Source organism: Phaethon lepturus, unplaced genomic scaffold (assembly GCF_000687285.1).
Source record: "Phaethon lepturus isolate BGI_N335 unplaced genomic scaffold, ASM68728v1 scaffold13967, whole genome shotgun sequence".
Lineage (NCBI taxonomy): Eukaryota > Metazoa > Chordata > Aves > Phaethontiformes > Phaethontidae > Phaethon > Phaethon lepturus.
In genome coordinates this window covers 1-56,741 of record NW_010552609.1, presented here as the reverse complement: position 1 = coordinate 56,741, position 56,741 = coordinate 1, and the positions used below count along the sequence as shown (strand labels likewise).

At 39.4% G+C, this 56,741-nt stretch overlaps 1 protein-coding gene across 1 annotated transcript; it reads right to left on the bottom strand.

Annotated features, from left to right (window-relative positions):
- Positions 1 to 2,792: 2,792 nt before the first annotated feature.
- Positions 2,793 to 53,101, bottom strand: FAM19A4 (family with sequence similarity 19 (chemokine (C-C motif)-like), member A4). The gene is made up of 5 exons (XM_010291276.1): positions 53,022 to 53,101; positions 49,770 to 49,885; positions 12,859 to 13,014; positions 3,972 to 4,096; positions 2,793 to 2,858 (listed from the first exon to the last, which is right to left on the bottom strand). Exons 1-5 carry the CDS (start codon positions 53,099 to 53,101, stop codon positions 2,793 to 2,795), a joined length of 543 nt encoding a protein of 180 aa, XP_010289578.1.
- Positions 53,102 to 56,741: the final 3,640 nt, after the last annotated feature.

The window sequence follows — 56,741 nt, the reverse complement described above, 5'->3', positions numbered from 1 at the left end:
GAATGCCTATGCAAGCCTCAATGCACACACACAGTGTGCAAACCCCGTCGGTTTGGCTACAAAGTGAGGAGGGGCAATATCAGATTTCCTGTCCTGGGGACAGATGAGAATATGCAGCCTGCAAGGAGGAAACCTTTGTCAGCTCTGCTCTGTAGTGTCTAGACATATTACAAAACCTAAGGAGATGCTCAGCATAGAGAAGTTTTTATTTCCTTCCCTGAGGTAACTGATGTAAGATACGAGCCCTTCAGCTTTTCAGTTAACAATCCCACTCAGTTACTAACTATTCATCTAAATACTGAGTAGCATCAGGAGACTCCTGGGCTTCATAAACTTCAAGTTACTTTAATATTTTCACAAAATGAAAAGATAGAGGACTTAAAACTGATTAAATGGCATTTCCTCCTTCGGTGTATAATTAACCTGTGGAAGTCATTGTCCCAACTAGCACTGATCCCAGGGTCTTAGAAAGCTTTAAAAATTGATTAGAAATTTAAATGGTAATGAGATCATCTTTGCTACATAACACAGAAAAAAATTAATATGGAATGGATCTCAACTCCTGTGTTTTAGACATAAGCCAACCATTAAATTGGAAGAAATTCATGTATGTGTACATTTTCTATAATCATCCACAAGGGTTTTGCTGCATCTTTCTGATTTAAGTATGCCAGCACTGAGACTCACGGGCTGCTGTACAATTTGGACTACTGGGCATAGTCAGATAAGACAGTTCATACCAGCCTTTTTGTGTAAAGTTTTAATGATGCATTTAATACATTTTTCTTTGATTGAGCTGAGTTTGGACAAATCTTTGGTTTATTTTTAAAATAAAAAAAAAAGTTATATCACACTTTCCTTTTCCCCGTAACAAGGGAAATTTTCTTTCCATTCTAGTTTCCTTCCAGTTCAATATTGCCTGTGCCACAAGCTTTTGCCCAGAATCTGGAGCTACCATTACCCATTATAGTTGTGCAACATCTATATCTTGGTAGACAGAGAAAACCAGCTATAAGACAGGCAAAATACCTACAGAGGAATTATGGATGCCAGGACAGATTTTGTAGCACAGCTTTTGCTGTCTAGCAAGCAGACATCTACATGTAAGCTTGTCATCAAGGACTTCCTTAAGATACAGTAGGGAGAAAGACGTACTCGTGGGAATACTTGTGGATGGGCACAGCCATACTGTGAGATCATCCAGTTTGCCCCACCTGACTTTGGAAAATCCTAAACAACGCAGCTTGGATGGAAACCTGCCTGCAGCTGGGCACAAAACCTTGGACAAATCATGTCCTTTCTTAACTCGACCAATAAAGAAGACAAACTTCATTATTTCAGACTGATTCTCAAAAGGTACAATACTAGGAGCTAGCTACAGGAGTACAACAGCTTGGTGGTAGTATGACAAGACCTCAGCTTTTAGAAATGTCACTGCTGAGAATATAGTATGTTAAATCTCAGCCTCCAAAAGTAGCTCTTATAACAACATAGGTAAATGCATGGAAAAAGCTTTTGTGGGTCAAAACCAAAGTATTTAAAAGCATGAAAGTAATTATTTCCCTGAAGTAACCACACAAAGGACACATACAGCAAACAATGGAAGATTTCTAGCGAAGAGTAATTAAAAAGGGAGGGACTGAGACATCTTTTTAAGGAACTCTGCCTGTTCCCTTCTCTAACATGGCCAATCACTAGTTAAAGGTTAGGACTCTCTTTATCATTTCAATGTAAAGTTTAACCACTAACTTCATTATTCACATCTACATTTACACAGTTGCAGTACTCCAAGACCCCAGTCAGAATCAGGATCTCCCTTATGTATTGCTAACCACATGCACAAGAAAACACAGTCCTACCTTAAGATGCTCAAATCTAAAACAACACAGGGCAGCGAAAGGAAAACAAAACCATGCAAGGAAAATGAACAGTTCTCATGTCAGTAATACAGCAGAATGATTCACATCTAAGCACAAGTGCTAGTTGTTTGCTTATCCTTTCAATTAAATGCCCGTCAAAGAAATCTCCTACGGTGATAAAAATCAATGCAAAATGCATTACTCCTAGCAAAGTAGAGGAAGAGTTTAATGAAACAACATTTGCACTCATATTGCTGCATTCTGCCCTCTGTTAGACCCACACAAACTCACTGGAGTTGATGAATTTGCACAGGTCTAATTGCAGGCAGGATGATTTGTCCCACTCTAGCTTTATAAAGACATCCCTAAACTCATCAGAATGCATTACCATATTCTGTAGTTTGCTGGTTGCAATATTTGTCATGGATAATAAAATAAATGATCCATGCCAAATCTGCCTTTCTATTAGTAAACTCCCACTGACTCAGGCTGCCTCTTTTCACTGTTTAACAGCAAGAGTCATGAACACAGGCTATATGACTCATGTGGTCAGTTGACCTCAGTGAACTAAAAGGCAACTGTTCATAGGGAGGGAGAGACAGTTGCATGAATGAAGACTTGACGCCTCAGGCCTTCAGTCATCAATGCCGACATAAAGTTCTTTCTTCTACCCTTCATCCTTCTAGTATCTGTTGAAGGCATCAGGGATAATTAACCTGGCTTACCCTTTTCCAATAAGGACCTTTTGGTATAAATCACCAGCTCTCTTCTGGTATGTCCAGAGACGAAGTTGTCTCACTCAATATCTAAAACTCCTACTTCACCAATCTCACCCTTCAGTGTGATGCTACAACTCTACCTTTTATCTATATATGAGTAGTTAAAACCCAGTGTCTGTGAAAAAAAAGAAAAACTGAGGGTAATCTATACCTTTCAATAACTGTCTGCAGCTACCCGTACTGATTCTAGCGCGTAGAGGTCAACTTTCAGGTGTAGCATCTGTCACAGGAGAACAGCTGGATGTAGACACACTATAGACTACATCTTTGGCACTTGACAAATAATATTGATTTCCAACAATTCCTCTGATCTTAAAAACAGGAATAGAGTTTTTCAGACTGGTTGGTTTGGTCCAGTGATTTTTCCAGTGAGCCTGCCACCATCCAGTGTCAGCATCTGGGCTTTAGACCATCTATATCACACCACAGCTGCCCAAACCATCTAATCTTCTCTCTTTCATCTAGCAATTAGTACAGTTTTCACTCCTTAGAATAACCTTTATTAAACAACATTTGCTGTCAGTATTCGCTTATTAACTCAGACTGTAACCTAATCAACGACATTCATTCCCAACTAGAAGAGGCTGTAAAGAAAAAAGCTAAGCATACGTCTTGCCTTGCTATTGCCTGATAACGACTCCTGTTTTATGATACATTTAGATACGCAGTTTGCTATGACTTGTTGAACTTCAATGCACTGAACTCATTTTAGATTGTTAAGCAGACAGAGGATATAATATTTTCTCTCTGCTGACCATTAATTAAGAAACAGGATGGCATAGCAAAGTTTAAAAAAAAAAAAAACAGGCTGTCTACAGGATGGCCTGTAATTAGAAATTGTCTGAATCAGTCTGATTTCCAGTGGTGCTCAGTGTCCCACAGTTCCCAATGACATCAGTGCTGATTCTCAACAACTCCTAATGCAGGCTACTTCTTTCAAAAGCTAAAAGGGCTTTTCAGTAACATAGGAATCTAACTTTAGGTGACACTGGCAAAGACCTTGGACCCATGTACTCAGTCTGCAAATTGAAGAACTGGTCGTGGAACATGATTATCCCTCTAACACTGATCACAGCTGAATAGTTTCTTTGCTCACCAAAGACTGAAGCAGCGTCTTCCTCAGTTTGACTCCAGCACCCAATAACTTAACTAGCTTGGCAGTGAAGGGGCAGTTCTGACCCAACATGGCCCTCTCTGAGAACAATTTCATTAATGATCACTTTCCAAAACACTGAGAAGTCCAGTGCTGGCGCTCACACCCGCAGATGCAATGCAATAAGCAAGTGCTATCAGCACACTGCCACCTTTAAATATAGGTGATCTCTGTACTTGCCTTTGTGGTTTTGACTTTATTTCCACTGCTGCAAGACCAACCTGAATAGTCTGGTAGTACTTTACAGTCCTCTCCATCCAAACAGGGATTCATGTGACACCACCACTTCTGTAGGACAATGGAAGCTAGCAAAAGAAATAGGAAAGAGAAAGAGAGTACAGTCTTTTTTTTAATACTGTTCGTTTTAGTAGGGATGTTGTCTTTGTGCTGTTCAATTGTTTGATTACAAAAGGTAGAAACCAACAGTTACTGTTTTAATAGCTTAACATAATGTTTCAGTTTGAGTTAAAAATGAGGCTAACTTCACCAGCACAGAAGGGTAATTGCCATATGCAAATGGTGAAGACAGGCAAGCATCGCCAGAGACTGATTTGACTCCATCATTTGAATTGACCTCTGGAAGTGCCTTTCCATCCCCACTGACTGCAAAGATGACTTGCCTCCTTCATTTACATGCTTCCGTCAAGTACCTGCTGTAAGGTAGAATGAAACTAAGGTTTCTTATTTAACCCGGATATGCATATGCAAGACTGGATGAAGAAATGCCAGTTTCTCCCTTCACTGGGTGAGAAAATAGAATTGCACAGAGATGTAAGCATGTGAGGTTTGCCAGCAAATGGTGCCGATAAGGATGTGGAAACCACTGGAAAATGTTAGTTTATTAACTAAAAATCTACTTGCAGTTACACTACCAGTTTTGCAGTATATTTTGGAGGGCTACAGTAGTACACCTTAACTGTGCAAATTTATTAATTTTCTATCGTTAAGCCAATTTCCATTGATAAGACCATGCTTGTTATTTTTACAAGCGTAGTCATGACTTTACAATACTGCTATTAACAACAGATATATTTTCCCACATACTGCCGAAAAAATTTACATGCATTTCTCAGTTTTGCATTGTTCCTGGGATTCATCAAATCACAAAAAATTATTATTAAATATATCAGATCACAAACTTACATAATCTAAATTGGATTTTGAAATAAAATACAGATGAAATGTTGATTTAGTTAGTCTGCATTATTCTACTAGCTGCACAAAATATTGAATTGCATGCTTTAAAAGATACCACATCCAAACGAGATGAACAAAAATAATTTAGTCTGCTTCTTGTAAAGCACTTTTCTCCTTTTAATTTCAAGGTGGATTCATACGTCTGCAACCTTCAAATTAGGGTGACAAGCAGGCAAGCTGACATCAGGATATTGCTGAAATGTTCATTCAATTACTTTTGTTTTGCACATTCACTGTAAATCTACGTGAAAAGCACTATGAAAAATATACTTCTGGAACACCAGTTTGGCTTTTATGAACTATTCCTTCAATATCATAAAATTATGAAATAAATGCATTATTCCTCTCAGGAGTAATTTGGATCTTAGATCATTTGTATTGATGCTGATTGATTGTTGACAAACCAGATGAAACTTCATTGTGCTTCCTAGGAGGTGACGGATCATTTCCACTCCAGACATACAGCCCAGTCATCTATTTTATATCTCTGCCGCTTTCTAAATTTGTTTCTATTTCTATACCACATTTATTTAAGGTAAATATGAGCAACTCTAGAAGGACAGATTCAAGAAGACTGAGGGCATGTGCATAGGTCCCTAAGCAAGCAGAAATCCTGGTAACAAGCTAGCTGTGTCTTCAAAGCCAGCGAGTCCTCCTGGGAGGCCTGGCTACTGCATTACACAGCTCTGCACAGTGCTGTTGTGAGTGTGGATGAGATGACATGCAGAGACTTCACCTGTGCTATGACATGTGAACATGCTTTCATATAGTTAGTGTTACGCTAAAAAAATAAGTTCAACGTCAGACCTTGAAAACCACCTCACTCACCAGTTTCCTGCAGGTACCTAGAATGCCTTGTGCCTCAGTTACTCTAATAACTCCTTAGATCCAATCTTTTTCATATTGGTTTGGGTGCAATATGTTGTCAGACCATAGAAAATGCACCAAATGTGGCAGTTTTTATATATCTATACAACCTGCATCAACCTCGTCCTAACACCAGATTAGAGAAAAAAAAAAAAAATGGTATTAGTTGATTGGCCAAAAGTGCAGCACAGAAATAGGTTAACACAGCATTCTTGACCAGTTGTGCCCATGCAACTTCCTGGCCCATGCGGAACTAAGATAGTGAGACTGGCCCATCATCTCCAGCAGTACCATCTTCCATTAAAACAAACACAGATGTGAATGGGAAACATGGATGAGTCAATCTGTAATTCAAACAAGCTCCACAAGCTCTTCAACAGACTGCATATTTCACCTTCTATTCATCTCTTGTTTGGAGACTTCCATAGAAAGTGACTCCTACCCTTCTGTTGACTGATTTCTATTCTGTGCAAATACCTCTCCTCAGAGTAATGGCAACACTTTGAAATACTTAATACAGATCTCATTCCATTAGTTTCCAGCAAATTCCCAAATCTTTGCTGTAGAAATCCACTAATTCTTACATCCATTTTATGTCCAATTTCTTTGTAGTTGTAATGTCCACTCTGCTGATCTATATGTCCTAACTGGCTGTAGCTGTTTTTGTCAAACACACCCCTGAGATTACTCCATTAAAATTCTCCATCAGAGACTTAGGCTCGTCTTCATAGCTAGAGTTCTTTAACTATTACTATCCCTGTAACTGTGCAACTCACTGGAGGATATAAAGGCTTCCTCTTCTTTTCAGATTGAGGCACTCTTGGAAGGATTTCAACAGATGACTTTCCTAAGAAATGAGAGCAGCTATGTCACTCTCATACATAATCACTCTCATGAAGGGAAAGGAGACTGCTTTAGTTTGACACTAGCCAGCTGATTTGCTGGAAATCAGCCAGAAATAAATCTGCTAACATCGCTCCCTAGATAACATGACTCCATGGAAACTGTAGGTTCATAGAGAGTAAAGCCAAAAGGTGTCAATATATCATCTCATCTTGCCTCACACAATTCAGTGTGTTGTGCCCCGATTTGTGTTTGGCTACACAGTGTTTTCCAAGCCAATCTGGGACAGGTGAAGAAAGAAACTTTTCCCATTGTCATTTTTTCTAACAGTTAAACAATCTCAGCATGAACCACACAGCCCTAGTTTTCTTTCTCTTCCCACCTCTTCTGTTGTGCTTTCTTCTCCTACATTACAACACCTGTTAACAATCATAATTTTCCCCCTGTGAAGGCACTGAACGTGCCACAAACCAGTAACTTTTCAATCTTCTGCCTGATAAGCCGAGCTGATTGAACTTCTTCAGTTTCACATCACAATACATTTGCCTTTATTAACGCAGTTCTTTCAAATAGGTTCAACTTCCTGTGAGTAGGACTATGCCATGCGAACGCGTTGGGCTTGTCATTAATTACTCCTTTGCCCTACTGGATGAAATCCGGACATGATTTTGTCAGGAGAGATTCTATATTTGCTTTCGGGTCACTGCTGAAAATGTTGTGTGTCAGGTGTAGAGCTAAGAACTGTGAAATCCTGGTAGGTATGTGCCATTTGACTACCACTTCCTACTGATGAGTCTATGGAGAGATGTGTTTTTGAGGTATGCTAGATAACTGACACTGAGCAAGCGCACACAATGGCATATGGCTCAAAATTAAATAGCTTACAAAAAACTGAGACTTAAATCCTCAAATGTATTTAGTAACCAAATCCTTAGTTGAATAACTTATCTTCCAAGGTAACTTGGAAAACCTGGGCTTACATGTATCAAACCCAGAAACTCTCTGTATAGTTTTGAAAACTCCTCTGGAAAGGGAATCAGTAGTGTCTGGCAAATCTCTTTTCAGAAAGCCACATAAACTCTTGTGATCTGTACTCCAGGAATTCCTTGCTAATTGATATCACATCAGCTTGTTAGGACTCTAAACTACACAGAATCAGAACTAAAAAACAAAACAAAACAAAAAATTTTATGCCAGTAGATGTTGGTTAGCACCTTCTGTAGTTAAAAATAAGTTAGAAAGTACCTCCTCATCCTGTTAACTTAACAAAAGGAAAATTGTGATACTGACCTGCCTCAGCATTAAGAATGTCAATATTTCATGCATTATGGGACAATTTTATTTTAAGGATTACTGTATGTTCTATTTGAACAAGAAAATTCATACTGTCTTTAGTCTGGACAAATGCAGGTGTCTTTCCTGCTCTGCTGGATTTAGCTCTCTTCCATATAAATTTTCAGTATGCTACTCATTCTACTGTATATTTCCTCTTTTTCTTTGAATACTGACATCCTTTTGAATTCTCAAGTATCCCGAAATCCATTCAAAAACAGTGGGAGGGAAATCTTCCCAGCTGTTTCTTCTTTTATCTATTCCTTGTGTATTGATTTTTTGTCATCTTGTTTCCATATGCTCTCTTCCTTTCAGTCTGGAACCCAGATGGGCTTTCAGCCACACTTGTCCTTTTCCTTCATTGTGGTTCTTTGGCCCTACAGAAAATTCTTAAACAATTGTTTAGTCCCATTCACATTTTTTTCCAATCTGAGTGTTTCCTCCTCATAAATTCTAGTACTAATAGAATTGCCTGCATGGAAGATGATTTGGCCAGTGATGATTTACTTAGATAAATGTGTTAAATGCCTCTAAGATAGCTACTCTACAGACAACAGTTATTAATGTTTTATCTTCTTGGCAGTAGCTGCTAGACAAGCTGGAGGTGCTTACTCAAGGATGTTTACTTCCATAAAGAAAATGGGTATAAACAAAATCTCATGACTACCTTAAATGTAATTTAAGTCATTGACGGAAGAACAGGTTGACCTTTGCCAAGCAAAATTTTCTATAGCTGCAATCACAGTATAGCTACAACTCAAGGCAAGGTAGACAGGCTGCATGGTATGTCCTCTCTGCATATTTAAAAACTTCTTTCATATGCTCCGCTTTTTTCTGAGTTCAGTGGCTCAATTTATCTACAGCAACATTTCTCAAAGTATCAGATGGGCCTGTACTTGGAAGCTCAAATAACACCCAGGAAAATGAGGTGTGCACATGTACAGAAAAACTAACCTTGTTTTCTTTGTTTGCCAATGCTTGTCAATAGCTTTCACAACACAAATGACAGAGTTTCTTGTTGGATGTATCCAACATGCAATTATCTAAGTAAGTGTTTTATCATGGGCAAAGGATAAAAGATATCCTGACCCAAGGAGTTCTTGCCCTGTACTCTCATCTAGGCTATGAAGAGTGATTTTACTGTGCTTGTAAAAATGCTAGGAAGATCTCAGTCTATAACAAACATTGATTTTCACCTTCATATCCTTCTTTTTAAATGAAGTACTTTGACTTCTCCTACTACCAATATTTAAAGTTTCTGAGATGAAACACTGTAGAAATGCAAAGCACTCCATAAAAGTCAGTTAGGCCCCACAACACAGTAAGGATTACTGCATAACATGGAAAACAACTGATTTGTAGGCATCAAGGCACTTAAGTCTTTCACTTTATGTATTTGCAAGATTTAATTAGCTTTTACTTTCCTTTCTGCACCACTTCAACACCTTTTCCTTGAAACTCACCTGGATATCTATCATTTTGTCTGTAACACAAGTACTTAGTTTCCTCCTTAGCACATACCATGTCAAAAAAATAATCATTTCTAGGTGTAGGTCTATGCCTGACTTGGCTCAAATAGGGGGCCTTCCTGAAATTTGGTAGCTGTGAATATTGGTACATGTATTCACTAACTTCTTGAGCAGGGCTTTGCCTTAACATATAGTGCTGCTCCCATAGACTGCTGATTAAATCTGACCTTGTGTAAAATTCTTTAGCATCTGTCAACTTATTTCAAAATGTAAATATCCAGCTGGCCTATGACTGTATCCTAAAAAACATGATGATGGGCTTTACAAGCCTGTTTCATGGCCTATGTATACCAAAGGGCACAACGCCCAATACACACCAACAAGGAGCTCTGTTTGATGCAGTAGGCTCTACCCCCACCCAAATTAACAAACAAGCTGTCACTGAAACCCAGTGGTATCCAGGTCAGGAAACCCATATGTTGCAAGACTGAAAAAACTACGGAAAAATACCCAACTAAATTAAAAATCTGTAAAATACTAAAACCAGATGCAAAGATTTCAAATGAAGAAGGCTTATTTTCATTTGGTTACAATTTATTGGGAGGAGGGGAAATCCAAACAAATACTAAAACCAGATGCAAAGATTTCAAATGAAGAAGGCTTATTTTCATTTGGTTACAATTTATTGGGGGGGGAATCCAAACAGGTTATAGCAGAAAGTTGCTCAAACGTCAAGTTCAAGTCCAGAACAGAACGGTAAGTACAATTTGTCTAGACTTTGCTAAAGTCCCAGACCTTTGCAGTCTTCCATACTCTGTGAGAATCTGTTTCTTGCAGTAGTCTTTATTTCTCATGGAGCACCTACAATCTATGACTAGTAATATGCTTGCCTGGCCTAAAGGAAAGCTAGTATCAACTCATTGTTTCCCAGGTTGTTAAGACTGAAAAAGAAATCAGACCCTCATTTAAAAATAGCAAGAAAAAGCAGACTTCTGTAAAATCATCATGCAGATCTCAAAATGAATTGTAATTATTTAATTACATAACCATCCATTTGCTTGGTCAAGAAAGGAAAACATCATTACATTCCAATAGCTTTATAAAGGCTGCTGCTCTGCACAGAACACAAAATACGATCCCATTTACTCAGCTACAATGATCTTTTTGCTGCTGCCCAAGAACAGTTGAAACATGCAAACCCAGAAAAGTTCACCGGCTATGTCAACATAAGAGAGACTGATCTCATCCTATTTATTATTGTTTCCTAGCATGACTCACACAGAGCTGTCTTCCTTTTGAGTGTGTGTAAAGATGCTAAAATCCAAACAGAACATAAATCCTATTTATTATTGTTTCCTAGCATGACTCGCACAGAGCTGTTTTCCTTTTGAGTGTGTGTAAAGCTGCTAAAATCCAAACAGAACATACTTAACCGTATCTACAATAAAAACTACTAAGCACTAAGCCACTTTTACCAAGAATTCCAATAGGTAAAAGCATCTCTCTGTGTATGACTAAAAACTGTGCAGTCTGACACAACAGGTGGGTGGTACTTTCTGGACATATACTTATGAACGTGAATTACATTGTTTTCTTATTTTGTCCAAACACAGTTTAGCACATATATAATTTGAGGGTGGTCAGTGACTGGAACAGGCTCCCCAGGGAAGTGGTCATGGCATCAAGTCTGTCAGCATTCAAAGAAGGTCTGGACGATGCTCTCAGTCATATGATTAAGTTTTAGATAGCCCTGTGAGAAGCAGAGAGTTGGATTCGATGATCCTTACGGGTCCCTTCCAACTTCAAATATTCTATGATTTGCAGTAGGAACTACAGGTACCAAATATCATGTGCATATCATGCATGATCAACAGCACAGAGACTATTGTTGACCTAATTTACATGATAACTACTCCTGGATAAGGCCTGAAGTTCAAAAAAAAAAAACCAAAACATTAAAAGACTACTACAAGCCAATTGCTCTATAAAATATAAAAGTAACTTTGTGCTTTGGGCATGTCCTTCCCTTTAAGCTCAGAGAAAAACATAGGCAAATTAAACAGCCCTGCATTCAGTAAAAAAAGTGCTGGAAAATAAAATTAAATGCCTGTATTAGACTGAAATAGGCATAAACTGTTTCTCGATTCAACAGTGTAAAAGCCTGCTGAAGGATATGCGTAGAGTGGGAGAAAACACATCTAATCCTGAGGCTAAGGAGAGTTCGTTTCCAAGCTACAGCAACTGAATAACACTGACTGTAGCCCCAGATGCTTGCAAAAATAAGCGAAGCATGTTAAAGCATTACCGTAAGGGGTGAGGGGGAATCAAAGGCTTCCACTTTAGAAACCAAAATCTTACATTCATAATATTTTTCCGTATTTAATTTCAATTATATTTGAAGAAAAAAACAGCTGCTAAATCATTTCAGCAACTGTTTGCATCCACAAACTGAATTAAGCTTCTATGGTATCATACATTTATACCTTTCTATCATGGAAAGACAGTGTCACCTTTGCAATCCATAAACGAGTTTAAAACAATGCCTGTCTTTTACTATCTATTGTATGCAAAATTATTTCTACTGTTTGACATATCATCTAAAAATACAGAAGGTACTTCTGATTTGACAAGAAAGCAATTTAACTTCAAATGAGTTATACTGCTAAAAGCATAAGAATGGCAATACTAAGCTCTGTGAGGATTTCAACATCTACCCAGGAAGGTGATGGACTAAGGCAACTATACCACATTTTCCCTTCATCAGGTAGGTGTCTTAGCTCAGACACTGTGTCCTGTGCAGCAGTATGCTTGCTCTGCTCTCTAAATGCTACTGTATTTGGGGTTACAATACAAAAAACTGAATAGACATGAGGCATCATTATAGCATTCGTGTCCAGCATAAGAAACCACTAGGCACATGAAACCGTGAAACATTCATCTAGAGAACAGTTCTCAAAATCAGATGTCCCAGCACCATCTGCTTGCCCAGTCTTAGGGTTGTATTTATAATCCAGTGAATTTTCAGTTAAGCTACTAAGTCTAAAAACAACTAGAAGGGTTATCATAAGCCTGAATTTTTTGGCTTATGCTGTTTTCAGACTAGTTTTAAAGGAGAAATCTTGTGTGACAAAATTAAGCAAGTTTTATTGGCACAGACATGAAATGGACGAGTACATATATTAAGAGGATTAATTACACCCAGATTTATGCACAGACTCATTATCATCAATGCACAGAGATGTTTCCAAAATTAACAAAAGGAAGGATTAGCTTTTGAGGCAGTGGGAAGTCAAACAATCAAGGAGACTAAACTTCTCAAACAATCTTAATGAACCATGAGCGAGCAGGAGACTGCTTACCTTCCACACACGAGGGCTGAGCCCTTGTCGTACCAGCCACCTGCCCTGGGAAGCAGGAACACTTGACTGTTTGCGATCGTTCTTCAATCCGGTTCTTATTGCAGCAACGATGCACTGCCACAACTTCACATGTCCCTTGCTTGACTTGGTGCTGGCCTAATAATTGCAGAGATAAATGATGGAGAGGAAAACAAAACATCAGTGCACATAGAAAAAGCAAGTTCCTACAGTGCTACAGGATACTGAATCTCTCAAACATCAGTTTAAATCCCAGGAAGACGAAGGAGCAAAGCACTTTGTAGGACCTGGTTTATTCCCTGAGTTTATCCTATTCTTACTAATAAAGATTAGATCATCATAACAAATCAATTTTTCAATCTTTCTTCCCTGGCCCTTACAAAGCCATAGGAAGAAAAGTAGATTGGAGTAGTCAATTAGATGGATTGGACAAGAAGACATACAGAGACAGAGCACACTCCTCCTTCCTTTGGCTTACTGTTTTGCTTTAGGTTTTATATTTAATTCTTCCCTTTCATAAATGGACACAATGGACAGGACAGTGTTTAACACAAGGGAGACTTATCTTAGATAGTAGGGAGACTTTCTAACATAATAACATGTAAGCATTGCTTGCTGTGCCTATCATTGCAGGTAGGCTAAGAACAAGGTAGGCTGAAAAGCTGTCATAAATAGTCAAGTTTTGTAACAAAACCAAAAATAATGCAAAAAAAAAAAGCCAAACTATATTGATTGCTCGAGTTCCCTTACGGACCGTTTTAAAGAAATCTGTGATAAAAATTCTTTAAATATTTTAAAGAAATCTGTGATAAATAGGAAAGCACCCTATTGCTTTCCTCCCAAGTGCCTTTCCTCACAATTCACTGTCCCCTATTTCTCTTTTATTTTCCCTTCCTCTCCTGTCCTTGCATCTGCCTTCACATCTTAGCTCCACTGCCGCTTGCACCTGACCATTTTTCTGCACTGCCAAACTTACTCTCTGTACTGCCTAAAAATCTTTCTCAGAAATCACACTTCACAAAACCCCTCTCCTCTTTTCATAAGTCATTTCCATGTCCTCACTTTCCTGAACAGCCTTCAAGTGCTTCATCTTGCATTTGTCTCAGCTTATTTAGAGTAGAGCCTTGGATGACTCTTATCTATGTTTGTAAAGCACCTTGTAAATTAACAGTGCTACAGAACAGGGTGGGTTTTTTTCATAAGTGAGCTAGACAGAGAGACAACACTGAGAATAACAAAAATATTCACCATCAAAGCAGTACAGGCTCCTTATGTGAGAAGATACAACGGTACAGATATTGGTGTAGGTGTGTGTAATATCAATGGTACAGCAGACTAAAGAAAGGAAGGTGAAGGGGAGAGCACTCTTCAGAAACAAACAATCCTCCAAGTGGCAAGCCTGGAGGATTGTTCTGTTTCCTTCTTACTCCATGCGTGCCCTGTTTTGGTGTTTGGTTTGGGGGTTTTTTTGGAGGGGAGGAGGGCATGTTTCGGTTTTTGGTTTGTTTGTTTGTTTGTTTGTTTTTACAGTATCTGTTACTAACTAATACCAGACACAGGATTTTGAGATAGAGAACACCTTGGTCTGATGCAATATGGCCAGGCTTACATCCTTATAGACAAAGTATTACTGAGTGATTAAGATCATTGTATTTTTTGGGCAGAAATTTTTATGAGTTGATTAAGTGAGAAAACTTAACTTTTAAAAGAGTTAGCAACACAATTTAGGCTTCTAAGGGAGTTTTCAAAAAAAGGAGAGTATTCAAATACATATAACTTTTTAAAAGATTGGCTTGGCAATGTTCCTTTGCTGTGTGTGTTTTGGTTTCACAAGTATTTCAAGAACAGCTAAAGCGCTGCCTGACTTTTGTGGCCAAATTTGTATTCACAACAACCTCAATGGACAAGAAACTATGTATATGCAATCCTCGAAAGGAACTTTAGTCTTACTATTTGTGCACTCAACATGCAAAAAGAAATTATATATACAGGGATGTTTTTTTCTGAGGAAAAAGCTACACTGTGCTTTTAAACAAAACATGCTACAGCAGGAAAATGCATAGTGTGTTTTGCAGAAAGTTGGAAAAATGTTGAAGAGAGCGTATAAGTATCTTACATAGCTACTGTGATAAGTTTATTGGCAGATTGTGAATTTTCACGCAAGTACCTAATACCCATATCATAATAACATGAAAAAAATGAAAACAGCTAACAGCTTGTAGGACAGTGGCTTCTCTCAAATCAATATGGAAAATAAATACACAAATAGAGAAATTAAATTGGCCGTGCCACTTCATTCCAAAGTATTGTTCTACAAAACACTCCTCATGACAATGTTTGGAGATATTAAGCAGACAGCCAGGAGTTCTGACAGAAAAGATTTTATAAAATGAGATTAATTTTATAAATTAATTTAAGAGAGTATATTTTTGTTTATTTATTAGGTCTATAGCCTGAGTCAAAACCTTTGGAGTAAACAGGGAAATTATCCATTGGTTTCTTACAGTGCTTACAATGGTGGTCCTGCATTCACTTGAGTCAACAACAAAATTTCTGTTGACTTCAGGAGAGCAAGGTCACAGTCTAGACTGTCTGTTGAGAAGGAGATTTTATAAGGGAGGGGAAAAAAAGCAAAAATTAGAAATTGCTCAGGCCACATGCTTGAGTTTGCCATGTATCTCATCTGAAAGACCAAGCGGCCAGATCTTTTTAATTTAAGTCTTTATTCACCAGACATCAGATGCCAAGAGAAGAGTAGAAGCCATTTTTTCAGAAGGTACATCATAAAGATGGACTGGACCCAGCTCCAACGATCAATATGTAGCTGAAAGAATGTCTATTTTCAAGCTCAAATCCTGCTTCCTTTAGGTGAACAGTCCTGTTAAGTCAATACCAAAATAAATCAAACAGGTTGGCCCTGAGCATACAGACCAAAAAACCTGAAGCTCACTTTCAATTCTCTTGTTTGAATTTTAAAACAGTGACAGTGCTGAAGGAGTCAACAGGCCCACAGATGTTTACAGAAGTCAAAATTAAGTTACCTCATGAATGCATCCTTTGGTTTAGTAGCTGTTTTACTGTACACTTATTGATGCTTCACAGCTACATAAGCAGGTAAGAGAAAGTGTCCCCTCTGCATCTGCAGACAGGGGTAGGATGCTAAGGTTTGAAAGTACATGCAAAGGAAGACAATGCTCTCTTCCCCTGTCCCTAGTGTGCAGCTCTTGTGGAATATAACTGTGAAAGGTGCTAAAAAGCCAAAGACATCTGCATGCATCATTTGCATTAATTGGATTGCCCTTGTAATAGTCTTTCCCCTCCTACATATTCACATCTATATTTCCTCCTGCTTGTTCAGGCACATCTTAACACTTTTTATTCTACTGAACACCATACACATTTCTTCTTAATACTCAGACACATCTGTGAACAGGTGCTGAACAAATGCTAAGTGATAGCATGCTAGCTTTCTGTCCCATTTTTGTCAGTGTTCAGCGATCTAGAGGACAAGCACTCAGTTTGCAGAATGGCTTTCAGATTTAAGAAAACTCACAGAGTATCTTCAGAACTAACCATCAACTCAGCCTATTCTCTACCTAGATTGTATCTACATTCATGTACACAAAGGCAGGAAAAAGAAAGAATATAAAAATACTCTCTTGCACATTCTAATCTCCATCTTGCACTAGATAAACCTTCATCTCAGGTTTAAAGTATATTTAAGGTACAGCTGAGAGCATAATGACAGAAAAAAAAAATCAGGAACAGCCTTAAAATATTTTATAGTCAATGGATTCTCAAGAAGCCAAGGCATTAGAGGAGCAGGGACTGAAGAATTTTTAAAGTGTGAAGATCACAGTAAGTGAATTCTACTCCAGACACACCAAGAAAGCCATTTCAGGGAGAACCGCAATGAGAGATAGGGAGAAAGCCAGGCTCTGGAGAGCAAAGTCCCTTTGGGCTCACTTATAAAAAGCCCATAAATTTATAGCTCTTCACCTGTAAACCTATTCAGATCTGCAACCTAAGGGCTCTCAATATTTGTAGTTGAAATTCAGTTACATCTTCACAGTTAAATAAGAAAACTCTCCAAGCAAAGATACATTTTATCAGCAACAGTACCAGCAAAAGGTTCCTGCCATAGAACACCTTCCGCATACCAAAGAGAGGATGTCTGCCAGCCAGGCACTGTGGAGGGCAGAGGATGAATGTTGAAAACTATGGGGCTCTGGGTTACCTCTGATCAGGACTTTAGCACATGTGTTGCTCTCCATATCCCAATTTCTTTGCAGCTTAACTTCCCTAGAAATGCCAACGGTAGTCAAGTTCACTAAGGACACTTTCCCTATCTCTCCATACAGGGTACAGACGTAACAGGATAGGGCTTGCTAATGGAAGCAACCTCCAGGACACTGCCTGCTATGAATTGTGCTGCCTTTCGTAATGAGATACCTACAGATAATAACAGCCTTCAGGTGCCCACATCCAGAATGCTTCCTAATGACCTTATGGACTGGCCACACAAAGGCTCTGTGACCATTTCTTTGTTATCTGTGGGCTTTCCAGTCCAGAAGATGATGGACTGTGTAGAGCTGCTAGGCAGCCTTCATAGCTTTCTGAGAAGGCAGTCATCATCTCTGAAGAACAAGAAAGTACAAACAAGGAAGTTATTAGGCTTGCACATTACAAGCCCACACAAGCGTTGTGAGTACAGTTGACTGAATAATCACCACTGAACTGTTTATTCTCAGTTTAATACATTTTTTTCAACTAACTTATTTGACAAGACCTTATTTTCAATTTCTTTATAGAAGTCAGGGGGCAGATATGCAATTAATGCTTCTAAAACTCTTTGAAATCCTCAAATGAAAAGAGGGAAATATAATTATTGTTAATAAAATATCAAACATCACAGTGATGTACTTCAAAACTACAAGGAAAATATCAAAGAAAGAGGAAGGCTTCCAGAAGGTTGCTAGCCAATTCTGTCCATATCCATTTCATCTTTATGACTAATTTTGATCACTCCCAAAGAGTACTCTTTCAATCCAATATACATACAGGCACCATGCCCTTAGAAATCCTGAATAACCTCCTCTTTTTCTAATTTCTTGGCTATGAAACATATGGAAAAGACACATTTAAAGGGAGTTTTTATCTCTGTTTCATAAACTGTCCTCTTTGATGAAGAAAGCAACTAGTGCTGTGGATAACAGCACATCTAGATAGTAGGACAACAGGACCCTAGCTCAGCACATTCTTCAGTAAGCCTCAAAACCAGCAAGCTTGGCCTGCACAAAATCAACTGCATCATTTATTTAAAGGGTAAAAGGATGCCTGTCAATAGGGAGATGAATGGCTATGGAACCTAATACTGCAGACAACAGTAAGAGATACAAGTGAGTTTAGAAGTCACCAGTGATGTTGTTTGGAAGAGGAAAGCACTCTAAAAAGTTTGATGCCAGTCTATCATTTGTTCCACCTTCACATCATGCTGGCTTTTGCTTACAAATACATGAACACACATAAGCACTCACAAAGAGGTAAATTTTCTTAGAAAAACACATACATTAAAGGAAATAACATTTTCTATTTTTCACATTTTTTTACCTAACATATTTATGAGACCCTTTCCATCTCTCAGGGTGGTTTTTTAGGGGAGAAGGGAGAATGGGTGTTTCTAAAGACGACACCCCTTTTCTCAAGAGAAGAAGCTAAAAGACACTTAGAATGTAAAATTAATGCACCGCCTCTTAGGCTGAGAATCTCAACACAGCTTTTCTCTACTAGCATTCCATCAACCACTGGATTTTTTCATAATAATTTCACATTCATGTCAAGGTCCTGACTTCAATGCTCTCCTTCCTCAAGGATATACAATATTTTTATATATATATATACTTTCTTATAAATTGTCTCTGCATATAAAATTGGGTCCAGTTTCACTTGTAAAGTTTTACCTTTACACTTGTTGGCAGTAAGGGACTGTTCAGAGATAGTCCAGAACTGCCACAAAAGGCCAGTTCAACTGCTCTATGCATAAACAGACAAGAAATATCTTCCCATAATCACCTGCCCATGATAATAAGCAAAGTAAGATGTAGCGCGCGTGCACACACAAAAAAGGGAGCAAGGAACCCACTTTGCTACCCATATGCTCAAGGTCAGGTTGGACGGGGCTCTGAGCAACCTGCTCTAGTTGAAGATGTCCCTGCTCACTGCAGGGGGTTTGGACTAGGTGACCTTAAAACATCCCTTCCAACCCAAAGATTCTTTGATGACTCTCACATTTCAAATACATAGCAGTATCGTGATTACTATAGCTAACATCTGTAACAAAACAAGCAAGCAAAGATACAATGATCTCCCAGATGAAGGAATTGAGGTTGATGTTCCCACAATGTGCAGGTTTCAACCACAGAGTTTCTCACAGCCCATAAAGGTACAGCCTTAGTTCCAATCAAGACATTTATGCTTCATAGTTTGTGGAAGCCACTAATATGGCATGTATATGGCATGTACAAAAATCACAATCATCATTTTAAGTGGATAACTAGGGAACCAGCACTGAACTACTTTAACTTGTTTTGGGCAAGAAGTGACACCTGAGGAAAAGAAAAACTCTCAAAACAAGAAACTAATTTGAGAGGAATCCTAGGGGTACAGTAGATCTAGAAGTATATTTGAAAAAAGGGTGAGTGACCTCAAACTCTGATAATGAGACCCAAAAACTTAATGAAATCAAAAGCATAACCTTTCAGTGCAGGTGGAGGAACATGCTGACACAGCTCAAGAGAATCATGTAATACAGCGAATTCTCTGGCAAGTGTCAGAGGTCACATCCATATGGAGATTAAAGTCCCCTGGAATAAGTAGCACAGGTGACCTTAGATCACACACAAGCACTCAGACTTCTCCAAGGAATGAAGCATTAAATCTGAGTGGTCGATAAATCAAAATAACCAAGACCAAAGTAGGTGCTGTAAATGGGGGAGGGAGGAGGGAAAAGTTGCTGCAAATGAAAAGAAAGGTGGATGAAGAGTGACCTGGAAGCAAAAACAAATTAAAACATGAGTCTCTCTTGCTGATGGGGTGCTACACTGAAGTTAATCAATAAGGACTGCCTTTCGGACAGGCAGTAATATTCATCCCGGTTCAAGCACTCATATAGCTTGTACAAATGAAATCTAAGAGCTTAAAACTTCATAAAGTACCTCGGAGTAAAGTGGTGCTAATCATTTCCTGCAGGAAAAGTTCTACCGTGTAGTTATTTTAGGTGAGGCAGAGAAAAAAATACAAGAGAAAGATTTGGTTTTCTGTCATAACTTGTAGCAAATGAGCAACATTGTGCTCTGTAATATAGAAGTATTTCCCACATGTCCTGTGTTAACATTCACTCTCTCTATTATATGCAGACCACTCTCTCTCATTTGTTCCTTCCTTCACAAATTTAGCACGAGAGAAAGGGAAAAAGAATGAAAGTAGTTCCCTAGAGAGACTTCTGCTTGCCTGAAGAAAGCAGGTACAGACACACCCATATAGGCCAGGCTTATGGTTATTCACCAGTTTGTAAGCAAAAATTAAATTTTCTGCCCCAATTGTGAGGGCTGATGGCCTCTAAAACCAGCATCATTCTTGCAATAGGAAAGCAAAAGTAGCATACCCGGGACTGTAAACTGGGAAGGACTATCACATCCACATCCATAACCAGCCCTTCATCAATGGCAGAAGCCATGCTGACCAAGAGGTCACCAACGCAGCCCTAGCAGGCACCGGAGCCCAGGTGAGCTCGCTGTCCCCAGCAGCCTGCTGCCATTTGCAGCTGCTCACCATACCCAAACTCAGTACTGTACTTGTATGACTTATTACTTCATATCTATGGCATGCCAGAAGTTCCTTTAATATTATCATAAACTTTAAGAAAAGAAGAGAAAAGAAAAACCCTTAAGTCTGTCTCATGTATGCAACAAAATAAACTTTGAGGATTAGGCCTTGTGCCCTTCCGAGCATTCCTCCATCACCTGAAATATCAAATGACCATTTTGGGCTTAGCTGTGTTAAACAAATATTTGTAATCTACTAAATACCAGAGGTATTTTTAATGCAGTTCAAGGTCACTCATCAGACAAGAATGGTATTTGTTTAGAGCATATGAAACAGCAATTGTCATCTAAGTCATTAGGCTCTGCAGATTAAGTAAATGGCAGTTGTCAGAAAACAAAGTAGATGTTTGGGAAAGAAGCATTTTCTTCATTTCAAGTGAAAATTGAATCTTGGTACATGCACAAGTATAATGGATAAAACTGAGGAGGGCAACCAAGGAAACTTGTACTCTGTTCCGTTTCAGTACTCAAAACAGCTCAAATTTACAAGGTATAAAGAACTTCTGCTTTTCTGATTTTTATTCTTTAAATGCAAAGGTGCATTTCCCTCCTGAAAAGAAATTATTTTTATGAGACTGTAAACTAATAGGACTGTGCCTGAATTTGGCAGTTAGAGGTAGGCAAATTAATAATTATTCATTAGTTAACACTCATTTGAGAATCTGCTCAAGAAAGATCCAGACATAACTGTTGTCATTAAAAGGTGTGGTTTATGAAAGTTTTTGTGGTTGTCCTGTTTGACAGTCTTAATTTAAAGCACTGACTTTGGCAGTGAATCTCTCTTTTCATTAATTGCTCTGTGTTTATTAAAATCATGCAGCAGTATTTGTTGCTAGTGGAACTGTCTTTTGCAAAAAAATAGGACCAGTGGATAATTTTCAAATTTGAATGATACATTTCATTGCTGAAGTGAGATGAAATTTTCATGCAATAGGCAAATCAGGCAAATAGAATTTCGAGGAACGTTACAAGCAATCAGATCAGTTAATGCACTGGGCACCAGGCCATCAGCTCCTCAGCTGGTCTTTAATCCCTGGAAAAGCCCCTATGTCTTGATCACCAGTGATTAATTATTTTCAGAGTTTGCCTCATTTTATATCAGGTTTTATATAACTGTAATTGTTATCTTGGGCTTATTCCGATGGAATGGACAAGGAAAACATCATAGCAGTCCAAGCATAAGATCCAGCTGCCAGTTAAGCAATAACAGGCCATAAAACTAAATTGCACAAATGCATTTTTAATTCTGGGTGGCATGAGAACTTTTAAACGGTTTCAGCATGTGCAGACTGTATCCAACCTGGCTGAACAGTTAATTGAACTTAAGCTATTTTAACCATTATATCCATAAGTGCAAAGCGTAAGTGAGGTTTCCAGAATGCCAATAGAATTTTTTTAGTCAGTATTATTGAATGATGGTGGGGTTTTTTTCTTACGTGGAAAAAAAAATAATCTTAGAGAGTGCCCACCATTTTATGCTACGCTGTAACAGTGAAAGGGACAACAATAAAACATAGTCACAGTCAAATAAAATGAGAATCAGAACCTGATAACAATTTCCCATAGGCCTGCATTATAACTCATGACCCTGTTATACAGCTAACAATAAAATAATAACTAAAAAGAATGTCAGAATTCAGAAGTTGTAAGGGTCTCTGCATTTCCTACTTCATACTGATGACACTTTTTCAAAGCTTCACCTTTAATACTTGTCTTTCTTTTCAAGGTCCTGCAGATCTCTTGAGCCCCTCCACTTTCACTTTTTAATCTTCTTTACCTAAGTATGAAGATGCAAATCTAAAATTTTGACATGTCAATTGCAGGCTGTAGCCCAAGAAAATCCCAGAGAGCTGCAGTCTGGAGAGCCGTATCTGGAGATCTGTGTTCAATAACTATGTGCATGCACAAATGGGTGCTGCCACAATACCCATCCTAGGCTGATCTTTCACCTTATTTCATCCATGTTATTTATATTATTAATCCTATGATCTTATGCAGCAAAAGGCCTTTTTGCAGTCAGAACACTGCTTGTTCTACCCAAATTTGCTTTTTTTTGTTTTGGCAACTAGCAAAAATAAAGGTATTTCACCCAGGCTTACAATGCGAGTTGCTATGAAAAAGCTGTATGAATCAGTAAAAACACAGTGTTAACAGACCCGTTGCAGAAATGGAAGAACTACAGGTTAAGACATAACTTCCTGTCTTCCACAGATCCCCTTCCAAGAACCCCAGAACCCAACCCTTCTTAAAATGGACAGTCCTTGACAATTACGTAGATTACATAGATCTTCCATTTTAATTAAGCCATTCAGCTTAAAGTGAAAAATTAAAATATAACTTTAAAATGGCACACAAGACACTGTAGCCTGTAACCTGTACAACAGGAACAGACTGGAGAGTAACATCAGAAGTCTCCCTCCACACCATGTCTTGGCTTTGACAGAAAGAGACTACAACTCTGGAAGAAAGTCTGGTATTTCAATCCTTGAATCATATTCAAGCCTCACTGTCATCACTCAAAGGACTAAGAAGGCTCTTGACTCTTGCAGATTATTGTATTTGGAAGGGTTTTTTTGACCATGAGATGGAAATTTGCTCCCTGATAACTGAGCACATTTATTTTGTGATGTAGCAGCTGCAATAACAGCACTTTCCCACACCTATATGTAGCAAGACAGTCACTGGCTTAGTCGTAGGATACTTGACAAAGCATATTTGGATTGGAGGCTCAAAGGAGGTAAAATTGAAGAGGAAGTCTCAGATTCCCAAGGGCTTTTAGATGTCCAGTTCTTATGTTGACAATGAAATCTATTTGAAAACAATGGAGATGAGATGTTTAAATAGCAGGAAGACACTTGAATATCCTTCTAGATCTTGGCCAAAAAAAAACCCAGGTAAGCCAGAAAAGGGGATATACTTCATTCACTACAGAAGAGAGGGATTGCCCTTTTTAGCAGGAACACTTGTCACAACTGGGCAACTTGCAGAAACAATGTAGTGAAATTGTCTTTCTAAAGTATCCTAGATAGCTTGTCAGATTTGACAAACTTTTTTTCTTACCAGAAGACAACAGGCCTCCTCACCTGGTGAATTTTCCCTTGGCCCTAATGAGACTATCAACAAACGCAGAGATGAATTAGAGTAGTCATTAAGGAGGCAGAGCATAAAAAATGAGCCACAGGAAAGGTCAAAGAAACGAGGGTGAATGAAGAAGAGCATGTGCCCTGTCACAACCACTGCAGATGTGAAGGAAACAACCAGGGGAGAGAAGCAGATGTTCCTGTTAAAGCTGTGCAAATTTGACGGCTGCTTTCAAGGATAATGGAGCAGCCATAGGTGGCAGGAGAGGGCACGCCATTAACTTACACAATGCCAGTTAGGCTCCCCCAAGAGCCATTGACTTTAACAGCAATGCTCCACCATCTCCCCTGTCTGAATAAGATTAAAGGTGACCTGGTACAGTTGTCGTTAGTTCCACTATCTTTCCACAAAGATCGTACTCTAATTAAAACGGCTAGGCTTTTCCGCTTGCATTGTGCACGTTACATAGGGGAAACTTTTCAAATGTTTCTTCTGATCATATTCGCCAAAAAAAAAGTCAAATTAACAGTTATACTGCTTCGTTTTCTTATCTTTAAAATCTGTGTTGACTTTAAACAGTTTCTGCTAGTGTGGGTGGCTTTTCTTGATCTGAAAACATGCATTGCCTTGTTTGTAAGATAAATTGTCCGAATGGTAACTAACTTTGAAAATCCATGGACATTGTCAGATTATATATAGTGTATTCTGGTATTTTCTTTAACTCAGTTTCCCACTAGGTACAGGGTGAGAAGGACCAACAGGCATTGCTCATGATAGCTGTTCTACAGAGCAGTAGAAGTCTCATAAAGGCAGATTCCTGTGCAAGACCCTTTGCTTGAAGGTCCTGAGAACCCAAGAAAAGGTCAGTTTAATTTGTGGTGAAACACAGCAGCAGGAGTCAGTGACAACTGCATTACTGCCACTGTCATTAACGAGCTGTGAAGTCCTTCATAGTCTAAACAACACACTTGCACACTGACTGGATAGGCCATGGAAAAAGACTTCTCCTCTACTCATGTCTGTTCAAGTCCTGTTATTTTCAGAGCTTCTTAGGACACTGTGTATAGTTGGAGTGCCTCCCTCACACTATTCTTCAACCAGCCTCCCCTTTAAACATTAACTACTTTACTACCTCCCTCTGCTGACATCTCTCCAGTGCCCACACCAGAGGACTCAAGTCTGAGAGCATCATCACTGCTCAGCAGGTAGTTCTCAGCAACAGTGAAGCTGGCCAGAATCACATTGATCTTACCCAGTCAGCTCAATACAAGAAAACAGCAGAAATTCTGTATCCTACCTAGATAAGAGGGAAGGAGACACCCAGAAAGAAAACCACAGCCACAGCAATTTTTCTTAGGTGGATATGTACTTACTAACAACCCGTAGATCTCCAACTAATTTCACACTAACCACCTGCCTGATGGCACTTCCAAGCACTACCAAGCAGGTCTGGATTAGAAACAACGACCTTGAGGTGAAAGGCTCTGTATCTCATTACTAATCCTTTGAGGCTTCCTGTTCTCATGTGATTGCATCTTGTAATTATTTACAAGCGCCTCTTTCGAGCACTAGAAATTACAAGACTTTCTTTATAGTGACTATACACCTTTGGAGCATGCAAACCCAACCATTTGAGATTAAGCAATGTAATTAAAGTAGTTGTTTCCGCACTACCACTTCCATGACGAGAACTCAATTGTCAACACACTGACAGTCCTGGCTAGTCCAGTTTAATTCTACCTTGGCAAACAGAACATTTGAAGAAAATAATTCACACACCTGGACTGCCATGCTGTGACTTCTTTAATGAAATAGTCTGAATTTTGTAATGTAAAAGTACCTACATTTCTGCATTAATAAAATTCAGAGTTTTGCTTTAAAAGTATTACAAAATTTTATTGTTAGGCAACAGGCATGGCATTATTCAGCATGAAAATGCTGACAAAGAAATTGTTTTTCAAAAGTCTTTTTGTCACTTTATGTATGATTTATCGTCTGCAAGCTTCCTGTTTAAATACTTCTAACCAAGTCATTTACTTTTTGCTCATGTATTACATATGAAATAAGAGGAAATTTTAACTGAGGCCTCCAAGGAGTTACTTCTGTGAATGTAAAAATGGCAGAAGTTAAGGCAAAATTTCCTTTTTTTGGGGGGAGAACAGTTAAGGGAGAGGCAAAAGAGAAGGAAAATTTAAAAGATTCTAGAATGAGTATAAAATAGTTATTGGGTTTAAAACAATAAAATACAGTGAAATATACTTTCTGCCATGAATCATTGGCTGTGATAAGGAAGGATGCATCTAGAATGAATATTTTTATTCATTCTGAAATTAGTGGCAGGTGGCCTGAAGTTATCATAAACATGTACACAGCTAAGTGGTCTTAGCTGAGAAGGTATCTGTCTTCAACAACGTAAACCCAAAAGAGTTCACTTATAAACAGGAAAACAGGTTTTCCACTATCAAGTTCCAAGCATCCTGTGCTCTGAGAAGCTGAAAAATAATGATCTATCTTTAATCACAACTCAAAACTGCATAGCAAACTTGACCGATGAGCTGACAGTCACCCTATTCAGAATTTAATCTGGTGATGTATAGAGTATCCCTAACTCCAGGTTACACAAGGTGTTGGTTTACAAGGCTCAGTACCAGAGTGACTTTGACCTTCAGATATGGCCTTTAAAAACATCTGACACTTCACTTAAAATATTCTACTTTTGCTGAGGAAATTTGCCATGCAGGTTCACTAAAAAAGCAGGGAAGCACAAGAACATACATACATTCCTAGCGCATACAGTTCCACATGGGGTGGCTAAGTGACACATTTCAGCATCATTTTTTCTTCAGGGACTATTTTAACTCTAACACATCCTAACAACAAGAGCTGAATGACTGAGCCATCACAATGATGTAGGCCAATGCGATTCCCTCAAGTATACCATGACAATTCCAAGAAAGAGAACGTCCACGAGAGTCCCTGAGCCACACATTCTGCAATGGTCAGGGATGGGACACTCAAACAAAAGTATGATAGTTCTCACAAGGACTTCTCTGCTGCTTCTCCATTGAGCCCACTCAGGCCTTAGCACCCTATGTTTTGATGATTCCAGCTGGCAGACAATTCCCAGAAGAAAAGCTCAGAGAAGTTTTCAAGTATGGCTTCCAAACTGACTGCAGCAGTTAGGCACCTGAAGGACTGAATCACTGTATTTGGTATAAATTTCACTCCCTTCATGAGCTTTAGGTACAAGTACCTTAAATACCAACAGTAAAAATCTCAGAGCACCAACGTCCTCTTGTCACCTATAATGGCTGCCCTTTTTCCCTTCTCTTGAAATCTATTCAGACTGTGAGCTGGGGTGGATTCGTTTCCAAGGTGCCCTAGTTTCACATTCATTCTTTAACACAGGTGAGGCATTAAGAGCACTGAATGGCCACTTGTACATATCTTTTACAATAAAATAAATATGGGGCGTGTCAAAAGAACTCAGCTACCCTCCTACTACTATTCCATTTTTCAGTTTATACTCATTAAATTTTGCTATTAGACATGAAATCAGACATGTTATTTGGCAACAAACTTGACAGCTAGTTTCAATGGATTAGAAAAAACAGCATAATTTATCTTCCACAGGAATGTATTTTGCACTCTGAAATTAAAAGGTGCAATCTCTTAAAAATCATAACTTGTTTTTCCTTTTTTATTTATTTAAAAACATTGACATTTTATCAGGAAATTTGGTAATATATTGTTATTAAAAAAACACTGAAATTGGGTAAGAGAGAATAGATTTCTATTTCTTTTAATGTTCCTGTCAGTTCAAACCAGAGGGTTGGGGGGGGTTAAAATGAATTTTTTACACGTCCATGAAATTTTAGTAAAAATTCCAGTAGAGAAGAGGAAAAGTCTGTTAATCTAGACTCCATAAAGCATGAAAATACTACAGTGAAAAAAAGAGACATATTTCTGCATGAAGTAGCTTGTCAAAATTGGGACTACCTTCTTTAAAAGAATTTCTCACACATACCTCCTAATACTAGTGAGAATAGTGTTATGACTGATCATGATTCAACACTTAAAGAACAGGTAGTTTCAGATGAGAGGTGGATGGCAATTACTGGGATGAATAGATGCTATATTAGAGATTCAACATGCTGCCAGTCCAACACATTATTCTTTGTCAGCTTTTAAGTAATTTTAAGCATTTGGATAGAGGTGGATTATTAGATAATTTATGTTTCAAAGCACACAGACAATATATGGAGGCTCACCGTTAGAAGTGCAAAACATCTTTGTTTGCCAGATTCCGTAAATGGCTTGCCCAGATACCTTCACGCTACAAAGTTGATGCTTTTACTGAAGCTGAACAGGGACTCTTTCTCTCAGCTGCCACTTCAGACCATGGAACAACATGGAAAGTGCTGAATTAAAATCTTTAAAAATGAGCCTGTAGCAAGGAGTGACCAGTTTCCAGCTACAGGCAGAGAGAAAACAGAGTCTAGCTTCCTTTAGTAAGCAATCAACCCTTGGGTGTAAAAGTACATACAACACAGCTTACGTCTTACCTTCACCCGTACTGAACCAAGACAGGCAATTAGGCAAAATGAGAATGGACTCAGTGAAACAATTTGTTATTTGTTTACTACACAGTATCATCTAATAGAGACTGCACAGAAACAAAATCTCTTCCTGGAGGTCTTCGCTTTGCTCATAACTCATTACCCTAGAGACAAGAGATATCACTGATGCTATTTTAATCCACTAAGCTGCCTTTGCTCAGCTATATGGCAAGTCTTATAAAACTCTGCTGTGTACAAAGCAAAAGCTTCTCTCTTCTGGCAAGAAGACCTTGAACTTGAAGGTCTGAATCTATAGCATGTCAGACTATGGCAAAATGACTAGTCATAATAGCAGTGTAGGATAATGCCTTAAATTTTCAAATTTTAGGTTTTGCTGTACTGTATTAGTGCACATCCAGCAGCCCTTGTCACCAATAATTACTATCCCACAGTAACGACACAAAAATACACACCAATTAACAAATTTAATTTTGACAGTTTTGGGAACAGAAGAGAAGAAATATTGATGTCTCCAAACCATAGTCAGCAGCTGACATGCATTTTCTTTCTATCTGAAGGAGCTGCTGTCAAATGAATTGTTTAAAAAGGTATTTGAGGTGGTTCTGTAGAATATAGCAAGGATGCATTGCAGACCCTTCTGCAAGTATTAATTCCTGGACTACTATTAAGATCGGTACAAATGAAAAATACTCCTGGTGGCAAGAAATGACAACTTGAGAACAGTACTATTTATAGATGGTAAATCTTTTAAGGGCTAAAAGAATTTTGAGAATAGCAATTGCCTCTAAAAAATAAAGCAAATCTTGACTTTTTCAGCAATATGCACTAAATATTTAATAAGGGATCCTGGAGCTCAGAAAGGTTTAAGACACTGTGTTAGGATATTGAACTAACAGGCTCCTCCAGTAAGCCCCTAAATACATATAGTTAAGCACTACCTAGTTTATTTTAATTATTTAACACAGAGACTGAAGGAGGTTAATGTGACCCAGCGGACTTGTTTATGTTGAAAACTATTGCCTCTCCTTACTCAAAAATCTGCATGCTGAGCTGCATCATAGCACAGAGTTACAAGGGAGCAATAAGGAATAGAGGTTTACAGCTGCTTGCTAACATCCAAATGATAGTATTTATACCAGGGTAGTGACTGCATGAAGGCATCAGTAATAAAAAAGTTGGGCCCATTGACTTTGTTGACATCACGGGAAAAACTAATACTTATAAGTTAGGTGCGTAGTTGAGAAGCCCTTGATGATGGGCGTTTTGCTAATTTCGTGCTTTGTTTCTAACTCAGTGCTCTGCCTGAGTGAACGGTGTGGCCTTTTAAACACTTTCTGAGATCCAGGTGCTATTTGATTTCTAGTATTTAAATAAGTTGGGATTTATGTTTTGGGGTTTTGCCTTCTATAAAAACAAAACTTCTTGAAAATTACTGTCTCACAGTAAAAAACAACCTGATTTTCAAACAAAACTGAGGTAAAATGATTCCAAAACCTCCAAGTAAGACCAACATCATCTTCAATCTCCTAAAATCTCAGTACTGGGGATATCAGTGGGACAGAAATAAAGAGGGAAGCTCATCCTTACAAAAAGAACGTTTAAAAACAACTCATGATTCAAAGGTTTTATCTGAGAATGAACCCAGGAGGTACCTGAGTCTTTTTACCCCCTGTCCTGAATAAAAACAGCACACTTAAGTCTTAATTTTGTTGACTTAGTTTTTCCTTTTCTGCAGAATTTTCATTACTGCTTTCCTTTAAACTCAGTGATATGCCCAGAGCTCTTTTAAGGGAAAAGAGCTTACTTGCCTGGCATCTCTTTCCAGCGTCTCTTAGCTTTAATTACAAGGTAAAGATTAAAAAGACAAATGAGTTTTATTATTGCATCCTTGGCCGTTTGGAAAGAAAAAAAAAACAAAAACAAAAATCAGTGGAGCTTCCAACCTCAGGTAAAATGTTGAAGTCAGCAGTTTGTACGGGGAAGAGGGGGAAAGAAAAGATGAAATCCAATTTACAAAAAGATTTCACTACAAAGCTCACATGCCTTGTGGCAGTCTTGCTGAGTACAAAGTTATGCAGCGTGCAGGTGACATAATTAGGTCACTGGGGGCAAGGCTTCTTAGAACTATTACATGAAGAAATCCATAAAATTTCTCAAATTAGACTTCCTCCAGATTTCAAGGAGGTTCAAAACAGTGACTCTGCAAGCAACCTGGAGTTAAGTCCTTCCTGGCAACACATAGCATTGCAGTTATACAATCTGGCTAACTAAATAGTTACTTTCCATCATTATTCCATTCTCAGCTTGCAATTATTTATGGGATCCCACTAAATACATTTTATAACTATGGCATTGAACATAAAACAAGATTAAAGGCAAGCTGCATTGGTGTTTCCCTGTCATTTCACGATGAGGAGTGACATTGCTCATATAATGAAAGTGGCTAATAAGCATCAGACTTTGCAGATAGGACTTTCAGAAGTGTCTAAAAGGTGACCCAGGAGCACTGAAAACAATCATCTTTCCCATTCAGCATTTGTTGCTACTACTCAAATGGGTGATATCTAAAAATCAAAATCTAATGGAACAGAAATCAAGTGTGAGAAATCTCACATGTGAGAATGGCAATGGTTGTGCTGGGAGGGACGGACCCCAGCGTTGGCACCACGGTCCGCACTAACACAACAGCTACAGCTCGCAGCCATAAGCAGCTGCCCATGTATGCATTTACTGGATTTTTCAAGCTAATGCAACACCTGCTCCTGCTCCTCTATCACCGCAGGCCAGATGGAATTGCCCCATAGACAATCTTACATCAAGCCCATTTCACAGTGGCAATCCCATGAAAAGCAGCATTCAGATCATCACCGACTTCTCAAATCAGAAGAAACCATTTTTTCTGACATTAAACAAGCCAAATCCCATTTAAGAGGTAAGCATCTCTTCTTGAGGTGACAACAAGAAATAATCCCTCATTGATTGTTCTGTTCCACTAAGTTGCATCCATGACAATATGTCTGTTTTCTGTTCCCTTTCCACATCCCTGCCATGGCTTTCATTCTCATCCACTTTCACAGTGCTCAGGCATCTTCTGTGACCTTTAACTACAACAGCAAGCACTGGTTCCAGCATAGAGGTGTATTAATCAGAAAGCTGCCAGGACACACAGGGCAGGTAACCCTCACAATTACACAGTAACTTTTTTTAGTGGGGTCAATAACGTACCTCACTGTTGGTTTTCTTCAAATTCCTAGAAACCCTACCATGTTTAAGAACTTCATTTGGCTGGATTTAGCCCAGCAGTTTCAAAAAATTATCAGGGAGTCAGTGACAGAGGGACTGTAAAACTGTGTATGTCTTGCTCCTTTAGGAACTTTTAGTCCTTCAGGGTTAAGATATGTTTGAAATGCAAGATGTACACATGGTTCTTATTTTGGAAAGCACTGTGAATTAAATGGTCTCACTAAACACAGTAAGCCTCAGCCATCTCTTGTTCTCTGCAACACTCCCAGTTCCATTTACTTTGAAGCATCTCATAATTAATTCAGAACATGCTGGACTGTTGGATTGACAAGTATCACAATACACAGGAGCAAACTGAAATGGAACAGACTAAAAAGAAGGAAGAAACAACTTTCTCAGAACAAAAAACAAAGGCGTTTTGAGGTTTTGGTTTTTTTTTTTTTTTGTTCTTGCCAGCTGTAGCTAGTCCCAATACTTGGAACAAGACACCAACATAGAGATCTACTTAACAGCAGCCCTTTTACACAACTATTACAACTACATAAGTCATTTCTTGATTATATTGTATTATTTCTTAATGAATGTACAGGACAGAATCCCAGTACACATCTATGCTGTGCCCTTAAAACTCTCAAATTCCCCTTAAACGCCCCAATTTCATATGGATTATTTAATGTATCTGCAAGCTAGAGATGTTCTGTCCTCTCTGTGCATCTTCTACCACCTGTCACCTAGGCCATACGTAACACCACTCCCAAATGGTCAATCACAGAGCTACATTAATAAAGCTAACCAGTTACCTTATCTGAATGACACAACCCTAATTAAGACATCTCTCTATTTCTAAAAAATCCTCCTTCAAAACGATTTTTTCCTTTAGGCTTTTAATCCGACCAGACAAATTCAACAGCTGGGAGAGTCCCATAAGTTAAACAGCCCCAATTTCCATAGCGCAGCATCAGATAATGCAGTCAGATAGCGCATATGGCTTGCGTTGATAAGTTTCAAACAGGTTTGTGGCACTGTATCTGCAAGCAAGTTCAGAAGGAGGTGAACAGGCTGCCAAAAATCTTGTTTCATTCCAGGATTAAGGGCCATAGCAGAGGTCAAGCCTGTACCAGCTCCAAGCTTACATTTTTCCCCATATAATAATTTTCCTTACTTTATTATCCCCACATTGTTGCCTAGCACCATCACTAGCACCTGTGGCTGGGAATAAGTCTCTTCTACATATCCAAAAGGAACTACTGTTAACAGTCCAGTCACTGGGTGTCACTGCTATAGCATTTATAGGCCCTGCTGCTCTGGGGAAATGGTCTGTGTTTTAATCTCTTATCTCCTGCTTGCAACAAACAGCACTATTGTTATTCCCCCCACTTACCCATATTCACCCCCTAGTAAATACAGGTATTTCCTCTTAAACTCAGAACCACCTCCAAAGAAAGCAGGTGTGATATTTTCTGAGATACATCTTACTGTCATTTCAGCTACAGTATTTACTAATTAGTCATGGACAGTTAGAAAAAAAAAAAAAATCAACTCTCAATATTTAGTTGCAAGAGACCAGAAGTAAAAAAAATAAAAAAGCTCTTGTTCTGTTGATTGAAGTTCAGCCTCTACCTAGATACCCAAAACTGTCACTTCATTAGAATTTTAATTTTTGGGGGACTTTCTCATATTGCAGGGAGAGCCTTACCTGTACAAAGATCTCTTCTCTTACTGTACAGACTCGGCACACAAATAGCTGAAAAATATAGCACTGACACTGAGGTGAACTGCCCACATTTTCATCCTAATGGATCGTTGGCCTCAGAGGCGAGCTGGATCCCATTTAAATGCTGGCATACATATAAAGTATTGTAGGTCCAAGCACTCACCATAAAATCGTGACATTTCATTAAGAAACGTGTTATGTTATAAAGGCACAATGCTACACAAGATGTTGTTACAAATTTTAAGTAACATAATTTACATTATAAATAGACTCAAAAATTCAGATACTACTTCAAGTAACATGAGGAATGTGAGACTGCTCAAGGTCAAATCTAATTGCAAAGCCTGCTAAGATGAGGATCGTTTTTTAAGCAGTGGGAAATTAAATTATTTGCCCATGCTCTCTGGCAGTAAATACCTGTCTGTTTTAATTGCTGTTGATACAGCCTAATAAAAATTGGAAGGAAAACGCTCATGCTCAGTATCAGATCCCTTGCCAGGTAAAGTTCTGCCTGACGTTCAGCAAGCTAGGCTGGTCATTGCTGCAGTCTGACCCACTCCAGGTACCGGGGCACATCACCTACTCACTGGCTGACCCCAGGCCCCCAGCTCTTTGAAGAACCAGTACAGCAGTATGTATTCTTGGACACAGTGAGAAGAGGAAGTTGAAGACCAAGCTGTGCCTCTCCTGGATACACAGAGGCAAATAACAGAAGATTAAGTACGGAGAAACCTGTGAGAATATGTTCTAAGTTGGACAGGTTCACTACTTACTCGGACAAAAAAAAAGAATATACGGATGTGTGCTGCTGCTGCCATCCAGTGGGGAGGTTGAGTAGAAAGCACTTGAGTAAAGATCAATGGCTAACAAGGGCTGAGTCAGAGTCGCTGTCAGATTGATGCTTATTCTGCACCTTGCTGTCAATGCCATCCAAGACAAAAGTTTTCAGAGAAAGTAAAACAAAACAGGTGCTGAATAAGAAACCCTTGTAACAGTCTGCTCCTTCTGCACAAGGACAAAAGAGGCACTCTGCTGCTCCAGCTCATTCTGGGTGCTGCCTGTGAAATCACCCTGTGGACTTGATCTGCTTCCATCCTGCAGCTCTTTAGCTGTTTTAAGATGCAGGAGCTGACAGAGGGATGGTTACACAGAGCTTTGTAACATGTGGGATCTCAGCTTATACATCACAAATTTCAAGTCTTCAAATCTACAAATTTCATTGCAGTTAAAACGGAAGTTCAGCAACTACTTTGCATACACACATTTGAAACAGCCTACTGGCTGCTAATCTGCAGTGATAGATATCTAAATATCTTGTGAAATCTGACTGCAAAAGCCCAGATCTGCCTTGTTTCAGTACTTGGGAGCTCAGAATATAGATATGCAAAGCAAAAGGAGACTCTGATTACTATGTTATCTACTTAGCATGCCCTCATAGATAACAGAGGGCCTCAGAATTGGTAAATGATAGCATAACACTTTCATTATCAATATCATTACTTGTGGATGATGAAGCAGAAGTAGTGACAATAATTTAAAGACAACTCAAATTGTCACGTACAGTCCACAGGACAATTTATGAAGAAGATAAATTCCTGATGTTAATAGGGCTCTACAGCAAGACACCAATAGGCAAGAATTCTTCCAGCAAATCAAGGAGAATGTGAGGGAAGCAGGGGCAAGTGGACTAACTTGTGACTAGGGGAGAGGAAAAGACAAAGCTTTCCTCAGCAGTCTTGCTGTGCAATCAGCACTCTGCTTTGTGAGACTGTGAGGTGCTGCTGAGACTGACTCTTGTTCCTCTGTGTCCATATTTTTCATACCTTCATAATACTTCCTGTAAAATTACTACAAGCAACATAAAATTATCATTTAATCCACAGCATCAAATCCCACTATATAGAGCTCTCCCAAACAGAAGTAGTGGTGTAGAGTCAACAAAGAAAGGGATGATGCTCTTTTTGGTGTAAGGGAGGAAGTAGGTGAATTGTGGCCCAATAAACCATTTACCAGTACTGACATTCAACTGCACCATCAGTAGAACAGAAGAATCATAATTCGCATTTCATCTGTTTTGACTACTGAGGACTTATCCACATCAGCCTAACTTCGATTATCTTGGGATTTGTATAGCAGTTAGAAAGACTGACATATGTTGTCCTCCTTGTACAGTTAACCTCCCTGAAAAGCAGGGATACAAACAGAACCCCTCTACTCTCCAGCAAGTCCTGTGTGCTATAAATAATATTCTAGTGGAGTCACAGGCAAAACTTAGAGCTGCCCTGTAATCACTTACTATAATCATTGCACCAGGCACCAAGTCAGCTTTCTACAGAGAATCTGCAAGTATATCTGCCCTTATTTTCTGCCATATGTTCAGTTCAGCTCTGCCTGAACAAGACACCAAGCCCAGGACCCTCTCAGTGCTTAATTTCAGAAGGATTAATTTAAGACAGTTATGTTTTGTCAGTATCAGTAAACAGATGTCCTTGATTTGCCTCTATACCAAAACACAAAAAACTCATTTACCTTTTTAAAAAAATTAACTGTAGCGTTAAAGCCCTGGTAATTCGCACGCCCGTTACAAACATTGCATCGACAAGACTTGCATAGCACATAACATGAAGAATAATCTCAGCCTTTGCACATTTCTACCAGGTTACTACTTAACCGTGTTTTAAACTTGAACATTTGTTTGGATACAAGACAGCAGAATTAACTGAAAATGTACAATATATTATTTAATATCTGATTCTAGTCAAGAGGGTATGTCATCATTAGCGCAGACCTATTTATCTCCCTCTCATTTCATCACCCAGTAATTTAAATGTGGTTTTTGAATTTCAATTGGCTTATCAAGTGCTCAAAGACATCATGAGATCCTGTCTCCACTGAAAGTGATTTCTGCCTTTTTTCTTCCTTGAAGACCGTCATGTCCTGTTCACTCCATCAATCAGCCTGACATTATCTTCCTTTCACAGAGCAGATAGCTTAAGTCATCAGATTTATGCACAAAAAACCCCAACTAGCTCTCATTGCCCCAGAGAGCACTTTGCAATTGGATGTTGTTCTTTATACACATTCTTATTGAAGCACAGTGTTTATCCTTGTGCTTTTCATACTGTCGTCTTTTTATTTTCATCAATTCTTTGCTTAATGCTTTGTTTACAAATGATGTTATAACATCAGTGACCTTTTTTAAAAAAAAAATACTTATTGATTTTCAAATAGATACGGGAAAAGGGTAAAGAGAAAATAGGAAGACAGAGGTATTTAAGAAATCCATTATCACAAAATGGAATTGAGATCTGACATACATACTCATACGCTAGTGTAACTCATCTGTTAAAACACAGGCTTCCAAACACACCACAGCACCCAGGTAACTCCGGTGATCAGCATCTTCCTTTCATGCTTCTCGCCCTGTGTGGTATCCCCTGTATAGCTCAAAAGTACCTTTCCTTTCATTTAAGCCTGTAATTTCATTCTTCAACTAAGTGGTCACTCCAACTTTAGAGGGAAAGAATGGTGTCTCACTAAAAATGGCTTATCGTTTTGCTGGAACCAGAATGTTACACAGCTTGGTTGTGTCTTAGGGCTTTATTGTATTTTTAAGGTTTCTACCACTGAAGTTGGCCAAATGGTGGTGGGGCATGGTACTGCCTTTGTCCCTGGAGAAGCTCAGAGGTCTGCATGCCCTGAAGAGTGATGCTATCAACCAGCATTTCAATGGGGCAGTGCCAGAGTGCTGTTGGCATCACCTTAAAATGGGTGCTACCTGAGCCATCACAACTGCTGGAGCATCAAAGTCTAAGAGGGGCCCTGGCATTCTGGCTTTCTACTTAGTTAATGGAGAGATCATCTTATCACCTAAGTCACAGTCACTGCATCTCTCACAGGAGATCTGAGCAGGGCACAACATGTTTCCTCCCCTCATTCCTCTTCCTCACTCTGCTAGCATTGTTTGTGATTTAGCAAGAAGCCATCATGACATTACTGAATGGATGGTCATACCCTTCTCTGCTGGAGGTCAGTATATAGTGCCTCTCAACTCTAGTGACCTTAGTGTTACCTGGGCTTCACACTGACTTCTGCATGAAATGAGTATCAGCCCATTGGTATGCAATGACTATATTATCACCTCACTCACCTGAGACAGAAAGACCCCACTTCTCTCCACCATCCCCACAGGCAAGTGGTGAACCAGTTCTTAGTGAACACGTTAATATAAGAGCAGTGGCAATTAGCAATATCCATTGTCTCACTACAACCATCTGCTGAGGCTGCCACAAAACAGACATCTTTTTATTGCTTTTGTCCTGACTGAATTTATCATTTCACAACATGCAGTTGTTCAAGTTGTTTCCTTGTTCAAGGAATAACCTTGCTAATACTGTTTATTATTTAACAGATCTCAGACTGAAAGCCCATGTCATACTCCATTAAAAAAAATATAGTGACCAAAACTTAATAACTGTAAGACTAAAGTATTTAGCATTCAATGCAAAATGTTAATAATAATTTTTTTAAATGTTGTTTCTTTGAATGGCCTTTTGACCAACTCTGCTAATGGGCTCTGGACTAGGAAATATTGGAAACAAGTTTGGGAAGAAGCGTACCTGTCACTTGTCAGTTTTGATAGGTGTATACCTTCGCTGTAGCTGGCCAGCACAGTGCAGCGATAGTATTTAAGTACTGGTCTGTGTTGTTTGCAGAAATAGTAGCCCAGCCACCAAGTCCCAGGCAGGGCAATATAAATATAACCTCTGGCACAGTTCTGCAACAGACTTCAATTTGTTCCCAAGACCTGGAGGCATTCACCGTGCACACATGTGTGTTTCAGCCCCCCATCTGTTAAATGAGAATAATTACACTTCATTTGTAAAGCACTTCATGTTCTACTAACACCTTGCATTGCTTTGATTTCAGTGAGCCTGCCTGCCAGAGTAGAGTTACTCCAGCATATTGCTGGTTATTTAGACTGAAGCATTTGGGTCAAAGACCCTTCTCTTCTGTTGAGAGGCAATACGTAGAGCATGCTGGATCACCTTTATCCCTCTGGTAAACTGGTCATGCTACAGCCATAGTTCTTTTTAATGCTGTTTTGATGCAGTTCTTGCTACAGCTGAAAGAAAAATGGAAATAATTTTTTAAAAAAAAAACCTACTCAGGCTTTGGTTCTGATCCAGAACTCAGCTAATCCAAATCCCTTGATACTGGGGAAGGATCAAGAAAGTGCTTTCCATAGTCACTGTTGGATTAGATTTGTCCCTCTAGAAGGGGGCATGTTTTCAGAGTAAACTCTCTTTCCTCTCTAGGTTGGCAGAAACTACCATGTGATACAGTCTGATAAAAGGATTTTTCTTTACATTATCATAGCCGACTCATTTGTCAGTTGTAGACTAATTATCTTGGCTCCTTGTTTGGGGACTGTGGCATCCCTTGCAGTAAATTGCATTTTGCTGACGGCAGCGATTTTATTCCATTTCTAAAGAACGTTGACACAAAGTTGTGGGTTTTTTGTATTTTCAGTAAAAATAGCATGTGGCAGGGGGGAAAAAAAATAGCACACCTGCCACTGTATTTCCAACAGAAATATCAAACTAGTCCTTTTTCCTATGAGCATAAGTCTGATAGTAAAATGCACTATGTTGTTCCCTCCCCATTTCTGAAACCTTGGAAGTAGAACAAAATCTGAAAAATTAACTCAATGCAAGTAAATTATTAAACTCTATTATGAGTGGGGACTCCAAAAACCCAGACAACTCATTTGGACACACAGTCAAGCAAGTGTCAGTCCTAAAAGGCAACTTCCAGTGCAATGAGGCTGCTTTTTTTTTTAAGCAAGATACATTTAGAAACAATGAAAATAAAAATATCAGTTACATTGCAATTCCTCAGTGACCCAAAAGTGCTAATTCCAGCAGGGTACACCTAGAGAACAGTGGGGACCTCTTTCTACATTAAAACTGTTTTAGATGAGGAATTCCAGTTGATTTAGTGTTGGGGTTTTTTTGTTTTGGTTTGGGTAGTTTTTTTTCAGTTGGAGGAATACCAGCATCTGCTGAAAGGACTCAACAGACAAATCATTAACATATCCACAATTTGAGCCAGACACTCATATTGCTATGGTGATTTATGCCAACTGACATAATAGGTATTTTTCCAAATTATACTCTGACTTGATTTTCATGCTTTCAGTAAATTGTGTTTTCTAAAGACAATCTAAGAATACCTAGAGGAGTAGCAATAAACATCAGTGATGATAAACAGTCTAAAATTTTCCTGTTTGACCTCCTCTGAAGAGGGCATCTCTTCAAAATGGTAAGTCATAAGAGGACAGGCACCATTCCTTTGGGTGACCAGTTATTTGATGTGCCTCATTTAAAAAAAAAAAAAAATATGGGAGGGAAGGGCACAGAGCGTTTGCACAATTATTGCTTATTCCTGCAATGCAATAATCTGGTTCCATAACTTCCAGTGCCTCAATATACTTTTTATTATATCACCAGACTGTGTAAATGACATCATTGGGACAGGGCGGGGAATGCATCAGAAAGCCTTGATACCTTCAAGTAGCATGGAGCATAGGTCATATAAAAGAGCTGTAAATACATATTTATAGGGAAAACAGATATTTCCATGCTCTTCTTCAAGAGATTTTGTCTTTCATTTTGCTGTGCACTGGATTAGGAAGAGCACTGGATCCAATCTGGCACCTTACAAAGGTCATAGCTATGAATGAGGGACTTGCATGCTGTTCTTCTCTCCCCTTTTGCACCGTTTGTTGCTGAAGGGGACTTGTGCTCTAACCCAGCAGGCTAATGCCACCCTAGAGCCCTTGAACCTCCTTGTCTTCATGTCCCATCCTGTGACAATCCTGGGGCAGCATGAAGGAGGAAGGTCAGCAGGCTCTCTATCAACTTTTATTTCCTGCCATGTAGAAGGAAATCTCCCAAGGAAAAAGGAAGCTATGGAAGAAAGGATGTACAGAGCACAAGAGATACTCCAAGCTTTTTCACCCAACCTGAAAATAAGATGCATAGGAAAGACTACCTTGATACATTTAAATTTTTGCTTTACAATTGCTTACAATTTCATTTTTGCTATCAGGCATCAACAGCCAACATGAAACTAAAATCAGCTACATGCAACACCCTACAAACACCTGTTAATGTAATCATGATCTGTTATACACAGATCATGCCGTTCCACCCCAGATGTATAACACACCAAACTAATTTGCAACAATTTGTCTCTGTGCAAAAAAGACAGTAAAACAAATCTGTTTATTCAAAAAACATTCACTGCATCTTAGGATTCTAATTTATGGAAACACAGGTGTAAAACTAATGGAAGAACTGATATCAGGAAGATGCGAGCAGTAAATAATGCTAAGAGAAATCCTGCCTCACACTTATCCGGTCATTATTCCTTAAAACAGCATAAATGAAAAGAATAGTGACCATCACTGGACTGCAAGGCATCAGGGAAACAAAAGTGGAAATAAAGAAAGGAAAAAAAAATATATCTATAAAGCAATAGAACTGTTGATCCTAGAATTTTCCACTCATAACGTCTGTCATTGGCAGGGGATCATTAAAGATTGCCACCCTGGAAGACAATGAATGTCAGGTATAGCCTCCACTCCTGTGCTGATGGAGAGCATCTTCAGTCTGATGAGGAGAGTTCTGAACCCTACAAGACATCTTTAATCTCCTGATTTAGAATCCATTGTCCTCTACCAGTTGTCACTCTCCTGAAGAAATGCAAGAATGCTGCCAAACACTGAAAAACAGACAGCTGCAGCAAAAGGCTATCAGAGGCAATCTGGAGGTGGTCTGCCAACAAAACACTTAAATGTTAGTAAAAAAAAAAAAAAAATCTCTCTCCAGGTTCTTCTATTATTAATTAAACATTTTCTGGTTTCCAAGAAGAAATGCTTGCTCAAACACGTCCTTGAAACCAGACACATCAACACCATAAACTTTCAAACTAACGTCAAGGGGCAGCTCTCTGGCAGCAGAAAATACCATGCTTGGCACGAGAGGAGAGCTGAGCACTTCTTTGTGCAGTCTGAGTGGACTAGGCCCAAGTGGGGCACATTTAATGCTACAGCCAAGTATGATTTCCTGCTCTTAGATATAGGGTGAATATTTTGTACCCACCTACAGCCAAAAGCATGGGCAAATGGAAGCCAGCATGGAGGGTCAGCATGTCCTAGCCTGCTTCTGAGCCACCATTCACCTAGTAGCACAGACAAAAACAGACACTAAGTCTAAATCACCAAATCAACAGAAACTGCTATCCATTTCCATGGACTTTTATTCAAGCCTGTGTAGTCACACATTTGGGATGAAACTCTCCAGCATCACAAGGCCTTACAATTGCATTAAAATTGGACTTTAAGTTTGGGACAGGCTCTGTGCTGCTATTACAATTAATGTAATTGTAAGGCTGTGGCAGTGCAGGCCATGCAGTAAGCACAGATGTGTTGATCAATAGCAGAACAGGCCCTAAAGCAATTTCCATCCCTCAAAATGGCAGTGATTTGCAAAACACTGAATGATGAATTCTGCAAGAATGACTGGTTTAAGCGTTAATAAAATCATAACTATGAAGTCTAACTTTTCTGCTGGGACCAAAAACCATATGACATCTGGAGCAGGCTGGAAACTAAATCACAGAAGAATCACAAACTCCCCCTTCAGTGGGGTCAGGACTCCATCTTAGGCAGGTCTTTTAATCATTTCAGAGCAAGGAATTCCATGCAAGTCCTTTACATTTCAATCTATTGCCTTCATCACTCAAGCATCCATCCTCCCAAGGACTCAGAATGTTGACCCCCATGTAAACCCTGAGCAGAGCTCCTGAGTAGAACGTTCCACTTTTTGTTGCATTACTTCACCCAAACAAACACTGCAGACAAGATGCTTTCCCTCCTATTTGTGGATTTTCACTTATCCAAACATTTCTTTCTCCCCACATTAGCACAAGCCTACCCATTTGCAATATAATAATTTTTGTAGTATAACTTCTAAGTTGGGAAGAAGTAAATTTAAAAAAAAAGACAAAGAGCAAAGAAAGATTTCTTGGTTAAAATTTTTGTCAATGGAATATAAAGATTATAATTTATTGCAGATCACAGCTTGTCCTGGTTTCAGCCAGGATGGAGCTGGTTTTCTTCGCAGAGGCTGGTGCGGGACTGTGTTTTGGATTTGGGATGAGAAGCTGTTGATAGTGTGCTGATGTTTTGGGTTGCTGCTGAGCAGTCAAGGACAGTCCAGCTTCTTGTGCTGGCCTTCCAGCGAGCAGGCTGGGGGTACACGGGGAGCTGGGAGGGGACACAGCCGGGACAGCTGACCCAGACTGGCCAAAGAGATATTCCCTACCATACGACGTCATGCCCAGTACATAAACTGGAGTTGGCCGGGGGGCGGAAATCACTGCTCGGGGACGGGCTGTCGATCACGGGGTGGTGAGCAATTGCTGTATTGGGCATCACTTGTTCTTGTACTTTCCTTTGTTGGTATTATCATTGTTGTTTCCTTCTTTTTTTCTGTCCTATTAAACCGTGTTTATCTCAACCCACGAGTTTTTTCTCAATTCTCTTCCCCGTCCCACTGCGGGAGGGGGAGTGAGCGAGCGGCTGCGTGGTGCTTAGTTGCCGGCTGGGGCTAAACCACGACACAGCTATATAAACAAATGATGCTGTCAATGTAAAATTAATAAGATAAAGACAGTATTTTCATAAGTTTTCGCCAACGGCTTTAAAATAAGGTCACTCGGATATTGCAGGAAAGAGCTTGGTTTCAGCCTACTGCTATACAGATTCATATGCTGGACTTGGCCATGTCTGTGTTAAATGAGACTCTGTCTTCTTTTTGTTACAGAACTTTCCCCCATTTTGAAACACAGTGAAATATGATATGCAAAACCTGCACATTCACCAGTTTGTCTGTAAATTTTTTTCACCCAACTCCCTGGAATACACAAGTCTTTTCATATACAATCACATTCCACGCAGTTAAAGTGCACATTCATGGAAAACTATACCAGAAGTCATGTTTTACCCTATAAAAGACTAAATTGACACTGAATTGCTCCTTACTGGTAACATAGCTATGCATCCAAATTGAAGTCATTGTCAAAATCTGTAATATAAATTAAAAGTTCCCATTGTTATTTAAGGAAAAAGAAAGGAAAAGAAGAAGTATTTCTTCCTCTTTTTTCTTTTCAAAATTAAATATACTGGCAAACTTTCTGCAGCAAACTCTGCTCCTTTTTGTCTTAAAGGGAACCTATTGCTCAACTGAATTGTTTTCCCTACCTTTTTACTTGAAGAGACTACAGCCAGGGCTGTATATTATAGCTATGCTATATTTAGAAGCTGGATAGTAAAACACATAAATAACACACTGAATAAAACATTAAGACATAAAACGAGCTAAATAGAACAAAGGGCTAAAGCTTATTGCACATTAACCATGTCTGACCTGTTGAAATACAATAGGACTCATAATTCTAATTAGTAAAATGCACACTTATGATCTAAATCAGGAGAAAGCAAGTGCAGCGCCTGTCTGCGGCTGTGCGCTGGAGCCCCTCTGGCAGCCTTGCAGGGCCCTCTGGTGGAACTGGGATCCGTGCCCGAGGCAACACACCAGCACCGCTAGGAAGAATGATGCTTCAACCCAAAAAGAAGAGGAGAACCAGAATCCTGTTTTTTCCCTTTTTCCTTGAAAGCAGCAATATTTCTAATACAAAGCTGCATTTTGCAGAAACACAATTCACTTAAGTAGATGAAGTCCTAGAGCCTGTGTAAAGGGAGGATTTCTTCCTCTGACTCCTAGGAGGACATGATTCTGCCCACAAAGTCCTTAAAGTTGTGAAAACCTGCAACTGATGTGGAACAATCCAGTCTGCTATCAGACCACCTGAAACCAAAAGCATGATCAAGAGGTATTAATAGGTCTGAATTCCACCTGACAGTGACATTTCACATTCAGAGTTAAAAAACAAAAAGCAGACTCAGGGGGTCCTGAAGACCAAAACATCATCTGATACATGCCTCAGTACATAAATTGCTATTTTGTGCATAAAGGAGCAACGTTCTGCTTGGATGTCCCCAGTGTCATTTATGCCCACCTGCCACTCAGCCCTGAGTCCAGTCCAACAGCATCACTGAACCCCTTATTCGTCCTTCAGATGAACTGTGTCATTCATTTCTTCTTCACCTACTGCCTGCTTTACTGATAACGCACTCCACACTGACAACTCATCAAGGTTTTACCTATCATAGGCTGCTATTCCTCTATCCCTACCTAATGGAGAGCAATGAAGCATGTAGTTTCTCGATGTGTTAGTGGTCACTAGGTTGGGGCGGGGGAAGGATCCTTCCACTCCTCCAGGGTACTGGCTTCTCTTTGCTGTTTGGGACACAGAAAATAATTATTAAACATCTAGTTCATTGCATACCCTCTGTACTGCCTTCAGCTGATCTGGTTTGCTGTCCATCAAGGGTACATCTTTGTTTCGTATAATACTTGCCACTACCAAATGACAGGAGGTCTCTTTCTGTGACAAACAAGTGACTTTAACCATCCCACTGGTAGGTTAGTCCAGCACCTCTTCAGAGAGCAACCAAAAAAAGTACAAAAAAGAAGAGACAGACGCATTCTGAAAAGACTGCTTAATCCCTGACCAATAGCAAGGGCAGAAAGGGAGCAGCAGCAAGAAGGCCCTTTGTCTTCTGGGTCAAGCACACTGCTGCATTGCTCCTACACAAACTGAGCCTCTCCATACATCTGTCTCTCCCTGTTCAAGAACCAACCAGAAGAAAACTAAGGAGAACACTCATGGAGTCCCAGAAAATAATCTCAAGTCCCAGTTCAGGCCCTGCTCAGCAGAGCCTACAAAAGAAGCTTCTCTTTCACATTTTCCATGTGATGGAAATCACTGGTCTTTTGAAAACCAGCTAGGACCACATCCTGGTTACTGGAGATCACATCTAAGATGCCAGGCAGCCAATCGCATATTTTCAGCTGGATTTCACTAAGCTTTTTACCCTAAGATGTAGGGTTTACAAGACCTGAGGCTGGTGATAATTCTATCATGAACCCACTTCCCAATCTCTACGGTCATGCATATTCGACTTGCCATTGCCATGTTTTAACAAGACTTCTCCCATTTAACCTCTGATAACCCTGTAAATTAAACTGTCTGCAGTGCAACAAGGAATAAACTCCATGAAAAGAAGTTGCTATTTATGCCTCCAGTTGGCTAAAAGACCAAGCTGCCCCAGTGCACTCCAACACACTGATTTACCCCTATGATCTGCATCATCCTGCAGGTACAGTAAGCAAGCAAACCATTAGGGTTAACAGTGAAGTCTTCACTTGAAATCACAAAGAAAAGAGAAAACATGAACTGAGTAAGACAATTCAGAGACAAATTTGGCCCTGCTCTAAGCTCCAGATGTTTATTAAATATATGTTAATAATAATAGGCTTTCCAAAAATCTAGACCCTTCAGCAAGCAGAAGGAGGCTGGAAGCATTTCAGGTGAGCATCATCACATAAAAATAAAACACAGCAGCCTCAAAAAAGCCAAGCTGCACTGCTAATTCATGACAGAAACTGCTCAGCTGCCTATATCAATTCATGGTCTGCAAGTCCAGTCTCTACGTGAGGTGACCCGAGGAAGTGTCTTTTCAATGCTTCCTCATTTGTGGATCCTGACTTATAGCAGCAAGGTGAAAACAAATCTTTTCTGGTACTAAATGTATGTTGCTTTATTCAGCACAGCATGGAATTGATAGTTATATCAGTATCAGTTAGGTACTCTGGGAGCCTGAAATACTGTCCAATTTCAAATAGCTATAGTAAGGTCAGTGCTTATGCTTCCCTCAGCTATTGTCAGTGCAAAAGACAAACTCTTCAGAAAAGTAATTCAGAGCAACAGAGTCAGATGAATATTCTGAAGAGCCTTCTCTACATAGAATTACAGCAAGCCTGCTGAAATAATTTGCATAAGCAGCATCTACAGTGACCTAATGGTAATGAGAAGGAACATTCCTTCTCTACCTTTTGCCTAGTTAACTCTGCCAGTCAAAGCAATTACAGTATTCGAATGAAAAATAGGCTGCGGTCTCCAAGCTGGGCTCAAGATCCAAACTGCTTCAAAGCAATGGCAGGACTGGTTGCTAGATTGAACAGTCTCTTTCTCCACTAACAGTTATTTGATGGTGGTGAATATTTTGCAGAACAAAAGAAAGCACCAGGTCTGTCTCACACTTTATTACAGTGAAGAGGCCCTTTTTGTCAAAGGGATTGCTCAATGGCATTCTCTCCCACTTTTCAGAAACAGGATGGTTATTGGGTCCTTAAAGGTCCTTGAAGATCTAGTCTCTGTTCCTGTCTGAATATTGCAAGGACAGCTGTCAAATGGCATTCTTTCAGGCACCATCTAACATGACCAAAGTCAATAATTGTCTTTTCCCAGATTAGGCTCCCTAAAAACAGCAGTATTTTGAAAAGAAAAAAAGTCAATCCCCACTTTTCATCTTAAATTCTATTGTCTGTTCTTGGTTAATAAACTTTCTTAGCTTTAATGAGTAAGCATTTTTTCCAAAAGTGACTAGTGATGTCAAGTACATAGCTTGAAACACAGCAATTTTCAGGAGCAGACACAGCATGTTCTTAAAAAACAGCTCCTCCTAAAGCATCCCAGGCTAGGCACCTCATGCCTCATAAACAGCATGTACTTCCCACCTCAGTACGTACCTGTCAGGTTACAGCTGCTTGATACAGGACAAAACCTTTGCCAAACCCAAAACTTGAATTCATCCCTCTAATGTGCTTTGGGACATTTTACTTCGAAAAATGTTAACATTGTTTATTGATTGCAAAAATTTTCTCTCAATTGCCATCCAAGAACACACTAATCTGTATTAAATAAATGAGACTAATTATTTGCTTTCCACAAAACAGGCTACGCTAAAAGCTCTAAATTATTTGCTTTTCTGAAAAACAAGGCGTTGTCTTGTTCATACATCAGATTCCATCACAGATCTGATCATACATTAGAAGGTCAATCTAGGTGTTGTATCAAACAGCAAAGATAAGATGAAGCTGGGAAATGCAGACCCCTTGAGGAGAGCCCCCCCCAAGCCCTCTAAACGCTCTACGGTGCCATATGTCAGACAAGGAGAGCCGGAGAATCAAAAATGGGGTGACTGTTTCATCTGCTACATGGAATCATAAAGTGGGATGGGGGTCACTACAGTGTACACAAAAGAGAAGCTCATGTCTGGAGAAGAACATAACACCATAGTCTAAAAAGGTACATTAAGGCTCCAGCTTCAAGGGTGTCTGTTTGAAAAAGAGCTCCATAATCTGACCAAACTATTCATGAAGAACAGAAGCTTTCTTTAGCCTACCAGAGAAAGTACTGTACGCAAATCTGCTGAACAGTTGAGCAGCTTGATCGTGTTTTACCGTACCTCTTTGTTATGGGGGGAAAGAATTCTTGGTGTCAATTAAAAGTATGCAGTCAAGCATTCTGAAATGTTATGTTAAAAAGATTGTCATAATTTACATAGCACATAACAAGTGTTCATCATATGAGCACACAACACTGGATCACTACTGCCTTATTACAGGTATTTCCCTTAGCTACACATGCAAAGTGCATCTTTAGAAGACAAAAATAACATTTCTTTTGACAAGACTTCCCTGAATGACAAAAGCTGCAGAAGGCTGTTCTCCAGGTTTTGCTGTGTAGTCAGCTCTGAAATGCTCTGCTAAGCAGCAGCTGTTTACAGGAAAGGTCAAGAGGGCCTAATTAACCTGTTGTTGTGCATAGACCCCCTTCCTCAGTGAAGTGATTCAACTAGTTTCCATAACAGCTACCTGCAAAATGGTAATACGGATCATCCTCTAACACTACATTCACTGGAATCACATTATGGGCTTTTACTGTGACATGTCAGTTATTTTCCGTAACCTGTGACTGCATTTTATGGCAAACACATGAGTGCTAGACAGCACCAGGGAATGCAGAGCTGGTGATGGGGTAAGGCAAGGACGTGGTTTGTGTAGGTCTTCGGTACACACACTGCTGATGTGTTCTGAGCACGTAGATAGACACAGCAGCTATATGCAGGTCATAGTCAGTCCTGCTTGCCAGGACTGAAGAGATTTGGTAAGCACAAGAGGAGCCTTCAGATCCTACCTAGACAATCACCAGAAGCAGCTAGGAAAGAAATCAATAAGCTGTCTCATCTGGAGGATGGAACTTCTAAGAAATGCATACCCACTTCCTAGCACTGAGCTGAAGTGAATGCTAACATTAGACCTGGACCCACAAGAGTCTGGCTCAGAGCTAAGAATATTACACATGGATTTAAGGCATTACACCTAATTTTAGAATGAGACTACATCACAAATAGCAAAACTTGCAGAAATCCCCAAGCCAGCATGAAGTGGTACTGAGAATGCAGCCATCTCATCATGATGTTGCAGCCAGGCTTTTGACCTCTCCTAAAAAGCAGAGCTCACAGGTGGTATTTTAACTTACCTGTTTCTTCTGAGATCAAAGGTGACACAGGACTAACTCAGCTATCCAGTTTTAGGACTTGCACTCACATCTTTGCACTAGCATTACTATATCTATACTTCTTTCTGCTTTCAAACTGATGTGTATGCATAGTCCTAGCACAAAGATATTGCTTCAAAGATCCAGTCTGGTATCTCTTCTTGAAGCTAACCCAGCTTCTTCTGATCTATTTCTGTCATTCATAACAAGATACTACATTGTGCCTGGGAGGTATACCCTACTACAGTGAATCCTCTTAAACACAACATCTTTCTGTTTGTCTCACTGTGCAGGTTAGGAAAAGGAGCATACCACAAGCTGAACTAAACCACAGTTCTGTATTTGTGTTACTTAGTGAAAGAACTGACTAACATAAGTCTGAGGACTTTGATCTATTGCCCACCAAAGCCGATGATACTGTTGTAAAGTCTCCTGATAACAACTGGATTAAGAGGGAGAAGATAAAGATACATTTCAGAGTATCTTTGGATAAGGATAAAGCAAAAGGACACAAACAAATCCCAAAGTCCTAGCAGTCATGAAGTCACTCCAAAACCTGTCTTCTATCTTCAGTATATAAGATTACTATCTTCAGTATATAAGATTACTAGAGAGAAAAACATGAACATTTACAATAACTCATTTCTTCTTGTTGTTGTATTTTTAACCCATTGCACCCATTACACATGTTGTCAACAGCCTCATCAATTATCCATTGCTAAGAAGTGGCCTCTAACATTCTGCAAGTGGTATTAATTGGTCTCAGTAGCACATAATGAGTTTAAAAGCTCCTACCTGTGTGCCCCCGGGGATGGTGGCTAGAGGCGGACAACAATTTACAGCAGACCATTAACACATAGACCAGAAAGAGCCAGTCAGATAGAAGCATTGATTTGGCACAGAATCTCATCCTAGAGGCAGAAAAGGAAGCAGTTGAGTGAAAGAACAATGTGAGTAGGGAATAACAAAAAAATTACATGGGGAAGGAAAAGCTGAAAAGATGCTAAAGAATAACTAATATGGTTTATTACAAGGCAACACCGACAAAACCGTATGCATGGTTTAGTTGGGATCAATTCTTTGTTAAGCAGCTTCTATAATTAGAAGCAATGTAACGGCTATCGCACATCGTATTACCCACAAGCAGATATTTATAACAACATGTTATAAGTGCAATACATTTCTATGAACCCGAGATAAGGGGTTGGGTTTGTTTTGGGTTTTTTATTAAGATCCATACACACTCGAATTTAAATATAAATATTTATAAGCTGTGCTACTATTTTTAAACCGCACCTGCCTCAAAATCATGGAAACCTCACATAAAAATGTCCTTTTTACTTAATACTTCTCAGGACATATTTGCTAAAGCTATCAGCTCCCATGTAGCCATGCACATGAACTGGCTGGATCTCCCAGTTGCCACCCTGAAAGCACAAAACATCTGCTAGCTTTCCTGGACATCAATGAGTTTGCTGAGGGTTAAACACTCATGAAACCAGCACCTCAGTCAGATATGCTAGGACTCACTGCTCTGCCAGAGTGTTAGAAACTGCATTTCAGAAAACAGTTGTTCTAAAGAAGGTGGATGTTGTTAGTCTTATTCATGTTAGTGTTAGAACTAAGACCACAAATCCTCAGTAATTTTGCTGCAAATATCTACAATTAAATCCCTCAATAGCTTATGTTATGTTATCCATCATATAGAAAGGCAATCTAATCATTTTCTTAAACTCAGTTATGATGATTTATTACTTGTGTGATACATAAATGGGCATTATGCAGTTGAACCCTTAGATACAATGTTCCACACTTTCAGCAAATGCTGTAAGCAGGAATACATCAAATTAATTAAAGGCAATTTATAGATTTGCATAAATTGAAATAAATAACGATTTTATAGCACTGACTTTAGTCTGCAGTTAATCAGCAGGCTGGGATTTGGGCAAGCCTATGATAAGCATGTTTATTTGCACCAAAAAGTCCTTTGGGATCTTCTTTCACCTGCAGATTCCACTTTTGATTCTTCCAAGTATTTTCTAAATAATGTGTTTATTTGTGTATCTTTAAAATACCTAAGACTATCCAGCTAATCCAATATTCAAACACTGAATAGACTGACAGTTTAAAACAAACAAAACCAATCTATGCCTTAGACAGCTCTACTGTCAAAGCCAGGTGAAGCACTTGGATCCTGTTTTAAATTTGATAACCATCTACACATGAAACCAAACTAGATGCCGTGTTTTCTCATTTAAAAGTGCTTGCATAATTTTCCCTTTCCCACGTCACAAAATAATTTTGTTCTCTCATTGTGTCTGAATGGGAATGTTGATAAAGCCCAAACAAGTCACAAATGCACTTATTAATATGAAAAGTTAAGAGACTAAAAGCCTGTTGTATGTAAATATATTTTAGCAACAAACACTATTTTACACTTGAGAAAAAAAAAAAATACATTGGTAAAACCCCAGCACCTTCATCTGTCCTTGTAGACTTTACTCCAGCTTACAAACTTTTTTAAAAAGCTACACAAATATGCTAAAAAATAACTCACCATGTCTAAGAAAAAAAAAATTACATGTAAAGAAGCCGCATTTTAAGGACAAATTTGGCAAAAAGGTACCTTTCCTGGCTTTAGGAAGGTGCTCTGTTTCGAGCCCAATATGTTGCCACCCAGAATGCAAATGAACCAGTACCAGAAGAAACACACTAAGGCTCTTTTGCGGAAGTGTATAGGAGTCTTCCACAAGCATGGATCAAGCCCAGAATATAAAAACGTCACTGGTCCTTCCTACTCTACAAGTATCCTCTCATGGAGCATTCCCAGGCTAATTCAGAGCAGCTCCACTTCAGGTAATAAGCATGGACCTAATTGACCTCTTGCACCCAGCTGAACCACATAATGCTACTGCAGTTAATGGGATTGAGTTACTGTGAAACCAGCACAAATGTTATTATTGCTGTTGATCCAATATTAGCCTAAGAAAACTGGCCAGTAAGCTCTGAAATCAACTTACCATTTCAGGTTTTAGTCACCCAAATTTCCCCAGGTAACTGAACTTCATTTTCTTGAGGAGAGAGCTGAATTTAGCCACAGATTTCTTGCTCTCTCCATGAGAAACACACAGCTTGCACCAGTTACCCTCATGCACCAGTTACCACTAAATAGGAAGTTGTCATCATCTGCTCATCTTGCAATACCATCCCTCTGTTGCCCTAAATGCAAACACAGGAATCTGATCCAAGTATCAGTGGAGATCCCAACTCTGGTGTCACTCTGTAGTATCATAATGAGGACAAGGACCTTCCTTCAGGTTTCCTGAGGTGTGACTGAAAGCAGGATTTAACCCTTGGAATTCAATACCACAGATCAGACATTTTGAGCATGACCTTTCTGGTATGAGTTGATGGAGGGGACAGGTATTTAGCCCCAAATCATGCACCACATGCTCAACAGCTGCTATTTCAGCAGGTAAGTGAACCCAGGTGTTCCCACCATTCCCAGTGCAGGAGCAACACTGGTCTCAGCGGAAATGTTGTGAGCCGACCTAATTACAAAAGCTTTCCCAGATTATGAGTTTGACTCTTTTGAAGCCATGGCCCTGATGTTAGACAGGGAATGTGAAACCAGGTTTCATCAAGTTAACAGGGTAACCTTACCCCTTTGTAAGTATATTCAAGTCCAGGAATAAGTGTATCACTACAAGGCATCAACTTAGTTATATCCAAACTGAAAGGCTGCTAAAAGCATCCAGTACCATTAAAATGATACAACATTTGCAGGCTTTAGTCTGCCTTGCAGGTAGACAGGACACAAGTCATCAGCCCACTAATATAAAGAAATACAAGAGGATCTTTAAAAAGGCAGGGAAAAAATGAAATTTGGCAGACAGGTGCAGCAAGGGCTGCTGAGCCCTTCAGCATCAGTGGGCTGCCGCTTTCAGAAATGTCAAGCCTTCATTCTCTGTTGAATTCAAGTGGATATTGTTGCTAACCAGAACAGCAAATCTTCAGTGTCATTTGAAAGATAAAAAGTGTTCTTACCTTGGGGACTTTGCAAGAATTTTGTTCCAGTCAAACACAATTATTTCAGTGTGTTTTTCATAGTTATTCCAGATTCCCATTTGTGGCAGCAAATAAGCCTTTCTGCATTTCAGAGTTTTTCCTTCTCTTTGGGGACCTAAAAAGAAAGCCATATTACACTGCAATTAATGTCTGGAATGGTGCTGTGAAATAGATCTTCGTTATAAAAAACATTGTTTTACAGTGCCATCTACAGTGCAATCCAAGGCAAAAGGCAGCAGTCATATTGCTCTTTTCACTTGTTTCCAAGAACACAGAGAAATTGCGATAAGGCAGCTCTGAAATGTCACTACATTAACTAAAGGCAGAGTTCGCTATACTAGGGATTACAAATATAATGTGCACAGCTCCCTGTATCCTTATAACCATGAGTGCTCTCGCCACCTAACCGCTAAGAAAGCTGTAAGGTCTAAAACACCATCATAGCGCAAACAGATTCCACATGATTTCTTGAAACTTTCAACATTGTGAACAAGAGATTATTAAAGACAGGTGGAAAAATCTTTTGTTGTCTTCAAAAAGATTTGGCCAAGGCCCTTGGAGTCAGGATGCCTCAGAAGCGGAGGGTCTGTAGGGTCACATCCATAGGATCGTGTCTGTGTGATCAATGCATTACAGCACCCTCTGTAATGCTTTTGTCTCCACTTGCTTCCAGCATCACATCTCACACCCAACCCACCTATACCCAGAAGCTACACTGTGAAATCACTATGTGGAGACATTTCTGCAGCAGTACTGACACACATTCCACAGAATAATGAGCTCAAACACTCAATTTCATAGACATTTGAGTCTCTTTGCTTTTATTGTTTATATTTGTTCTCTCACTTCTATCCCTGGGCTCAACTTGACCTTCTGCTATTGAAAACACGACGCAGTGCAATTTGTGAGAGCAATAATAATGTGGTCTTCACCTACAGAGTGAGCACAATAACCTTTTCTCATCTTCTTCCACCACTCTTTTCATTTCACTCTTCCTTTGATCAATTAGAAAGTTGCTTTTAAGAAACACGAAATTACACTATCACATTGGAGGGCAAAGCATCTCTGGGGTCATAAAAGCACATAGGCAGACACCTTTCAGAAGCTTAGGACAGGAAAGCCCCTGGCTCAATACACTCAGCTCACTTCTGTTCAGAACGCCATGAGAAAATAGAGTAATTGCTGGAATTACAGAGGTACCAGGCCAGCAATCTATAATTAATCACATTTTACTCTGTCTTTCCTTTCCAATGTGGAGAGTTTCAGAGCAAGCCAAAATCACAACACAGCAGTTCTAATCAAAATAAAATGTAGGCAAAGAGATGTCTTAAGACAAAGCATTACCATCCCGTATTAATCCTTTCATCCACAAATACACATAAAATTAAAAAAAAAATCTGCTTTTTCTCTATAGGCCTTTTGAGGCACGCTAACAAACAGGCTTTTCGATATAGTATTGAATGACTGAAATGGTAGTGTAGTACATTTTTACCCATTTCATAATAGGACAGATAGATAAATATATTCTTACAGTGCTTTTGTAGAAATCAATATTGCAATATACTAACTTGGGGTTTAGTGCTTATCTGTTCCATAATTTTTATTACAGACAAAAAAAAAAACTGTGTAGATGCTGGTAAATACTAACTTTAGTGTAACCTGCTCTGTAAACACGTTAAACACACGTTAAACATAGGTAAAAGACAAGGAGGTACTGATTATTCTAACTCGTTCCAATTAAATGGATACAGCAAAAGCAGCAAATTATACAGCCACCAGCGTATCTTGGGGCTTTCTGATGCCTTCCAGGCAGCGATATTTCTTAAAAAAACAGGGTTGTTTGAGGGGAGTGTAAGGCAAACTCATACATCGCAATCTTAAGTCTGAGATTCAGCTGTTTTATGTCAGTAAAGGAGACAGATCAGAACCGAAGCAAGAGGCTCACCTGGTTAATAACGGAATAAAAATAATATAATAATAAAAAAGGAATTCCAGGCTTCTCATGGTGAAACTGTGTTTTGTGCCTGTTTTGTGATCGGTGGTTTTAATGCTGGTCCCTGCCTCATCTTAGGGCGCAGCGTTACTTTGGAAAGCAGAGATGCTTATTTGCAGGCTGCGCAAACAAGCGAATCGCTCCTGACCTCCTGCGCCAGGAGCTCTGCTGTGGCAGTCTGGCCTGCGAGGGCAGCTGCTCCCACGAGTGGGCACCAGCCCTCCCACTGGCCACCCGCGAGCAAACCCTGCGCCGCTTGAAACGAAATAAAAATCAGCGTCACCTCCCAAGAGGCGCCGATACATCTGACAACAACTGGAATTTTGTAGATGAAGTCCTTGACTTCCATGCAGCAGGGTTAATTTACACAAGGGGGATATGAACAGAAGTTACCCAAGGAAAACAATCTGAGGAAGGGGTCATTTTTATACAACGAGCTCTAGCCAGGAGGAAACTGAACCCCCACCACCACCTCAAGAAAAGCTATAGCAAAGAAAAGGAGGAAGAGGGAGCGGAGAAGGGCTCTGCTCTCAGTATTTACTCATGGGCTGGCCACGAACAACTCCTGCTTTGCACCTTAGTTGCCCCAGACCCCACTTCAAGCCACACAACCCTCCCGTGTCAGTATTTAGGGCATCCAGGAGCCCAAACAAAGACTGTGGGCTCTGGTATCCAACAGGAATTTCAACAGTCAGATCTGCAGCGCCTCAGACCCAGCACAGCCTGTCTCTGTGCCTCTGCGCTTGGGTAAAATGGGTATAAATAGCATTTTCCTATGCCAAAGAAGAGTTTCAAGAACAGAAACAATAAAGGTCTAAAGTTATTTGAAAACTGTATGGGCACTGTATAATTCCTTTGACAGATGGAATAAGATAGCATTTTAAATTATTACCAATATTTACATGTTGTAAAACACTTCTCACAGCTACTTTCTGTAAAGGATAAATTACTAAACCATTTTATGCCATCTTTTATAATAAGCTATTAAATAATTTAGAAAACCTCTGTCCATTAAATATTTAAAAGGCCTTAATTTCTCCATTCTCAATAATTCCTCACTTAAAATAAAGATCACGCATCCCTTAAATGACTCCTTTTCTGTGAAGCAATTGGTAAGAAGGAAGCAAGTATGGACTCCGCACACTTCAGAGGGCAATTCACCAGCCTGAGGGTTTAACCCCGCCGTCAGCCCTTTAAACTCCTATGTCCCACCGAATAAAGAACTGAGAGAAAACAGAGCAACACCTGCACTTTCTTAGAAGAGAAAAACAAATAAGAAGAGCTAGTCTGGTCACTACATGCATTCGAAAAGCGCCGCCATTTGAGTTTGAGGGGAAATAAGAGACAAAAATGAAGAAAAGAGCAAAAGGGAACAAGGCCAGTTCTACCTGTTACACACCAGTTAACTAACACAGACCGCCCATTTCAGGGCTGCACGACCATAAATGGGACATATAGCATATTTAGCAACATCGCATATTTAGCAATATCCCTCCAGAGGCCCCTTTATCCCACAGGAGCAGTTTGCCCTAGGCCCACAGCCAGGAGGGCCCCTCAGGGGAGGGACGACGCCTGAAAAGTGACACTCCTCGGCCCGGCCTGGCAGCCCACAGCAGTTTTAGGGCCGCCCGTGGAGAAATCGTTTTATCCCTGTGCAGTAACATTATTTTTGTTGGTGCTAAAGCGCATGTGGAGGCACACGGGAC

Excerpts from the sequence above, each read along its gene's own strand:
- FAM19A4 (XM_010291276.1), bottom strand. The coding sequence starts at position 53,101 with ATGGGAATCTGGAATAACTATGAAAAACACACTGAAATAATTGTGTTT. Across the intron at positions 4,097-12,858 it reads TCAGCCCTCGTGTGTGGAAG|CTTCCATTGTCCTACAGAAG; the intron begins GTAAGCAGTCTC and ends TTCTTTTGCTAG. Across the intron at positions 2,859-3,971 it reads ATAAAGTCAAAACCACAAAG|ATGCTACACCTGAAAGTTGA; the intron begins GCAAGTACAGAG and ends CTCCTGTGACAG.